Below are 68,928 nucleotides of genomic sequence, written 5' to 3'. Positions count from 1 at the left end.
TACCCCGGGTGCATTCTTATTATGACCAATACTGTTTGACTAACACACCCCTGTAGCTGTAAAACACATAGATCCTGAGTTTGAGAGAGAGAGAGAGAGAGAGAGAGAGAGAGAGAGAGAGAGAGAGAGAGAGAGAGAGAGAGAGAGAGAGAGAGAAAGAGAGAGAGAAAGAGAGAGAGAAAGAGAGAGAGAGAGAGCATGCACACATACACATACACACACACACAGACAAGTAGTGACCATTGCCGATCTGTTCAGTGAGCAGACTGAGTCGGCCCAGCTCTGAGTCATCCAGCTAGCAGGCCTGGCGTGTGAACATGTACATGTAAGAGGCGCCGCGGCTGCGTCCCGTGTTGTTAGCGCGGGCGACGAGCGCTTGTGTCACTGTTTACCCACGAGTCATGCTGAACCTTGTGAACCGAGACGAGAATCCACACTCTGCCTGCCAGGGCACATCCAGCCTGGGAGGTCAAACTCGCTCCCACGCTCCCTGCCTACAGCCGCCATGAGAGCTTGGGTGCCCTGGAGAAGGCAGGCAAGAGGCATGCAGAAAAACATCCACATATCTACCGCGTGATGATTTAGCTCTTGGTAAAATACACTTGAAACACACTTGTTGACTCGAGTCAGCAATCCAGAACACCGGTGTAAAATCCCCCCATCAAGAAGGACTTTGACAATAGACTGAAAGGTTACTTGACCTCCATTTCACAAAGAAAAAGTGGAAAACTCTTGTTGCTAATCCGCGAGATGTTAAATGACTGCTGTGTTGCTGGAATGGACGCGTTCAACCAGATAAAAACAATGATGTGGTGCAGTATGACTCATGCTATTTCTGTCAAGGAAGGAGCTTCATCAGAGAGGGGTACGGTAACAGGAAACACAGTCATTTAGAAGGAAGCAGAAACAATACTAGATTATCCTATGTTACTGGGATTGTAGATTTGGATCTACTTAGCGTCTATTCAAGAGCCCATCCGTCCTCCATCCTGCCTGCCAGCCAGTCGCCAGGACGATTGCCAGCTGGGGGGGGGGGGGGGGAAGGGGGGTCGGGGGGGGCTCATCAGCTTCTCTGGCACATCCTCTGATCATTGTCGTTTTGACATCAGGCAGCTGCGTCGATTCCCGGGGATAATTGACCATGTGTGTGTGTGCGCTCATGTTGTGTTGCGTGATCACAGATCTCATTTCGCAGGCGCACGTTGAATGTCGGACGCTGGGGATTCTAGTTGAGTCCCGGTAGGACGTGCCCGCAGGCACACACACCCATGCATGTCTTGACCGTACATACAGTACACAAACATACACACAGAAACATAATACACACACACACACAGCAAGTCTTCCCCAGCCAGACTCTTCAGCCCCTGCTGTGCAATCCCTCCACTGAAATGTCGATCTCATGCATCACAATAAGGACAAACATTATGCAATCCAGGATATGTCACGAATTGTCTCCCTTGTTTTGTCTTGATTAGCTGTAAATGTGTCTTTCTGTGGAGTGACATTGCCCTAAATGAAATTGGATAGGGACACCTCTTCCAGGACAGATGAGGACATTATGCGTTATGATAATGGTCTTTTTCCTATCATCAGCAACATTTTAAATGAGGGAGGGAAGAGATGGAAATGGTCACTCAACAAAATCCGATCAGGCAGGCAAATGATTTATTTATATACAACTGTAACAGCTCCGATTGCCCACATGTGTGAACGTGTGAGTCAAAGTGTTTTTGTTAAGTGTATGTGCTCCCCCCCCCCACACACACACATACTAAGACCCACATACCACCTACAGTTAAGATGAGAGTGAGGCGCCCTCACCCTCTGCTGCCCCACCCCACCTCGGCTCTCCTTCCCCCTGGTCCCGGGAGGGCTGTTCTGGCCTTATCAGGATGGAGGATGGATGGAGGCTTCTGATTGGTTAGGAGAAGTTGGTGTGCACACTCACAGACACGCACGGTATCACAGGAAGACATTCTCACAGACATCCACAGATGGGAACGTAAGCACACACACGCAGTCAGACAGGCATGCACATTTACACACACATACATGTGTGTGCCACACACACAGACACATACTCACATACAGTACACGCACACACATTTCTTCCCGGTCCAATGAACTGTTATTGGATCACATCCCAACTGTGTCATCAGCAATACTCAGACATTCATCTGCAGAGGAAATGTAATTTTCACGTGTTAATAGGAGCTTCATAATCACTTACCTGTCTGCAACACACACACACGTACACACATACAGCACAGACACACACTGTGCACACACTCACAATCTCTCAAACACACACACTGGGCACACTTTATCTCAGACACACAATCACACCTACACCGATAGCTGATGAACAAGACACTTTTTGACCTTGGTTAAAGCAAAGCTGCTGACAGAGTGAAAATGTGCTTCCTCTTGTGATTCAAAGAGAGAGGGGGAGCAGGAGGAGGAGCAAGAGAGCGGGAGGGAGAGGGAGAGCGGGAAGGAGAGAGGGAGAGCGGGAGGGAGAGAGGGAGAGCGGGAGGGAGAGAGGGAGGGAGAGTTGGGAGATTGGTAAACAAATACGGAGGCAGCGAGAGCGAGGGAGAGCAAGTGAGAGAGGAGAGCGGGGAAAGAGAAAGAGTGAGAGCGAGAGAAGTAACAGGGGCGCAGGAGAGAGACGGAGCACGAGAGGGTAACAGTGAGAGCGGAAGGGACAGAGGGAGAGAGAACAAGAGAGAGGGGGAGCGAGAGAGATAGAGGGACATGGGGAGATGGAAAAGGAGGTGAGAGAGACAGAAGAAGGGCACAAAGGAGAAGATGCAAAAGAGAGAGAGAAAGCAAACAAACTGCAAGAGGCAGGACAAGGCGACAGGAAAAACACAGAAAGGCAAGAAGTAAAAGACCACGAGAGAGGGAGAGAGAGAGAGAGAGAGAGACAGAGAGACAGAGAGAGAGAGAGAGAGAGAGAGAGAGAGAGAGAGAGAGAGAGAGAGAGAGACAGAGAGACAGAGAGAGAGAGAGAGAGAGACAGAGAGACAGAGAGACAGAGAGAGAGACAGAGAGAGAGAGAGAGAGAGACAGAGAGAGACAGAGAGAGAGAGAGACAGAGAGACAGAGAGAGAGAGAAAGAGAGAGAGAGAGAGAGAGACAGACAGACAGACAGAGAGACAGAGAGAGAGAGAGAGACAGAGAGACAGAGAGAGAGAGAGAGAGAGAGAGAGAGACAGAGAGAGACAGAGAGAGAAAGTAGAAGGGGTGGAAGAGAACGAGGGGAGTGTGAACACAGGGGCGGGGCAGCCTCAACACTGCCATCGATTGGAGCCAAACGTCTGTCAGTACAAACCAATCACCACAGTGGTGGGCTGCCACAGGAATCAATGTCCCACTCTCTGTTGTCAATGCCCACAGTCAGTTGCTTCACTACACACGCAGGAATGGGCTCATCATAAATCTGTAAGCTCAACACATGCAAACACACACACACACACGCACAGACAGACAGCAGCCACGCATACAAAAGGAAAGCCAGTGGTGGCTGTCATCTGTAACCAAAGCTACGGTAGTCGTGTCTAAGTGGTTGCGTATGAATTATTGAGAGAGGGTTAGTTGTGGTTAAAGGGAAAGCAGGGGTAACATGATCACACTAGGCTTGCTCTGGTTGTGGGCACAGTGTGGCTGAGGGGAGGAACGGAAGAAAAAAAAACGTGGAGACATGAGGGCTTCACTCCAGTTCTTCCAGGCGGCATGGGGCATCGGGTTCAGGGCACTGTACCCAACGCAACACCTGCAATGGGGTACTTCACGAGCGACCAGCAGCCGGGCACAGCGCTGTGTGACGAGCCTGTAGCAGATCCAGAAAGCCCAGCGCTGTACAGATTGATATCTGGCTCTACGGGAAGGGCACCGTGGTCCCGCATGGTGGTGGAAAGAGCTGACGGAAGACTGTACTCCCGTGATGCACACACACACACACACGCGGTGTGTGACATGCAAGGTGATCCCTGCAGACTAGCTGCCAGTGTGTCCCTGAGTTGAGCGGGGAAAGCGTCCTCCCAGGAGATTCGCTGCAGGTCTCCGGGAAACTGACAAGAAGCAGGAACGATGAGGTGGTGGCGTGTGTGCGTGTGCGTGTGTGTGGCGAGGGGGGTGGGGGGGGTGTGTGTGGGGGGGGGGGGGTGGGCGACTGTTTTGATCCTTATCAGGGACATCCTTGCTGACTGAGCTGGGATCAGACCTCCTGTGTGAGTACCAGACACCCGACCCCCCTGGCTCTGGGTGTCACACTGGAGTTCTGCTGCTCCCCTGGGGGTTGACAGTGGGGAATGGGATCTAATGTCAATGCAGCCAGTGGCAGGACATGGCAGAGGGCTCCCTGACCTGCCTGGCAGCCTGGCAGGTCACCTTCACACCAAGTAGAGGCTCTGTTGGGAATCACACAAACGGTACATGACAACTCATTGGTTTTGAGATGTCGGATTGTTGTTCCACGTTATGAGGCTCTTTCAATATGGAGGTTTTTTTTTTCCCTTGACGGTGGTATTTCCTTTGAGGAAATTGTATGAATTCAAACCTTTGATTAGATCCTTTGAGAGGCCCACCATGTGTACGCTAAATATGCCAACAGCCTTCCCAAGATGCCTCTTCAAGGGCCCCAAGCAGGCACTGGTGTGGTTACCATGGCTCTTCTGGACTTGTCTTGGACACGCTGAGGAGAGTTTTCGTCTTGGCACAGAGCCAAGACGTCTCTGTTCTCTGAGAAATCACTTTTCCCGCAGAAAGGGATTTGAGAGGTGCATTTGTTCTTCTATCTCCCATGGTATATTGTGCTGTATTGCATTGTGTTCCTTGACAAGATGTCACACACATACACATATTTTGGAGTGAACGGTCTTTCTTCATTGCTATGTTGAGGGATTAAAGTGCCTTTAGTTTAGCAGAAAGAGGGCTGTACACAAAAAAACACAATAGGGTTTATCTTTTGTGCCAGTTGTACGGTTGAGACAAAATGACTTCCAATGCTTAATGTATTGAATGTGAGAGAAGGAGAGTGGGAAAAGAAAGAGACATGACAGAGCTGTTTAGATTGAGAGAGACATTTTAATTGTATTGCCTTCACCTTTACCAATTCATTTAATTACATTTTCCTCTGTTCTATTCAAACTCCATGTAATTAATATTTGAAAGTACAATGTATATGTATGTATACAGGAATTTGTGTATATACAGTGTGTAAATATCTATGGAAATGTAACTTTTTTATAGATATTATGTCGAATGAGAATTGGACTATGTTGTGTCTGTGTAGCTGAAAGGAAAACATACTCCATCGTTAGATTTGATGTTTCTCTCTGTGGGTAAACACAGCCATGCAGGATCAACAGACCTCAGGATGACAGACAGACAGACACAACCAGACAGCCAGCAAGCCAACTAGGTAGACAAACAGATACAACCAACCACATAGGATATATTTGTGAAAGAAAGCAGGTTTACCCATAGTGAAAGACGAAGTCAAAACACACAATGCTAATCTTGTTGGCAGTTGTGACCATCTCTCGAATCTGCTTTATAAATACCTCTAGAGGCAAACTTACTAATATAGTTTTACTGTAATACACACAACGGAATACCAGTGCCCTTACAGCTGATTGAACGCTCACTCTGCCTGACAGCTGTGGATATAGGCCTGTCACACATACTGACAGATGTAAATATTATTTTTACACATACTGTATGTCTGTTATTACTGAATGCATGTGTGCGTGTGGCGTGAAGGGATGTGATTAAGCGTGTGCTGGTGAAGCGTTGTGGACGCCAGTGGGCTGACCCTGACAGGAAGCACACATTCAGAGTCTTAGCTCAGACAAGCTGTCTGATGGGACACCTCCTCTACATCTTCTCATGAATTTATAAATCAGGGGAAACAGAACACTTGGAATGAACCCCTTGAAATGACAAACTGCTACAGGCAGATGTTAAGAGTGCATGTGTGTGTCTTTACTTGAGCTAAAATTGAGACAGAATGTGATGGAGAGAGAGAGATGGCAGAAATAGAATAAGATAAAGGGCGAGGGTATTAAATCAATATCTAATTTCAGACTCAAAAATACAAGCAGTGCAGGTCCCGAAGAGTGCATTGGTTGGTTCCACTTGATTAATACAATGTGATTGCGTGACTTAGTTAGATTTTCTGGTTCGAAAAAAATACCAATGTTGATTTGCTTTATTGTGCTGCTTCTCTCATCAAGCTGTGTTTGGTCTCACAGTTGTAGGTTAATTTGCCCACTCACACGACATAATCAGAGCCAATCAGCAGGCTACATTCAAATCACACTTCCTGTCGTGAAGTACCTAATAAAAATCATACCAAAACCATCCATTCTCAATGTGAAATGTGCCATCAATAACCAGGAGGATATCAGTCTATACAGTTAAGGAACACTGCTCAACTCTACCGCATATTAACAACACTGATACTGTTCTGGATCAACTTCCAGCATGCATCTAGAATGTGTTGACACATCTTAACCATGTCCTATGTTTTGCTAAATATATTAACAGTAAAGTACATATATGTCGCTCAGTAAAACAGGTCAGCTGGGTTAAATTGAGTTCAGCAAACTGTGAAATCACTATCCTCCTGTTAGTCAATCAGGCAAAACACGTGTCGAAAAGGGAGAGAGCATTTCCGGTGTTGAAGCATCTATGTATGCTTCACATGTCAGCAGAGAAGCCAGACGGCTGAGCTATAGGGCTGTAGCAGTACCTGGGCTATTCACACACACACACATACACACACTTACACACACTTACACACACACACACACACACACACACACAGTACCACAGTAGTATTCTGCCCTCTGCTGATGGAACTCATGCATGCATGCCATGCATGTTCTATAGGAGCGGCACACAGACTGACTGCAGGCTAGATAGCAGGCTAATGCTACTGGGTTGATGCAGTAAAATGTTCAGATGAAACAGATCGCACAAACAAAATCGGTGGTCCGAATCAAGTGCCCCCATTGCCTCATTTGTGTTTTCTGAGGCGTAGAGGATTTCTGAATGGATCTGTCCGCAGTAACACAGTACAGTATATGTTGCAAATGTCACCCTGACAGAAAGCTTAAGTGCTACATGCAATGTGCAACCCTATAGCTGAGAAGTAGGGGATGGTTAGGAATATTCTAGAATGCAGTACATTTAGGTGTGAAGAAATGCTTTTCCTTGTGCTGCCTCTCCCTTGACCTATGAGTAAACAGCATTTATGGTTGATAGCATTTCGCCCTTTGTATTCTGTGGCATCAAATTATAGGTTGAAATACATCTCACTCAGGGGTTGTGCGTCTGTGGTGCCAGCCATCTCAGACATGGTCTTTGATTATGGCAACTATTCCATGGAACTGAAACACAGAGGCATACTCACCAGTGAGGAGCATTTTTCTAATGATTGGTGAGATATTCTAGAGCTTTGAACACCGTCATCCCTTGCGCAGACAACATCCAGGGTGATGAGGATCTTCTTCATCATCCTCCTCCTTCTGTTCCCGGGAGTGTCATTAAGGAGTGACAATGCGGTGATGGTTTGGACTCACAGGGCTTCAACCCCACCTTTGGTCAAATAGGCCAGCAGGTGTCTGGGATAGAGACCAGCTCAATCACCATGCATTCTCAAACAGCTAGGCGTGTGATGGATGAGACTGTTTACCAACCGAGCAGAGTTCCTGAGAGAGAGATAAGATAGGGAGAGAGAGAGAGAGAGAGAGAGAGAGAGAGAGAGAGAGAGACAGAGAGAGAGAGAGAGAGAGAGAGAGAGAGAGAGAGAGAAGAGAGGGGGAGATAGAAAAACATATTTTTACTTTATTTCAAGGAAATTTAAACATTGTTTTTTAATATAAAGTTAGCACTAATTCTTGGCCAGTGCAAAGGCCTTACCTGCCAGCATTCAGTTATTTCTTTCTGTCTCTGTCTCTTCCTCACACACAGAACCACTCACACATTTTCACTTTCGTCTTTTCAACAGAACAACAACAACTCTTAAAGCTCCTTTTGTGTTCTCACATGCTCCAGCTTTCTCAACGCCTAACCTCTCCCCCCCCTCCACACCTACTCGCCACCCTTCATTCCTCTCACCCTCTCCCATTAGAACCCCCCCACATCCCATCCTCCCGCTTGTGTCCTCCCTCCCCCCATCCCTTCCCCCTCCATCCCTCCCTCCTAGGAGCCCTTTCCCTAGCCGGTTGTCTGGTTAGCCTTGTCACCTGTCCTCACACCTCTTTCAGTCTCAGAGGGTGGAAGAGCTAAAAGGTCACAAAGACACACACGCACACTCCTGCACTAATAGGATCCATGAGGACTCTGGGCCTTGACACTCATTCTTTGAATGAATTGGTCTACGTTGTGATATTCAATCTAAACTGCTGTCCAGATTGATACAGGTAAGACTGTGGTGCCTGGTAAACAACAGCTATTGCTAAATCAGACATTGGAGGCAGGTAAACTGAAAATAACAGTGAAGAACCAAATGAACTAAAGGACCAAAGCCACAGAGTAGAGTATGACATCTTGACATTATCATGCTATAGTGCACATGCATGGGCATTAGAATGGCTGCAAGGTCAAATTATTCCATTTGAGCACTTTAAGGAACAGGGGAGGTCAAATGAAAGATTAAAGAAAGAACAAAGTAAATAAACGGAGCAGGAGCGTGTGTGTGCGTGCGTGCAAGTGTGTGTATGTGTGTATGTGTGTGTCTTTATGTCCTCTTTATAAATCTGGTGGTTGGAACGAGGGGAAACTGTTAGAAACTAGGCTGCAGTCAGCCATTTAGGGTCCTGTGGGATTTGAACATAGATATCAAGCGGAAAGAGCACCTCTTTTTAACACGCCATTATTCCCCTAATGAAGACAAAGGCCAGTTAAAACGCAGGCAGTAATGAGGGGTAAGACTTGATGTACAGAGACGGCGTAATGGTCAGTGGATGTAATTGTCATATAGTATATGAAAATGAAACCCTTCTTAATGACTGACAGTTCATCTAATGACAAAGGTGGAGGTTTCAATGTGCTATTCATTATGTATGCTCTATGCAGAGCTAATGAAATCCTCTGTATATCTGTGACATTCTGTACGTAGAATATTGTATGTGCGATGTGAAGGTAGGACGAATGGAATCAAATGGAATAAAACAGAATGGATCATGATCAAAAAGAAAATGGGTTTTATTTGCCTTGACAAATAAATGACGACATGGGATTTAAACTGGTTGTCTATCTGAGTGTATGCAATGTATGTTCCCTCCAAACAAACACCTAAAACTCTGCTCGGTTAAGGTAAACCAGCTGAAGGAAATTACATTGAAGGACAAGGAAGCCAAACTTTGAACGGTGTGCAGTCCATATGACTAACAGGCAGAGTGGGAACCTGTGGTAGCTTACCCTCTTGGTTGGGGTAGTCCATTATTGTGTCTGTTCAACTCTGTTCATCAAGGCAGAGAAAAGTTCCCAGCAAGCTCAGTCATGATGTTTCACAGTGTGAACCATCCATGAAGATAAATGGAATTATGAACTCCGCAGAAAGAGCTCCTTTTTCCATGGAGAGATTGGGGTTCCTCGCATAGGATTTGCAGGTCTCTGTGGTTATAGGGTAGGATTAAGATTATGTCCCAGACCACAGGCAGCTGCGTGTGAAGGTTTTGTGCAGGTGAGCGTAACCCTGGTACAGCCTTGATACATGATGCCTCAGTAATGGTCTGGATAAGTTAATTCTGCATTCTTTAGTGGGAGAAGGAACATCTTTTATTTAACAAAGGGTGACGTCTCTGCGCACTGTAACTAAATATTTTTCCTTCTTACACAACACTTGCCTGATTCCCTCATCAAAAGATAGTCAGGCCTGTTGTTGTTGGCAGGGTACAGAGTATTATGTATTGGCTACAGTAAATCATACTGTTAGCCTTCAGGCTGACAGAGGAAGCCAGGTTAGCAACACAATCTGCAGCCTGGAAACTGCGCTTCCAAGTCTTCAAGCGTAAAAACGTGATATCATGTACAGCCTATTTTATTTGATACTATTGGGTACATTGAATGTCTGGAGAAAGAACAGAGGAAAGCAGAGTGAGTGGGAAAACAGCTCTTTAATCTCGGGTTAGCCTGTGTGCTGCAACAGCCGGCTGCTCATGTGTGATCTGATACGATAGCTAAACTGCTAAAGTCGTTCCACTGCCCCGCCTTTTCCCCCGCTGGCACATCTTTGTAGTGAGGTAACGTACGAATCTTTTATCAAAGTGATAAGTCTCTCTGTGGCCCCACCAACCAACCCCACCATACCCCACTTCCATGCTGATATTCTCTCTTTAACCCTGTCCAACATCTGACATAAGCTGGTTCATCACCGGAGACGGGAGGAGGAGACCGAGGGATCAACTAAACGTGCTTAACTGGGTAATTGCATCCCACACACACGGATAGATCCTAACTCAAATGTGCATGCGCACACAAATACACAAACACACTCAAAAACACACACATGCATAAAATGATCACAAGACAAAGTGCCAGAAATGTGTGAATGGGCCCATTCTCAATGATGCAATATTTGGATTTATATGAAAGAGGCAGAATTCCATCTCCCCTGGCTCTTCCTGTAAACACCTCCAAAAAGAAAAGAGGATTTCTTTTGTCTATCTTTATTTTATTATCTCTTTTCTCTGTGCCACTTTAGATTTAGGTCCTCCTCTAAATTCCGGGGATTTTGGCCCTTAGACAAGAGAATGTGTCAAACTGGTCTCAGCCTTGCAAATGGAATACTGTGAAGGACAAACGAGGAGAGAGGAGAGCAACGGTAGAAAGGACAGGGTAGAGAAAGAAGAAGAAAAGTCCTAGTGGAAGGGTAGCTGTGGAAGAAGGGGCGGAACATCCATCTCTTAGTCTAGTGGTGTTTGAGGGGAGATGTAGAGGGGAATGAGGGCAGAAGTCATTTGTAAGTTCTATAAATATGCCCACATTAACAGTGAAGGAGTGTCAACGTGTTACTCATCTGTCGAACACTCTCTCTCTCCATCTCTTTTTCTCTCCTTATCACTCTTACAATGTCTTTCTCTTGCTTTCTTTTTCTCCCTTTCTCTCTCTTTCTCACTCTCTCTCTCAAATGGAGCACACACATGTAATTAGGCCACTCCATCATGTAATCCACCAGTGAGTCACTGAACGGGCCACAGGAAGGGATGTGAGAGGGGCGGGGGTGATAATGGCAACAGAAAGAGTAGAGGAAAGGCTCTTGACAAACAGACCCATGCTGGTAATGTACACTGTGTTGATGGCTATCTACAACCCCGTGCAAGCTATGTATGCTGCACTGTAAATGGTGCTCAACCCTTTCTGGAAACATGTCTAGCTCAGAGGTAGAGCATTTTACAGCAACTCAAGAGGTTGCACGTTTGAATCACCTCCTGTATGCAACTTGGGATAGAAATGTGTGCCAAATGAATACATTATGTTATTTTGTTTTTTAAAGAGATATGTTTTCAGTTGCTTTCAGATTAGATTGAGCTCAGATCTAACTTTACAAAAAGCTCTGCCCGTCGCTAATTTGGCGTTTCCCAAGTTTGGCAGTAGCCAAAGTTAAATACACTGGCTTGGTTGGTCTTTGTAAGTCTAATTATAGTGTACAGCTACATCAGACTACGTCACATAGAGTCAAAGCTGAGGGACGCCCCTTGGTCATCACGCTCATCACAATGCCCTGAGCGAAATCCAGCTGAACTCTGCTGTTTGCTGTAGTTCTAGCTTATACAGTAGGTTCCTATGGATTCACCATTTGGAGGCATTTAAGCAGATTTAACTACACCTCTGGTCTACCCGAAGACTCTGAGCCTTGGCGTTGCCTGCAGGGAGATAACAGTCAGACTGTGTTAGAGAAGAAACGTTTTACATAACATGACAACACAAGTGAATTTCATTTTCTGTTGAGTTAGCCCTGGTGGCTACGCTACAGGCTAAAGACCCGCGTTCTGTTCCCCTTCAACAGTGCTGAGAGTACAGTCTAGAGTTTGACCACACTCAGTGAGAGCAAAGTGAAGATGTTGGAGGCTCTGCTAAAGTGGATTGAGAGTACACAACAGCAAAAAAAACTAAGAGGAGATTGGTCAGTAGTTCTTTAGCCTGTATCTAAGGATATAATATATCGCTTGTTGCACCAAATAATTGTCTTTGTATTGTTAGGGACCCATGCCCATTATGGAGGTCATTTACTGTCAGTCCCTACACCAAAGGATTCAAGCGAAGACTTACGTAAGACATACTCAAATTGAGTCAGTGATACTTTTTCTATTAGTCGGTCTAAATTGCAATTATTTAGGGTGGTGGACACATTGGCCTTTGAACTTTTTACCTTTTGGCTTGCTTCAGGGAACTTTTTTGTTGCCAGGCAACAAAAGCTATTTTGACATTCTAGAATAAATAATTGGAGCCTTCTCACTTTCTTCTAAAGTCTAAATACACACATTTCTGATTGTCGAGTCCTGCCCTGAAATAAGGTTTAGATGTGGTCAAAAGGAAGGTGCTACTGTGATCCATCACCTTTAATTGGCCAACCGCTCACAATGGGGATTGACTACGAAAATAATGCATTGAATAACCTCCCGATAGGCTGGAACAATGTCTGTGAAGAATAGAAAGGCAGGCTTTCTCAATGACCTCACTTCCAGTGTGAACCTTGACTGAACTGACCTAAGCTACAGTAGCTTCTCTGTTGGTGCCTTTGAATACAGAATTTACAGACACTCCAACACACAGTGACTGGAACCCTGTCCTAGATCAGCTCATTACTGGAGTGGCACTTGTGTGTCAGGCACGGTATGTGTGTGTGTGTTAGTCTCTGGTTCCTTCAAAACGCAACCATTTGTCTATTTACTAAAGCCTTCTGCTATCTTCTGATCATTCAGCCATGCTAAACCAAATCTCCCCAGTGACATGTTTGATGGCTGAGGCTATTCTCCTTCTCTCTTGCTCTATTTCTCTATTTCTCTCTTTCTCTCTCCCTCTTTCTCTCTCGCTCTCTCCCTCTTTCTCTCTCGCTCTCTCCCTCTTTCTCTCTCTCTCTCTCTCTCTCTCTCTCTCTCTCTCTCTCTCTCTCTCTCTCTCTCTCTCTCTCTCTCTCTCTCTCTCTCTCTCTCTCTCTCTCTCTCTCTCTCTCTCTCTCTCTCTCTCTCTCTCTCTCTCTCTCTCTCTCCCCTCACTCACTCTCTCTTTCTGTCTGACAGCTTGTTGGCCGCCTAGATGAATGAATTAATTCTATAGGAGTGGTGAATTGCTGCCAGAATCAAAAGCATGGGTGTTTATCTAGATTAGCTATAGACTGTACATGTGCTACCAGAAGAGACGTGTATGGTCTTTGCGCATTTTCTTTCTCACTCCTACAAAACTATTAAAAAAATGATTGATAGTGATTAATGCTGGAATGCAAGCATTATTTAAAATGGCAATTACAATGTGCCTCTAACTGGATAAATGGTCTCTGTATGCTTTTATAAAGTATTGATTGGTTTTATTGTTATCCAACATCCAGTTACTTTACAGTGTAAAATAATCCCAGTTAACAAAATGTGTGTGTGTGTGTGTGGATTGGGGGGAGGACAGATAACAGATAAATGTAAACATTGTCTTTATGGACTCCATACCTGTGCCAAAAGATCACATCAATAATGACTCTACATTCACTCTCTCTCTCCCTAAATCCATCCAACTAATTGTGAACTGTGTTAAACCAAGCCATTTTTATCTCATTTTGAATTATTAACCTGTTTGCATTATTCAGTAGCTGTAATAAGTCCTAGATGCATGCTAGTGAATTATGTAGTACCGATAATTTAAAAGCACATTTTCTGTGCAATGCTACTGACGCTGTCTGCATGCCCATCTGTCTGTCTGGCCGCCTGTCTGTCTACCAGCCTGTCTGTCTGTCTGTCTGTCTGTCTGTCTGTCTGTCTGTCTGTCTGTCTGTCTGTCTGCCTGTCTACCAGCCTGTCTACCAGCCTGTCTGCCAGCCTGTCTGCCTGTCTGCCTGTCTGTCTGCCTGTCTGCCTACCAGCCTGTCTGCCTGCCAGCCTGCCTGCCTGTCTGTCTACCAGCCTGTCTGCCTGCCTGCCTGCCTGCCTGCCTGCCTGCCTGCCTGCCTGCCTGCCTGCATGCCTGCCTGCCTGTCTGCCTGCTTGTCTGCCTGTCAGCTGGTAGTTAATTTTACTCTCTGTCTACCCCTTCCCATCTCTAATCTCATCCTGGTTTAACAATTACATCTACAACATCTACTATCAGACCAAGAAAACAATCTTGCAATGCATTGTCATTATTTGATAAATGAAATTGTAGGCTCTTAACCATCAGCACTGAGAAACTATTAACAGTAATAAACTCCCTGCCCTCCCCAGGACAAAAATAGATTGAATAATTAATGGAACGTTGGCAAAAATAACCAGAAAAGCTTTTTGTTACTGTGTGTTTGTGTTTGTGTGTGGAACCTGCTCTTCAGAACGTATTCTCAGTGTTATGGTGGTTGACGGCTTGGGAGGAGACAGGGCTCAGCTTCTGTTTGGAGACCACAGCCGTTTGGCTCACCAGCAACATCAGATATCCTGTTGTAGTCAGTATCTCGAGGCCTGCTCTGTTTTGTGGGATATAACAAAAAAGTGAAGTTGGTTAGCTTTACACCAGAGAGTGTCCAATTCGACAAAGATTTACAAAGTTGTAGACGTCTTAGATAATGTGGAACTAACACAAACACACAAACAAGACTGGGTGCGCTCTCACACGCACACCCAAACCGCAATGTGTCACAAATGTACAAATGTTTGTAATGGGCTATGTATGTCTATGTCAGCGAAAGGATCTTTCTGTACCTTTTCTTCATCTTTCATTCTAACCATCTTCTGGTTTCTCCAACTTAAGATCACCTCTGCACCTGCTCCATTCATCTTCAGTTGGGCAGCTCTCTTCATTGATCCATGTGGCAAACAAACTTATTACACACACACACACACAAATACATTGACATTTATGCGATTTCCAAGAGAGAGCTTTACAAAAGAGCATAGGTCACTGATCATAACAACGAGGTAGTCCCAAACATTGCAAGCAGCCAAAACATGAAGCATACATTGTGATTGCAGTTATACAAGTTACACATATTCCTCTATTTGGGTTACTGTCCTTCTTGATCCACCTGTGTGACTATGATCCCCCAGTCACCTTGTCTGCCTGCTTCAACAGTAAACAACACTCCTCCTGTTATCCCCTCCTTCGACGCCTCTCCTTCCCCCTACCTCCCACCTTCCTGTCCACTCTTTTGTATCCTGCATTCATTTCAAATCCTTTCAGGCCATTTTAGCGTCTATTTTTTTTCTCATTTCCTCTCCATCTCCCTCGATCATGCCTCAAACAAAAAACAAACCCCCTCCCCCCCCCCGTAAATGTGTGTTACTTTTTTCCCTCTTATTTTCCTCTCTATCTCTCTGTCTTTCTCTCTCTATCTTACCCTCTCTTTGCCGTTCTCCCCTTCTCCTTCTCCCTCCCTTTCTTTCTGTAGAATTACATTTACGTAACAGATGTGAAGAGGATGTCAGTCCTTCATGTTTCCCAGCCCATCTCTCCTGGATGCCAGGATTCTTATGTTTCCCACAGATTTTAAAAGTCACACTGCTCACTACTTACCTCTTGAATTGAATGGACTTTTCATTTGAACAGTCTTCCTTGGGGTAGCTTTATAACTCTGTTCACTCTCATTAACCCCAGCTGTCTCCTTGAACATGAACCAGTTGTTGCATGTTGAGCTCCCTATCAAACTCTCGCCACAGTGCTCTGCGGAATATCTATTTTATTGGGAATGCCTAAAACTCGTCCGTGCAATTTATACTACATAATTTTTTACAAATAATATTTCATCTGACACAGACTTGTTTGAATTATTTATTGGCCACATGCGATGCTCCAAAACCTTGTGTTTAATTATAAGGCTATTGCTGTAAGGGTATGTGTTGTACTGTGGTGATTATGCTCAAGCATTGTTGACATTGTCACTTCACAAAGGAGTGCTTTACATCAGGTGAACCACACCACATTTTCATCAAACAACAGAAAGAAGGAGTATCTCATCAGCATCAACTATGTGTACAAATGGTTTCGATTTACCACAGAAAATAATCACAGAAAATGGCAAGCTTTGTGTATGGCCCCTTTCTGATAGAGCATGGTTCAGCTATGCTATAGCAGCAGCTAGCCATTGCGTAAAAGATAGAAACCAGGCAAATGTTCTCTTTGTTTGCAAGTGGAGATCAAGCAAGTTCATGCTCCATTCTCACAAAATATAAAAACACACACAACTGATAGAAGTCCCAATAAGTCAATATAGTCTAACTGTGGAACTCTGATAACCCTAGAAATTCCTCCAAAATGAAAATGTCTGCTCTGGTTTATGATCCTGTGCCACACTCCATCTCCTTTTCCAAGGATGTCCTTTAGGCCTGTCAGCAACTGACAATTTATTGTAATGAAAACTGCATTTCCTGGTGGGCTGTTTCATCTTTTGTGATCAGAGTATGATGCAGTCTATAAAACCCTGTTTAAAAAGAGAAATGTTATTTTGAGAGTGGTAATATTACTGTATGAGATCTAACTCATCATGATGGAATATTTAAGTATTTAACCATAGATAACCCATGTGGAATGGAATGTGGTAAAAAAAAAGAAAAAATCCCAAATCATCAGTTATTTTATTTGTGATTCTCAGTGTGTGTTTTTTTCTCCACCTACTGTACTTGAATCTCAATCTCCGTGCCAGTAAAAGAGACACTGGACTGGGTTTTGAGGCAGGAGCTAGCAGGTGCCAACAGGGACATATTGATCCCTGTCAGGCCAGTCGAGTCCACAGAGAAATAAATCAGTCCTGTCCAGGTGGCTTTGGAGATTACAGGCTGACATCAATCAGTCAACAAGCCATGAGGATTTCTGTAGTCCACACTGGAATGAGAGACGAGAACATGCATGCGTGGGTGCATGGCTTCCTGTTAGAAACTGTGGGGTCTCTGTATTTCTCTACGTTACACAAGAGTCCAGTTAGCCTCATATTTATCCCCACACTCAAAACACAGCTCGATATTCATGCCTCTTTTGTCAAACATTTGATTGCACCCATCTTTTGAATCACAGAAAAGCCATACAATGGCACCAAATTACACTCAATAACAGGAAGTGAGACACATGCTGTGAATATGGTCCCCGCTCCATCACACAAAAAGGCCAGCGTCTGTGATGGTGGGTGACTGCCACTCACACACCCCACAAAACATCAGCAACTCAAGCCCCAGCCGATGGACATTAAGGAGCTGATTGGGAACATAGCACAGTAAGCACACAAAAATTGGCGCTGGTTATGGCCATCAGTCACATGGAGAGAGGAAACGACTGGGGAGACTTGTGAAAACACAACAGCTGTGGATTTGGAAAGATCCTTTAGGATTGAAGAATGTATGGGCTTATGCAATATCTCGACCGTTGTGTGCAGTACACGACTCCCGTGCCACCCACAAGTCCATGTGAGTGCTACTTCCAAGGCTCTCTGGACTGACTTCAGTCAACCATAAGCAGCTCACATTTACAGCTAGTTACAGCAGCCAAGCTACCTATGAGACTAATAATTATGCATGAAGGCCTAAGAGAGCAATTTGCAATCAAGGTCCCAGGGAGACGGAAGAGGAGATAGCAGTTGCTGATCCTTCTGCGTTTTACTTGAAAACCTCTTTCCTGTGGCCCTGTGATTCCATTATTTCCCTTCCTGCAGATCTTACAAATAACACTGAAAAGAAAAGAGAAAAATGAAAATTCAAACTCTCTGGTTTTTTGTTTTGCTGACTGTCGAAACGTTCCAGAAGCTTCTTAATTTGCTTCCTGTCATATTCCCTGACAGCTCGAGGATGTCAGTTGGAAAAATTGACCCTCAGACTGTTGATGCAATAAAGCTTATCCTGTTCAATAGCACGTTATCTGGCTAGTGGTGTATTGTGTTCTGCATCCCCATCTCTTTGCCTCATTTCCTGGGTTTTCCTTCTGGAAAGTGATCTACAGCCAATGCCCGCTGCCTCTTCTCCTCTTTTTCTTTTTTTTTTAGTTACAGAGGCAGATAGCCAAGTCATAATATTTTATAAAGGGTATCACACATGAAGTGTGTGACTGTCGCTGAAGCATAGTTCGGTGTCATTTTGTCTACACTGCAATTGTTCAGCTTCAGCCCCAAGCCTACTGCAGATGTGGAGGTCACATTGAGAAGAAACCGTTTGTAAGCAGTGTTGCCAGAAAAAAACTCTGAAAAAACTGGCTGTCTGAAATGTAATAATAATTACTATAATTTTTTTTTGTTTTTATACAATTAATTGTGTTAAAAATTGTCTCACAATATTCGATTACATCTGTAGGCTATGAATCATGGCAAAACTGAAAATGTTTTTTGAAGTAGAGTATTTACAAAATACTAAATCAGTTTCCTAGCATGACGTTAACCCATAGCGTTAACCAGATAACATTAGGTACACACTCCCCGTTTTCTAACCTCCTTCTCAGTTAAATTTTGATCAGGCAACACGGGGACCTCTTGTTGTGCTGTGCAGGACCTCGCAGACATAATCCAAGATGGCGTCTTCCTTAAGGGTGTGCAGTGCCCTCCGAGTAACGTTGGAAGGTGAATATATCTTCCTATGACATGCTTTCACATTGTATTTATATTTACAGTAATATATGTGAATATCTTAATAATTTGTGGTCAATCTTTAATCGACATTGCTGCATTCCTCGTTGCTAAAGCTAGCAAGTGATCTTTCCCAACTCAATATTGTAAGCCGAGGAATGCCACCTGGGCGGAGTTCTCACGTTGTAGCATGGGATTCCAATTTCCAAGGCTACACCGAGATCCAAAACGAGTTTTGCCTATACCGGGTTGTCGTTTCTAAATCCTCAGTATAGCTATCATAAGGTGCTAAATCAATTGAGCAACATTAGATATTTTAGACCCATGTATTTGATCACTGATTTATGTGCCCGCCGAACCATGTAATTCTAGTCAACATTTAGATTTTTTGAAGGATTACGGCGACCACCTAGTGACAGCAGTTCACCTTTCCACTGACGCATGAGTGGCATGTGGGGCATAACATACATGTATTTTCAATTTGTGTTTTGTATTTCAGGCATTGCACCACTCAGGGCAACATTTGGCCCTCTCCATCTCACCCACCTGGCAAGACGGTCTGCCTCCGTACGGTCCCCTTTCCCCACCTACCCCTCAGCCTGGCAGCAGACTAGACATGGCAGCTTCTTCAACAAGCGTGAGTCCCATTAGTAGCTGAAGAAGAGCTGTGGCAGACTGTGGCTAGAGCATGTCTAACAACTAGTCCATATACCTATCATTTTCATTTGAGGATAATATAAAAGTTAATATTCAGTTGTGTGTGTGTGTGTGTGTGCTTAAGCTTATACTTTTGTCTCTCCTTAGTCAGTGACCTGCAGTGCCAGTAACAGTTAAGACAACTGGTTTTAGGGGTTGGGGATAGGGTGGTATGCACGTACCCAAGCTTAGCCTATTTCCCTCATAGAGAGTCATTTGTTCAGGGAGCATATCTTGGCAGAGATATCATTGTAATAAAGATACTTCTTGAGCATTTAAGTAGTGTTCATTTGGAAAATGATGTGACTTATTCACAGTATGTGAATCTGTCAAACAGAGCAATTTCACCGACAGCTGGTTATTTGACAGGACTCTTTCTCAATCTCTCTATCATTCTCTCTCACTTACTTTCTTTATATTTTCTTCATTTCACTGATGTCTGCCTCCTTCTCCCATCACCTGTGGCTCTTTTGGAGATAATTACCAGATCTATCAACATATAAGTCTGCATAGAAGATCCACCACACACACACACAGTTTCTTCTTGTTTATAACTTTATTCTCATCATAATTCTATCCTATGTCTCTGTCTTAACTCAAGAAGTCTCGTATTTAATTACCTGCTTGTTTACTTTTCATCTGAGTTAGATGGCGTTCCTCTCTGAAAGGAGTGAGTCATGGTTGATCTGGGTCTGTCAGAGTGGCTGACGGCTAGCATGTTTAAGTCTTTCGTTACTTTTGGGACGAACACCTTTATTGTATTCAAGGCAGCATTACGTCCACAAGCTAGGAAGACTTTTCATAGAAAATGTCTCATTTAGTCCTGGACACAGTCCAGTTCAAATAGCCATGGCTGGTATATTCATACATGGATATGTGTATGACGACCATCTGCCTAGATTTGAGTCTCTCACTCTCGGAACAGTGAGTTAATAGTCCCAGTCCTGTGCGGGTCTTATAACTGTGTTTGCATCCTGCCGTCTCAAGAGCTAGCGGAGACCACAAACAAAGCCTCGTTAGAGACTCAAGCACACTCATTAGCTGGCTTAACGCCTGCGTTAATTAACTCACAATCAAACCTCCGCACGGCGCTCCACATCTCCAGATGCTTGAGACGCAGCTGAAAATCACCGAAAAACAGAGGAGGAAAGAGCCAGGGGAGTGTTGAAGGTGAACGTTTGGCTGTCGTCTGCATAGACCGTCCTGTAGCCGCACGGTTCAGTGGGTCTGAATTGGTTATGGTGCAGTTCTGCAGATTGTGACGAAGCAAGGGGCCTATCAGGTGTAGCTACTGCAGGTCGATCCACACGGTGCCACAGGGAGATTAGTTGGGGAAGTGCTGTAGCGTTACTGGTAGATGCAGTTGTCTGCAGACTAGTAAATTGCGGGTTCAAATCCACCCCGTATGTCATCCTCTTGGATGAAAAGCGCCTGCCAAATAAATGGTTTACTCTGCTTTTTAGGTTTTACACAATAGCAGAAGGCAGAGCTGAGCCATAATTCGGCAGCATATTTTTGCTTGCAGATGGGTTCTCAGATAAATCAATCCCATCCCCAGAGGGTTTAAGCAGGAGCAGGTGGAGGATCCACTGGCACATTTAGAACTGGAGGTACTGCAGCAACTCTGTTCCTGTACTTCACACTTGTCAGGATCCTTCTAGGGGAAACAGGTTTTGAGTTCTCATTGGTCCTTTCCAAAGAGGACGAAGAGGCCCACGAAGCGACAGCCCATGTCTGTGGGCTCCTCTCACGCCGTCGCACGCGCTCTTTCATCTTCCCCGCTAACACCGCGCGTCTCTGTGCTCCGGCCCTGCAGTGACCGCAGACGAGCTGTGGTGCGGCGTGTCGGCGGAGACGGGGACCGGGGCCAGGAAGGGCCGGGGGAAGAGGACCAAGCGCAAGATGAAGAAGGACCTGAACAGAGGGCAGCAGATCGGTGAAGGTACGTACGCAGCCGCACTCTCCCTGACCTCCAGTCAGGTCGATTGTTGATATCCCATATCCTGCTGAGGTTCGGGACAGAAGGAGGGCATTCATATTTATGCATATCTCTTTACCTTAATGTCAACCGGGCAAGAAAGCTGACATCCGGATTAGTTAGTGTCATCTATCTGGTGGGACATTCTCAGAGTTGAGGAGTTGAGACTAATGAGATTTAGACGGACAGCGAGCGGGTCTGTGCAGACAATTAATCTGTTACCATTAGTGTTTTATTAATTGCATTCATTTGTTACAAGAAGAATCCCTCTTCATTCTCATGTCTACCACATCTGCTCAATTTAAAGAGTGGATATTAAATCCCTGTCGTTCTCTGCATAGACTGGCGAGCGGCAGGCAATCTTTCTGTCCCCTTCTTTCATTTTCTGTCTTGAGTTTTCTCTCAGAGTTTTCTTTCTCTTTTGAATCGGCTTGTCCTTTAAAAAAATCCATCCGATCCAAGTTGGACCCATAACTTGATTGTCCATTTTGTAAACTCCCCACTTTGAAATATGGATTTAAAAAAGGGAGAAGTTCTCAATCGATTCCCTTTGTGTATCCAGCTTGACCCGCGTTTTCCCCCAATCGTCCCAAATCAACTTCCCCTACTTTCCCGCCCTTCTCTCTCCCTCCATTCCCACACCATCCCTCCTAACCTCCACCCCTCTCCCAGGCCGCGGGGGGTTCCTGTGGCCCGGTCTGAACGCTCCTGTGCTGCGGGCCGGGGAGGTGCAGACCATGTCCCGGCGCGGGGAGGCGGAGCAGGTGGAGCTGCAGGCGGAGCTGCTCCGCCAGCGGGAGGACTGGGACCGGCGGAGGAAGATGAGGGTGAAGAGGGAGAGGGGCTGGACCGGACACTCCTGGGGAGGCATCAGCCTGGGGGCCCCAGACCCGGGGCCCAATGGAGGTGAGGGCTTCAGAGTGGGGGGCCTGGGATTGGGCCTGTGTCGTAAAGTGTTTTTTTTTTGGCACATGGAGGTATTATCTTTCTCAAGAATGGCACCTTGAAGCATGATATGCTTCACCTCCTCACCCACACTATTACCCATCATGTCTGTATCACATGTGGGTGCCCTGAGCTCTGCTTAGCCACTCTGATGTTTGTCACAGTCAGAAAGTCAGTGATCACTTTAAGCATAAGTCACGCTTCCAGTATCTGTTAAACGCCACTGCTATGGGAAAAAAACAGTGCCTTTTGACTATACCATGACAATATAGCCTTTCAATGTATGTGTGTTTATCCAGTACAGTGTGTGTGTGTGTACAGTAGAGTACAGTATGTGTGTGTGTCCAGTACAGTATGTGTGTGACTGTGAGGGAGCTACAGAGCGTGACAGCTGGAAGAAGGGAAAGCCACTACAGCTTAGCTGCTGTGACAGACCTGACTGATGGGTCTCCCTCGGCAGACTACCCCCTCCAAACACACACACACTCACGTGCGCGCGCACACACACACACACACACACACCTGTCTAGAACTATCCATCAGCCTTGGGCTTCAATCATGTCAGCTCATTATTACACACCTTCTGGCACTTAGATGATAGGTGTGATTTTAATTAAATGATTTAAATATTATGTATTTTATTTTTATATCATTTCTTTTTTTTTAACCCAAGTTTGTATTCCAAGGGAAAAGTAATATAGACAGTAAGCCTCTCCCTACCCTTCTCCTAGTCTGTTTTTCCCTCCTCCTCCCTCCTCCTCCCCCTCCCTCCCTTCCTTCCTCCTTTTCTTTCATCATCTCCAGTCAGCTCTCCCCAGCCTCTGACCCCCCCCCCCCCTCCTCTCTTTCACTTTCACTCCAGCCTCCTCACCTCACAACTCATGTCTTCCTTTTAGCCTTCCTCACAGGCTGGTTACTCACCCCGGGAGACACACCTAGTGTCTAGCCCTCCCCTCGTCGCGTAATATCATTACTGGGGAGCAGCCTAAACCATCCAGACCACTTTTACATAGAGCAGCCTGGCCAGTTCAGTAACAGTAAAGTGACGTGACCAGTGTCCCTCTCCCTCCATTTCTTCCTTCCCTTTCTCTGTCTCTGTTTCTCTCAGCTCTATTACTTTCTCTCTGATTCTCTCATTTCTGAAATTGGAACACAATCAAACAGGGATTGTCCACCTGCCCCCTCCTGCCCTGGTGTTCCCTGCACAGTGGAACCCCACAGAAAGAGCAATCTCACTTTAATTCCACTCCTGCCCGCTCCACAAAGGCCACAATTGATTTGGTTATCTTATCTATATTTATTTTGGCGATGATGGGAAATGTGTGCCCAGCGACGGCCAGGGTTATTGCCTGTCCTGCTGGTAAGGGAGTTAGGTTGTTGGCTCAGGTTAGTCCAGTGGTCTCCAACCCTGCTCCTGGAGATCCACCCTGTGGGCTTTCACTCCAGAACGAATCTAGCACACCTGATTCTAATCATTAGCTGGTTGACATGTTGAATCAGGTTAGTTACAGCTGGGATTGGCGCAAAATCCGACTGGAAGGTAGCGCTCCAGCTCCAGAAGCAGGGTTGGAGAACCCAGGGATCGTCCATCTGGACAACAAATCTGGGTACCATGACGACAGATGGGTGTGTCGCCATGGACACCTCAGAGCTGCTGCTGTTTGACTTCTGACCCTTACCACTGTTCCTGTTATCTCTCCACGAAGCACACACACACACCTGTTTAAGGTTTGAAGTCTAGACTAAATCCTTTTGTGAGTGAACAAATACCTGGAGCTTGTCTAAGTTTAAGGTTATCGTCATAGACTAGGAAACTGGACCCCCTGCATTCACAATACCCAATATCAAGAGAATTTTTGTATTTATTTTTCTCCATTTCCCTGTTTTCCCTCTCCCATCCCTCCTCTTCATCACCGCTTTTATTTATCCGGCTGAAAGCCAGTTGCTAATTCTCCCTGATTCGCTCAGGGAGCTTCTTCTGCAGTTCCTATTCCCAGCGTAATTACATGTTTAATCCAAGACCAGTTTGTCTGAATTGATCTGATAAACCCTGACGGTCACAAACGCAGCCACCATGAATAAGAAGCAGGATGTTAAGAACTAACAAGGTTGAACTTCTCTGGCTGGGTTTCAACAAGGTCCCATCTCTGCGGTAGCTCTCCTCGTTAAACCAAATCTCTTGTTTTCCTTTCTCTACAGAGACGTACGAAGACTTTGACTCCCGTGTGATTGAGGTGAGTCCTGTTAAACTGCTACATGGACCGGAGCCAGGTCTAACTAAAGCCACTCAAGGAATATATACACGCACTCAGACTGGGTCTACACAGTGTAGGGGGGAGAAGACTTCTTTTCTAATTTTCTTGGTTTGCTGTGACTGGGTGGTTACACTTCCATGGCTTGGACGATGGGTTAGGGACAATAGAGTGACTCCTAGAGGCTGTCAGGCTGAGCTCTCCAGGCAGGGCTAGGGAGCCAGCCGGTTGGGAGAGCAGGGCAGGGATGCCTCGGTGCTGGTGTGTGGAGTCTTTGAAGCCTGTCATCTCTGATGGTGGATGTTTCCGGAGGGAGGGAGGGAGGCGTCTGATCTTCTCTGGCTGCCTGTGAGGGAGGCGCTGCATGTCCCTCGCCGCTCCCCATAGCTCCTCTGCGGCAGGAAGAGGAAGAGCAGCTTGTCGTTGTCACAGGCCTGGGGGTCCTTTGGGTCCCGGGGGTTGGTACTGTACACCAACCAATAGGATCAAAGAGCTTGAACCTGTATTGAACTCTCCGAGGGACTGGGACAAGAGACTGGGTGATGCTGGAGCATATCACATGATACATATGATACACATGCATATCACACACACACACATGTGAGGATTGGAGGAGTTTTAATGAGCTGGCCTACCCAAGGGCAAGGTTGAGCCATGATTACAGTATTGTTTCCTAAGATCCAATCCAGTCTCACATCACCAGTCGCAGGGGGCATGAGTTTAGGGCAAGTCATGTGATTGGCTCTATGACTCACACTTGATGTCACTGTTGTGGGTAGTTTTGACGTTGTGTTCTATTTCTGGAAGTTATAATATTTCCTGTTGGGGTAAAGAGGCAGGGGCCAGTCTAAAGTGGATATGGATATGATGTGGAAGTGTTTGGGAGGGGGGGGGGGGGTGCAGGGGATGTGAGGGAAGGGCTGTTATCAGAGCTCACCTGCTCTGAGAGGAAATTGAAATGAAGGCAGTCTATTGTGATGGAGAGATACTGAAGCTAGGCTGAACCCACAGGAAAGTTCCCTTCATCATCCTTAATAGGAGAGGGACACTGTGGCGGAAGGGACGGAGAGATGGACGTCGGGGGGGGGGGGGGGGTCAGATCAGTCTTTGTTACGATGTCTGTCTCTTTTTAAGCTGATTGAGTTAGGAGTGGGGTGAGGGCAGTGTGTAAGTGACAGGGATCCATCCATACAGCTTATCTACTGGGATGAGATGCAGACACACAGTCACAGACACTCTGGGCTCTAAAGCCTGAAATGAACACCATCTGTACCTGCAGGAACGGATCTCTTATCTGCGACACACACACACACACACATTATCATGCCCGGTGTCTCTTTCCCTTACACAAACACATAAACACTTTTTTATTTTAATTTTTCACCTGGCTCTGGTGCATGATGAAACTGAACCGTTCTAGATAAACGCTCGGACTCGAAACCATTGGAATCAGTGTAGTGTGTGTGTGTGTGTGTGTGTTTGGGGGGAGGGGGTGTGTTATGAACTCTGATGTCAGATGTTCACGTCTAAAAGATGGGTCGTCGTTAAATGTTGTGGTTTGTTTTTTAGCATGTATTCCTATTTATGAATTCTCCTGTCCAGTCTGCCATAAGGGATTGTCAGGGCGTAGAAATGTGTGTGTGCGCGTGTGTGTGTGTCTATTGGCCCACCTGTGGTCCATAGTGATGCAGCCCAGAGGTGATACGGTCCACAGCACTCAGCTAATTAGATACGTCATGTGTGTCACATCAACAACCCTCCCTTCTCTTTCCCAAACCTTAATGATGCAGGGCCACACTCTCTTGGGTCCCCCGGAAACTGATGGATGAGTTTATGAGTTCCATCCCCCCTATAAATTTGGTTTAATGAAATGAAAAGCTTCCAGTAAAGGGGCTTTTCTCCCAAGGACAGAATGCTATTAGAGAGGCTGTTTCCTGTGCTGGGACGCGAGCCGAGGACACGGAGAGAGGGGAGAGCCATGAATGGTGTCTTGGCCATTGGCCAAATACACAAAACCGGACTCTCTTTTTGTCTGGTGGTTATTTCATTAAAGAAGATGGGTAGAACTCGTTGAAGTTTTTGCTCTGTCTTGCAAAGTGAACAACCTTGAAAGGACACCCATCCAACTTTGTGCTGTAGGAGAATGAAACTTTCCACTTTCTTAACAACACGACTGTGTCTGTGTGTTAGTGGTCTTATTAGAATCTCCCAGGTCCAGCCTCACGCCCAATCTTCAACCCCAGCTCAAGCCTCAGTCCCCAACACCAGCCTCAACCTAAACCCTCAACACCAGCCACCAGCCCGGCCTCTCTGCGTGCTGGTGATGAGGCTCAACACCAGCCACCAGCCCCGGCCTCTCTGCGTGCTGGTGATGAGGCTCAACACCAGCCACCAGCCCAGCCTCTCTGGGTGCTGGTTATGAGGCTCAACACCAGCCACCAGCCTGGCCTCTCTGCGTGCTGTGCTGGTGATGAGGCTCAACACCAGCCACCAGCCCGGCCTCTCTGCGTGCTGTGCTGGTGATGAGCCTCAACACCAGCCACCAGCCCCGGCCTCTCTGCGTGCTGTGCTGGTGATGAGCCTCAACACCAGCCACCAGCCCGGCCTCTCTGCGTGCTGGTGATGAGGCTCAACACCAGCCACCAGCCCGGCCTCTCTGCGTGCTGGTGATGAGCCTCGACACCAGCCACCAGCCCCGGCCTCTCTGCGTGCTGGTGATGAGCCTCAACACCAGCCACCAGCCCGGCCTCTCTGCGTGCTGGTGATGAGCCTCGACACCAGCCAGGCCGTGTTCTCAGCCTGCCATCACAGCAGCAGTAAACTCATATTTGATGACTTCATGCATGTTTGATTAACCATCGCAATTATGTTTTCCGCTTTGCGGTCTTAATGCGTCTGGCCTGTTTAAACTGAATGCGTGGTGAAGGGATTTTCCGGGATGGCTGCTAACTCCATTTAAATCAATAGCGGTCGTACAGCAGAAGCCATGTTGGATCCTGATTGTTGAATGGAGGAAAAATAAGGGATTTCATATAGTCATCTGGTGAGGGTGTGCAAGAAGGAATAGGGTAACAGAAGACAGAGAGAGACTTGGCAGATAGCTGCGAATGGCAACATGGATATAATGGCCAAGTGGTTTAACGATATGGCATGCCAGGTCTCCCAGATCGTCTCTCTGTCTCTCTCTCTGTCTCTCTCTCTCCCCCACCACATCTCCTGGCCCCTCTTCTCATCCTGCCTCTCTGGCTCTCGATTCTTCCTTGTCTCTGTGAATTGATATTGGAGTTGGACTACATTTCCATAGTCAAATAACTATTCGCAATGGTCTCTTGCTCTCTCTCTGTTTCATAATATTTCAGGGAGTCATTTTCAGCAGTCTTCAAGTGAATTGAATTTCAATAGTGTCTCCTTGAGCCTCCTTTTCCACCTCTGGAGCTGATGCCACACACTCCAGTACTCATTCTGCCATGGGATCACATGGCTGGTTGCGTTTGAGCCGAGCAGGGGTTGTTCCTGTGTGTGCAGGAGGTGACCCCCTGGAGGGGGCATCCCCATGCAGAGGGGGTGTGCCCCCCCACACACACACACACACATACACACACGTATTATCCTCCTCCACATCCTTTTCTATACATATGTGAGGTTGTCTCTTGCTGTGGTCAAGAGGTAATGCAGCGGGTCTCTGACAATACACATATGGATAGGAGAATGTGCACTTTAACCTTTGGAAAGAGCAACATGCAGAAAATAGTATAAACGATGAGTGATGACCGAACCACCTGTGTGTTGTTCTTCCTGTGCCGTGTGTGTGTGTGTGTGTGTTTTTTTTTATGTGTGTGTGGAGGGTAGGGTAGGGTAGGGTAGGGTAGGGTAGGGGTGGTAGCTGGTGGTGATAATGAGGATCCTCTGCTGTGCCAATCAGTCTGAACAGATGGCCCTGTGTGTTACTGTTACTGCACCAGACTGCGGGTGGGTGTCTGCCCGCTCTCCTTCTCTCTCTCGTCCTCTTCTCCCTCCCTTCCCTGTTTCTCCCTCCTCTCTCGCTCCCTCCTCTCTTTTTGCTTTCTCTCATTGCTGCTCTCCTCTCTGGGTCTGCTGCATCCATCATCCCAGCTCTTCTTCAGCTCTTCCCCAGCCTTCGATCTGGTCTCACTGTTTCATCTCCTCTGTTGAAGACTTCTGTCCTGCTTTAATGCTCCGTGCCCTCCTCTCCATCTCCCTCTGAAGTGTGACTACAGATGGATTGTGTGTGTGTGTGTGTGTGTGCTTGTGTGTGCGTGTGTGTGCTTGTGTACACGTGCATGACGGGGTCCTGAACGGTCATGAGTTCTGCCTTTGCTTCTAGCCTAATACTGTTGGCCCTGCAGCCTATATATTTGAAACCCCTTACTGTAGTGTGTGTGTGTGTGTGTGTGTGTGTGTGTGTGTGTGTGTGTGTGTGTGTGTGTGTGTGTGTGTGTGTGTGTGTGTGTGTGTGTGTGTGTGTGTGTGTGTGTGTGTGTGTGTGTGTGTGTGTGTGTGTGTGTGTGTGTGTGTGTGTGTGTGTGTGTGTGTGTGTGTGTGTGTGTGTGTGTGTTATGTAACTCCTGAGCTTAGGGCAGTGCCTTCCCTTTGAAGTTCTCTCAGCTGCAAATCCCTCTCGAGTTTTAACTTTATCAATTACAAGTAATAAGCACACACACACATACACACTGTACTCGGACACAAGAGGGTAGTCCAGGTCATCATCTGCTGCCCATCAGAGATGAGAAGTGAGGGTTGGTGAGGGCTGGCAGGATCACTGTGTGGGCTGTGTCAGCTGCTGTGCTGTGTGGACCTGTGTGCTCCTAGACCCAGTCAGATGCTGTGCTGTGTGGACCTGTGTGCTCCTAGACCCAGTCAGCTGCTGTGCTGTGTGGGGCTGTGTGCTCCTAGACCCAGTCAGATGCTGTGCTGTGTGGACCTGTGTGCTCCTAGTCCCAGTCAGCTGCTGTGCTGTGTGGACCTGTGTGCTCCTAGACCCAGTCAGATGCTGTGCTGTGTGGACCTGTGTGCTCCTAGTCCCAGTCAGCTGCTGTGCTGTGTGGGGCTGTGTGCTCCTAGACCCAGTCAGATGCTGTGCTGTGTGGACCTGTGTGCTCCTAGTCCCAGTCAGCTGCTGTGCTGTGTGGGGCTGTGTGCTCCTAGTCCCAGTCGTCTTGGAGATGAGGACGGCCTGTGACGGGACAGTTCAGACCTGGGAGCTGATCGTGATGATGACCACATCCGTGATGATGATGATGATGCAGATCTCACAGGGCTGCCCCCCCTCCTCCTCCTCGCCCCTCCCTCTGGCTCGTCTTCCTCTTCTACAGGCTGGGCCGCCAGGCTGAGACACAGTGTGTCATGGTCTGAGTTGGAGTGCACTGTGTGTGTGTGTGTGTGTGTGTGTGTCCATGAGCAAGCATGCATGTGTTTGTGTGGTCCGGTCCATGTGTGTGCACGTTAGTGAGTTTCTGCGTGTGTCGTCCGCCAGCGGTGAATATAGCAGTTCCTTCTTCGATGTTTTATGACTACGCCTAGCCCCCCCCCCCCCCCCCCCCCTCTTCTCCTCATGGAACTTTGCTGTGCTCACAGTGCCCCCTGCTGTCACCAGGGGGTACTGCAGCTTATAAATCTGGAGAGGGAGGAGAGCAAGTCGACAGGAAAGGGCAGCGTTCTCTTGGATCCGATCGATGGGAACCTCTTAAATCTGGGGAGCACGTCTCAGTGGGAGATGGGATGTATCCCTGAGGGCCTGCGCTTCCACACACACATACACACACTTTGGCATCCGTGCATATGCGCACACTCACATACCGAACACACCGACACATGCACTCGCTGCCCTTAATGTCTGAAGGAATTTTTTCCTCAGTCTGTGCCAGGCCAGAAAGCGAGCGTGGTCGTGACGTCTGTTTGGGAGAAAGATCAAAGTGTGTTCAAAGGTCCACATCATCTTAGCTGAGTGGGGTTGAGAGGAGATGGGAGGGACACACCTGGAAACAGCCATCATTTCAATACGCTTGTTTTTTTCTTTTCATTTTTCATTTAGTTTAGAAGGTCATGAAGTTGAGGAAAGTAGGGAGGAGAGCGTGTGGAAGGAACCCTCACAGTGTTTGTCTTGTGGTTGACAGATGAAGACGGTGTTCAACATGACCGCCAAGGAGGGCAGGAAGAGATCCATCAGCTGCCTGGTCGCCGTGGGCAACGGCAGCGGGGCCGCCGGCTTCGCGTTGGGCAAAGCTGCGGACCGTAACACGGCGCTCAGGAAGGTAGGCCTGGAAATACCCTGTAGAGAACCGCACACACACACACACACACACACACACCCTTCCCGTCTTGACACCTCTCCTCTCCGCTGTAGGCCAAGAACAGGGCTGTCCACTACCTGTACTACATAGAGCTGTACAACAACCACACCAGTAAGTCACCAAACCGCGTCTGTGATCAGGAACGTTGAGCGTTGATTCTCCATCTTCTGGAAAGGGTTCCAGTGTAGAGTTGTAGGTGCCTGCCTTCAAATCACTGATCTCACTGATGTCACTGATCTCAGCATCGCTGCTCTCTGGGAAGATGGCTGTGTTTTCTCTTGCTGAGACTTTGTCACGGCGTGAGTCATCTCACACACACACACAGTACACGCTGATGCGCACACACACACACAGTCAGACTTTCACACACATGTGCATAAACACACACGTACAAGAGACCTCCTGCAGCTACTCCAAATGTTCTGTTTCTGCGGGTGTGTGTGTTTGTGTGAACGTGTGTGTGTGTGTGCACGCTAGTGCGCGTGCGCACGCTTACTGTGTGTCACACAGTGACACTTTCTGTATGTCTGTGGGACACTTCATCCTTCTGGTACATTCACTCACAGTTGCACAGGAAGCCGTCCTCAGATGGCAGGAAGTGACCCGCGAGGCAGTGAGTCACCAGGGGAGACACTGTCTCCCGCTCCTGTTGGCTGACAGTGTAGTTAGCGGTGGGGTTAACCTCTGTCCCTCTCTGTGTTCAACAGTTTATCATGACATTAATTCCACTTGCAAGAGGACCACCCTTCGCATGAAGAAGCAGAATAAAGGTGTGTGTTATTTTGTGTGTGTGCGCGCGTGTGCGCGTGTGTGTGCTTATGTTTTCCTACCAATTGTATTCCCCTTCAGAGGAATAAGATGCTGATGAGAGCTGAACTCACGCACAGATCTGCCCTGAAACCAGAACCACAACTATGCTGATATCATAGACCCCCTCCCCAACCCCCCCCCCCCACACACACACACACACACACACAGCGTGAACCCTTCCATGCACACCCCGGGAGATCCTCACTCGCTCGCTGACATATCGGGGCCACGCCCTGAGCCACTGTGAGAGGGCTGAGGGGGGCTGTCATGTTAGGAGCTCTGAAAGCCCTCAGCTTTCCTGCAGCTGTCTGACTGCTATCCTCTCCACAACCACCCGAACACATCAGATTTGAACTGAAGACAAAAAAGTTTGATGGAGAAACTTAGCAAACACTATTACGTGATTGTGAATTATTGTAACTTATGTTTTGCATTTCGATTGTATTCATTTAGCAGATGCTTTCATGGAAAGCAACGTACAAATTGTGTATGTAGAAAGCACAGGAGAAGATCAAGAATCAGAGGTGCCTAGTTCTAACAGGATTTCTGTAGAGGTTGAACAGTGTATTTACAAGGCACTGTGCAAAGTATGTTCATTTCAGCTACCAGGCACAGTGAACAATAATAATACTTGAGCTACAGAGAAACAATAACATCTGAACTGCAATAGAACAGAGTGGGAAATGCAACATCCTTTTTGGAGCAACATCAAACAATTTCATGGGTGAAATCTCTTGTCAGAAAGGACAAATTTGCAGGGATCACAAGTATGTGTGTGTGTAGAAGGAAGGTCTCACTCTCATCTCCGTGCTGCAGGTTATGGGCTGCATTGTCACCGTGCAGTCATCACCATGTGCAAGCTGATTGGAATAAAGGACATGTATGCCAAGGTGGAGGGCTCGGTCAACCTGCTCAACATCACCAGAGCACTCTTCACTGGACTGGCCAGTCAGGTCAGAGAGTAAAGCCACACACTTTTTCTCATTTCCATAACTTCCTCTAACTCAAGCCGGTATGAACTGTCCAGACTGAAGACCAACCCTCCTGTTGTCCTGTTCCTTCTCTCCTTCAGGAGACCCACCAGTCTCTGGCAGAGAAGAAGGAGCTCCACGTCGTGGAGTTCACGGCCGAGCGTGGCCCCTTGCCCGTCGTCGTGGCAACGCCCAGAAGCGGCCCGCGCCAGGAGCCGGAGCGCGAGGACGAGATCCCCGACACGCGCCTCAACTGGGAGGACGTCCGCGCCGCGCAGGGACTGAAGAAGTCCTTCTGGTCCGGCGTCAAGAGAACCATCTGGTGACACCGCCGTTACGTCAGCGTCGCCAACCGCACCATCGATGCTAAAGCGCTGGCCTGCTGGACTGGCCCAGTCCACTGCACCGAAGAGGGATGGAGGGAGGGAGGGAGGGAGGGAGGGAGGGGCGCTGGGCAGGGTTATTGGAGGGGTGGGTCTGATGCTTGTTGAGTTGCCATGTGGTGGCACACGTCCCAGGTGTAATAATTCCAAATGCTTCATCCTGGTTAGACCGAAGCTCCGCTGAGGTCATCAGAGACTGCTCCAGATGGTCATGACATTATCAATCCTGGACATGTATGTGGAGTCATAGACTTAGAGAGCATCTCACTCAACTGATATATTTCCTTTCCTTTTTCAGACTTCAAAAGATTCATATTATTTTGGGTGTTGGAGTTTGAACTGTCAAATAGAAATACGTACCACTGAAATCCTCTGTGTTGTTTTTCTTGAAAGTGTTGGCGGTAGAGATTCACAGTTCAAACCATCCTTTTGAGATTGTCATAAACTATCAACTTGCACAGGAAGTGATGGATGCGCTTCCTGTTTATCCCCTTTGCATCTGTCAGCCACTGTCACTTTCTCAGCAGGGGTTCAGTCTTCAGACGTACTGAGGAAACCCACCCACACGCCGCTCTGCTATCACAGAGAACGCAACCACTCGCCACGCACAGTTGGAGACTAATTCTCAGGACCGAATAGCTTCAAAATATTCTATTCATTTTTTTTCCCCCCAGACTGTAACACTTAGTAAACAGATGGCTTTAAGAGTTTGCATCTCGCCAGTGACGATCCCAGTTTGATCAGACCTGTGAGAGTGTGTTCCTTGACTCTCCCTTAACACCCTATTGTTGTTGATTGTCTCTTTATTAACCCCTGTGGTCTCCTCTCTGCCTGCTAAATGTCAGCTGTCCCAGCAGGTCTGTCTCTCTCTCTCTGTATTTATATTTATGTTTGTGTTCATATGCATGTGTGTGGACGTGCTGCTGTGGTCTTCACCCCAGTTTGTCTCAGGCCCCATGGGAGACGGTAGATGAAGATAGTCCTCAGGAAGAAGCAGGTTGGTGTGCTGGTCTCCAGGCTGGTCTGCAGGCTGGTCTGCAGGCTGGTCTGCAGGCTGGTCTGCAGGCCGCTCTCCAGGCCTGTCTCCAGGCCACTCTCCAGGCCACTCTCCAGGCCTGTCTCCAGGCTGTGTGGTGCTCTGGGGCCGCCTGTCACACCAGCAGGAGGGGCTCATCATGGAGACCCATTAGCTGGCCATCTGAAGTGGAAGGTTAGATGGATGGAAGTTATGTGGTGTAGTGCTACACCTTATGGCCAGATGGTGGTGCTATTAATATATTTACATGAGATGTCTAGAGACTGATGTTTACATGTATCTCAAAACTATTCACTTTTTGTTTATATAATTTGGTATCTTGAAAAATATATGGCATATATGTTATACATTTGATATATCTATAAGAAATACAAGTAGATGTTCAAAATCTGACGAGTGTCTGATAAGTGTCAGATGTTTGCTACCCACCCTGGGATGCCCAACCCTGTTACTGTAATCTTTCAATCCAACCTAAATCCAATAATCAGCTTTATGTAAGCAAGCCCAGCGAAACATGGGCTCCTGACAAACTGCCTACAAGACCTCCCTCAGGACAGTGGACAGTGTCAACACAGGGATGTGTTTAAAATACACCTTCTGTGTCCAAGGAGATCTGCCATCTTAACCGTCTGACGTGTCTCTTGTCTGTAGGTAAATGAACCCTGTAGGCTCTCTCTCTCTCTGTAGATACCAGTCTTCTTGTCATCGTCTTCCCTTGTCTCCCTTTGTTTGTTTTTGGTACTTCTCCGTGTCCCTACCTTTCTTTTGTGTCGTTTTTTCCTCTTCTCAGCTATACATTCTTATCTCACACAAGTTAAAGAGATAAGAGCTACAGGTATTGGGGTGTGGTCTTTTTTCCTCTGACAGGAAAGGTCATTGGTTTGTTTTGAGTCCTGGATCTCACATAGACAGACACAAGTTGAAAATGAATAGTTTGAAAGGCTAAACATCTACTATGGGTCTACTGAAAGTGTCATTTTAAAGGGATTACTCAACACAGTCACCATTTCTTGAGTAATTAAAGAAATACAAACCTCAATATACTTCTTAGCTGCCAAGTCTTAGTTTTATCAGTGAAAATGGTTTAATGGTTAATATTGAAGAAAATCCCATAGAGAATATGGCATGTTGATTTGCGTTGTTGATTTTATTACAATTTCAAAAGAAAAGTATTTCTATAAAAATCTACCGTGGAGACAACCTCAGACCTAACAAAATATAACTCACCTATCTGGTGGATATCAAAAGTAATTAGCAATAGTTTTGTACGGTATAAAACATTTTTACTGAGAAGGTAGAGATCATATAAAATACTTGGGAGTGTCAGGGACGTTTAACAGTGTGTCAACAACAATCTGGTGCAGATTTCCCCATAAAAAAATATAATATAAGTGAGAAGCGATTTGATTAGATTATATATCAGTGAAAATGAAAAAAAAAAACTTTCTTTCTCAACCCTTTGCAAGGTTTCCAGTTGTTGGTTTACAATCTACGGAGAGTGACAGGTCTGATAACGTCTCTCTTTCACAGAGACTTTCTCTCTCACACACACACAGACAACACCCACAGTCCGATCCATGACCTTTAAAACGACTTCCATCGAATGGATGACAAAATGAAATGGATGAAGTAAAAAAGCGTGGCCAGGAACGAAAACACCTGAAAGAAAAAGCAGGAAGAAACTTCAACGGAATGCAAATAGTCAAACGTGCTACTCATACAGAATGCACAGACAATCCCAGCTGTTGATACTAGTACTGACTGACTGTTTTTTTGTGTTGAGGCCTCACCACAGCAGCAATGTCAATCTGGTAGTGCTTGAAGACACCTTCAGTCTTTAGTCTGATCGTGAGCTCGGCCAGAATCACAGACGCACTGAGGTAGAAGAAGGCCGCCAGACCGTGGTAAGCAAAGTCCTGGATGGAACAATACGAAACAAACACACCTGGGTCAAGCATGTTCTCACGTGGAATATCTGAGGTCTGCTTGATTTATTCTAGTCTTGTAAACACCAACATACTTACCGCTGCGGCCCACCCTCCACTGTTCTTGTGGCCCCCAGCTGCGAAGATGACGAGCCAGAGGAAGGTCATGACAAAACAGAAGACCGACACAAACATCACCCAGCCTTGGGGGTTATTTGGGTTCACATGTGTAGATGCCACCAGGATCCACACCAGACCCCCAAAGATCTGTGACAATACAAATAGAGAAATGGGAGCACAGTAATTACAGGTATCCATCCATTGCCAACATACACATGCAGGTACTGCCCAATCAAACAAAATCAGACACTCAATACACCCACACAACTTGAGCCTAATAATATTCAACTTGCCATGATACTATGAACCCCGACCAATGGGATCTGACCCCCCCTACTCCCCCCCCCCTCTCTTCTTCTCCCTGCTCTGGTCCTCTCTGTCCCCTCCAGGGGCGTTTCTACACGGGGGCCTACAGGGGCCAGTACCCCTGTAAAAAAAATCCCTTTTTTTTGTTGTTTTTTTAACTTCTTTTTTTTTACACGTTTTTCTTCTTCTAGTAGTCATCATGAACCGAGGAAGGGACATTGCAGCCTTTTTAATTAAAAAAAGTTAGAGAGAAACATATCAAGGTATTGAGAGAGCTGAGGAGCTGGAAGAGGGAGAGCCAGAGCCGTTTGTATGATTTTCATGTAAAGTAAAATTAAAGTATTTAATGTTTAAATATAATTTGCTTCCGTTTTTAATGTGCCCCTCTGATTAAACACTGGCCCCCCCAGTAAAATGAGTCTAGGACCGCCACAGGTCCCCTCCCCCACTGCAGGTGTTCATTGTGCTCTAACATTTACATTACATTTACATTTATTCATTTAGCAGACGCTTTTATCCAAAGCAACTTCCAAGAGAGACATTTAACCAATTTAATCTAACCCATTTTCTCAGTATACGTTTCTTATTTCTACTCTAGAAAGCACTGAATCTATTACTTTGGCAGAATGTTTTCAAGCTCGAATCATCTGAGTGTAGGAATAAAATGTAACACAATGTTTTAGTAAAGTTAGTATTTCAACTCAAGTTTGTTTTCCTCATCCCAGGCTATTACCTGTACACACTCCCCAACATAAGTCATGGTTTCAAAACCAGCATCTTCTTACAAAAGTACAATAATAATAAGTACAAAAATAAAACTGATGAAGTGGCCTACGTAAACCATAACGAATAAAATATTATAATGTGTTAATTAGAATTATTATAATTTACTTGAATCAGCCCCTCATAAATAAGCCTACATGCAATTTAGGATTTTTACTCTTGTGTTTGAAAAACGAATTTCACTTATGAAATTGTATCATTAATACTTGATGACTTTAAATGACAAACAAAAATAAACGTGTTTTTTTTACCAGTTCCGGTAGATAGAAGATATCCGGCGCCGTTATGCATATACCCAAACCACTGGGCAGACTACCCATTATCTGGGCAGTGGTGGCTGCCATCGTTGTGCTTTCCGTTAGCGAGCTTCACTCCAGACTCTGCCAACTAACGGAGCAACAGGTTGGTAACTTCCCATTCAAGAAATGCTAAACTAGACGAACCTGCTTGGCAATGGCTCATTGCCTCCACCTGGACACACCCTTCAGAGACTGTGACCGTTTCATCCGCAGAAAGAGGACAACTGGTGCGAAAAGCAGGTGGGAGTGGTCGTGGTTCATGAGGGTCAATAAACAATGTAATTTGGTCGAGTTTTGTGCGGGTTGTTGAAATTGTTTATCTTCATGGGCTCTCCACTTTAAGTACCATCCCAAATACCATGTACAATTCTGCATTCCCAATGTTTCAAGAAAACGATTTTAAATGGTTAAATTGTGTAACCAGACTTCTCTCCGTTCATGCAGGCAGTTAGGCAGGTATCTTAAAGAAATGGATGATTAATCTTTTAAAAAGCTTCAGACTCTCTCTTTCTCTCTTTTTTTCTCTATCTCTCTCATTCAGGTATATGCAACATGCAAATATATGGGATTGTATAAAATATATTTATTTCCAGTTACATGCCATCGTTCAAATGAGCTTGTGTCGAAAATAAAATTCAAATGTACAATAGATTACAATCTTAAAAACATACAGTGAGTTTTTAAACGTTATACAGTCAGTCATACTGACATATTTTATTGAAATTCTAAAATAAAAGGAGTTGGTGGTAATTCATATAATGTAACAAGAGTAGGGTGGTCTCTCAGGTTTGTTTACATTGGCGTGGCACAGTGTAAATGTCTCAGGTAAATGTGTCTCGTATCTGATCTAAGATCAGGCACTTGTAATAACGGACTGTTTTGTGAATGCTGCTGGTCTTCAGCAAGACTTCCATCTGATGGCAGAGAAGATGGTATGGAGGAAGTAGCATAGAGTTGCCAGATAAGACATCACCTGTCATTCAAACAAAAATGAAGTTAGCAAATCGGAAATCCGCTTAAATTGACTGAAGTTAAAATGTTGATTCATACTTTTAGTAAGTCAGGGTCTGCATTAGATTATTTGGGTTAAGGTCATGTATTTGTGCATGTGAATTATAACATGAATTGTTTATAACATGGGCTGTTTCACTGCCCATGGTTGCAAATACCTGTAGTTTTAGGATTTAAATATACTTTATGAATTTAAGGGAGAGGAGATGTAGAAAGGAAACCTACCACACAAGCAATTAATAACTTGAAATTCTGGGTGCCACTCAATCCTTGCAGCATGATGACTAAATAAGCCAGGACTACTGAGGAGCTGAGGTAGAGGAGTGACGCCAGGAAATGGTATGCTACATCCTGAAGTGGGATACAGACAGCAGGAAACACACTTAGAATGTTAGAGGGTAGCACATTGGGTGGGTTTTATATTTCCAACGTTGCAAGCAGAGCAAAAACCTCTGTCACTTAAATCAATAGGAAAGATGCAGTGTCTAGTACAGTACTACTGTAGGTTTCCATGGGTGGGGCCCCTTGGCTGATTCTACCATCCTTTCTTACAGTATATGTGTACAACAGCTATATTTTCAACAAAATACTGTATACCGATGTGGTCATAATGAGCATAATTCCTCTCTTTTGTGAAATGTTTTTCTTTTTCTCTCTCTGTCTTTCCTTTTCTTTCTCTGTCTCTTTTTTGTTTTCTTTCTGTGTGACTCTTGGCAGTGAAGGTGACGTCCGTTACCAGAGTTGGCCAGTTGCTGCGCTGGTTGCACCCACAGACGAAGATAAGCAGCCAGATTGTGGTCATGACGAAGCAGAACAGAGACACGAACATCACGTAGCCTGTAGGGTTTCCCATAATTGTTGTGGAGGCCAACAGGCACCACACGAGACCCCCAAACACCTGTCCAACACGCAAACAAAACACATGATCAATATGTACGGCCCACACACACACATACTGAACACAAGTCAGTTCAATACAGCTCGCACAATTTTTCTTTCGTTCTGTGTCTCCTCCTTCCGCAAACACAACCATTTAAAAAAAACAGCTTCCCTTCACACATAGTTGTTGTTTGTGCTGATTCAAAATATAGCTCTGGAAAAAAATTGAGACCGCTACACCTTTTTCTTTCATTATAATTTTTTTGATAATGACAATTTTGAATGAGGAACAGAATGGTAAAATTTGCAGTGGTCTCTTAAATTGTACTTTTCTGTTCCTCACTCAAAATTGTCCTTCTCAACTTATGAAAGAACAAGGTGCAGAGGTCTAAATTTGACAACATTACATTAAGAAATCAATACCATCTCTGAGCCATAACCATATCTGAAATGATACATTTTCCATCCCAAGTATACTGTATATTCCCTGGGATGAAACTGGACGCTAGCCCATAATAACCCAGAGCAGAGGGTGATTCGGTCGTTACTTACAAACTCAGGAATGAAGAAGATGTCCGGTATGGTGGTGAAGACATTACCACCACTGGGTAATGAATGGCTGGATGAGGCCATAATCTTAGTGAATGTGTGCCTGTCTACCTAACACAACCTCCTCTCTACAATGAAACACATTACATGAGAAAATACTCTTTATAAAGCTACCCATTCCTGGACCCACCCTGTCACCTTGTCAATAACTCACCTTGCTTGTTTTGACATGCCTCTAAAATGCCAGTTGATCAGGTCCTGGGTGTGTGTGCGTTAGTGAGGGGATAGGCCCTTTGTTCATGAGATGAGAATAAGTGTATGGTTTGTTTTCTGCTAGTGCTTAGAGTAACAGACTTTTTTGTTGTCATTTTTCATAGCAAGGAAAAGGTGGTGTTGGTTTTTCTTTAGTTGAAGGTAAATTGTTTTAGATGTTTCCCTCATCCAGCTCACCTGATTCAAAGGAATGGTCTTTATAGCAACCCATTTTATTGACTCAGGTGTGTTGGAGCAGGGAAACATCTTTTGAGATGGTGCTGCTGTTTGTCCCGTCAAACCATTCAAACAGGTTGACAGCAGGTGTTGTTCGTGTTTTTCACCGCTCCTTCCTGTTAAAAGACAGACAGTCCCTCTGTCCAATCAGGAGGGTCCGTCCCCTGCCAGATAGGCCCGACCTTTTCCGTCAGAATTTAATGTCGTTGTGTTTTTTGATTTTGCGTATTGTTTTCCAATTTGGCGTTGTGTTTTTGTGCTTTTGATTTGCCGTTGTGTTTTTCTATTTGCCGTTGTAATTTGCACTTCAGGGCCACCGTAGAAAGTGTATGGAGAGGGAGACATGCAGTCCCAGGCCCCAGGCCGGATTTGAATCCACACCGCTTTGGCAAGCATATGTGGTACAGGAGGAACAGATGTGACAGGTGGGAGGGGGGATAAACCAGGGAGCCATCTGGTTCACCTGGTTCTGTCACGTGACCACCTTCATTTAAATTTAAATCAACCAAAGAGGGCACTCCCACTGCAAAGGAACAAAAAGACAGAATAGGGCGTGTCCAACAAAATAAGTGACACACTAAACACTTGGAGGTGGATTCACATATAAAAAGGCACACAACGGCAAACCGCAAGCCCTGAACTGCTGTCCTATAGTATTAGGCTGGGGAACAGCAAATGTTTTAAATAGTTGCTTTTGTAAAAAATCTATGGTGGGGAAAAACAGTGGCTACTAATGATCCCTGTACATCTGTGCTGAGATCAGACTGCAGACAGGAACCATGTATTTCTAGCACAGGACACCGCTTCACATTAATCACCGCTAGCAAAAAAACAAAAAAGACTAACTATGCCATGCCATCTACCTGTATTTAATTACAGAACCAGGTGAACCAGATGGCTCCCTGGTTTATCCCCCTCCCACCTGTCACACAGAGACGGTGTGAAAAGGTAGAAGACGGTGGAAAGAAACACAATCTGTATGAGCCAGGACGAGGGACAGCAGATTGATCTGAAGAACATGCATACAGGTCTGAAAAACCTTGCGGTGCCTTTCCAGTTGTTCTAGTAACAGCAGGTAGTGGTTCAAGCCAATGCCCTGAAAGTCAAAGCTACATGTGTGTTGTTGCCCTTGGCTGTGAGCTATGTCATATGACTGACAGTCAGGCTATTCATCCATCTGATGCAGTTCCTCTTATTCATGTAAATGTCAAAGGGAACTCATGGTGACGTAGAACATTCCGGAATGGTAAAAACAGTGTTTATATTCTGGAGAGTAAACAGTTATATTTGCTGCACTTTTCTTCCTGCTTAGATTTGTGCTCATTTTCTTTGTCTCTTACATTCTCTTTTTCTAACACAGCATTACTTCAAATAACATCTAGATGTCCATTTAACAATTGCACTCCAACCTCCATTGACAATAGTATGACCATTATTTTACCGGTATGGTAAAACAATTTGGAAGCCACAGAAATGTTTACTCAGTCACTCCTGTGTGGGGAACCCAGAGAGTAGAAGCCCTGTCTGGCATCAGTGGGTTTGACCCCTGACCCAGGCTCACTAAGCCCTTTGTTCAATTGTGATGATAAGGTTTGTTCAGGCTAATTTCAGGTTCACAGAGCATGTTCAAAGATCTTATTCCACAATAGGTGCAATGGCTAACCCAGTAATGACCAGGGGCGAGGGAGGGAGAGAGGAAGAGGAGGAGAGGCAGCTCACAGACTAATTCCGAATTCAAAGCCTTTTTTTATATATATATGGCCAGCATCTTTCTAAGATAGGTCAGGGATAATGTAGCAATCACTCCTCATTGACTTAAACACATACAGTGTGTTTGATTAGTGAAATATACATTTGCTGATACGCCTTTGGTCTCCTTCTCATCGTCCTCCGCTGACTACTATTACTACTACTCCTGCTACTACTAGTTTGATAGATTTGATAGATATTTGGTACAGTGTCACACACTTTAAGGCATACAATACACTGAAAACGAAGTATATTGCACTGATTGCAAATACCATTACTTTATCCGACACCGCAGCTCAGGTAGAGATGGGTGTAAAATAGAAAACAAGCTTTACAGAGTTACACAATGTTTATTCAGAGTTTCACTGTTTATAGTTAGTCATTTTGGCTGTAGTCTTAGACTGAATAGATTGAGCAATTCAGGTGGCACATTTTTGGTGTTAAACAGATGCCATAGGTTGTACAGAACTGCCGTACAGTTCAGCAGTCGTGTTATGGTGACTGTGGTGTGTAAACAGCCAGGTAACCACAGGAGAAGGTCATGTTGTGTTGCAACACAGAGTTGGCAAACTTTTGGTGGGCCAAGGCTGACCCAGCTAACCACAGCTGAGACTGGTGGCTCTGGTGGACCCACAGATCTGGTTATACAGGATATTCAACCGTGAACAGGGAAATGGAGATTGAGAATTCTTTTTTAAGTTGTTAATTGCCAAGTGATTAGATCCTGTAAGGTGAGAGATTGATGAGAAAATATGACCAAGTATGAGAATATGACCAGAGTTTGTGAATATAACAAATCCGATGGGTCATTTGTCATGGGTGATCACAAACCACCTGTAGGTGTAACCACCTACAGTTTAACATGGCTAAAACAGGATGAGTAATATCACACCAAGCACTCATTACTCTACCTTAATCAAGAGCATTAAAGTGCCTGACAGACAACATACAGGAAAAAAGACACCAGCAAAACAAGATACTAGAAGTGGTTGTGTTCTTGCTCTGGCTGTGAACACAGACCTGGATCAAAACACCCTCTGTCCCCCCTCCCCCCCCTTCTGCCCCCCCCCCCCCCTTCTGCCCCCCTCCCCCAGGCACTGTTCTGCACAGGGTTCTCCACTTACTGGATCACTATTCAGGGTGCTGAAAAGTGACCTGTTGGAAGATCCCACCCATCAGTTTTTTGGGTCCGGTCTTTGACACAAGGCTCTGCTTAGAGAATGGTTGGGAACTGGGTGATCCTTCTCAGATCTCTGCACCTACATTCACTGCTAAGAAGTCAACATGAAACTTCACTCTATGGCTATCACAGCAAGGAATCTCTATAGAAAAAAATCTACAACACTGAATTAGAGTGTAGTTGTAGACAGGAGTCCACCAGACATATTTATTCATGTAGACCTGAGGGTCAAAGTCTTTACAGACGATTGTCCTATGTCTCTGTTTTAGCTGAAGGTCATGAGTCTCAGATCGTCTGGTGATTCAAACCAGCATTGTGTCTTTGTTCCACAGTATCTATGAAAATAAATATGTGACGAGTGTGTAAACATTCCTGTTAAACATTTCAGTGACAAACAGTGATAGGCTTCAGTGTTGATCGTGTGATATGAAGATAACTGGTCAAAGAGCCCCTGTTGGACCAGACTCCATCTCTTGAGGTGAACTTGAATCATTACAGCTGGAAATGCCTCCAATCACATTTCCTTGAGGCATTGAAAACTCCTTGTAAGTTACTCCAGCCATAGTATTGTGTAGTACAGTATTATAGTACATATACCCCCTGCGATGGGAGAATCCTTCAAGCATGTTGGGGGTTGTCAATGTCCTCCCCCTTACAGACAAAAAAGGATCAAATGACTGTGGTTGTCCCCATGGAAACACAGGAATGTGGCGGAACAGGACGGTAAATGATGTGTCTGTGTGCGTTAGGACTGTGAATAGCGTATCCTCTGCGTCCCATTAATAAGAAAGACACTGTAGCCGTGTTTTGGCATTTCCAGGTTAGGAATCTATCTGGATGTTTTGCCATCTGAGATTAGGGTTGGGGTGATATCAGGTTGGAGATGAAATGATAGGTGGTACACCTAGTTGTTTGTAAATCTCAGTGACGATCGCACACCTCATGAAGTGAACAAATACTCAGAAATGCCACTCCTGCCTCCAGAAAGAAGGACCAGCCTTCTTTCTTCTCCTGTTCTGAACCTTTTATACCCATCTAAGTATAGCTGTCAAACCAGCCTAGTAATCATTAACCCTTGCACTGCCTCGCTACCCAGTGAACCCGATCCAACACAAAGATCGAAAAGCACTCTGTGGCTTTTTTTTGTTCTTGTTGAACTTTTGGGAGGAGATACTGAACTCATAAGTGCAGCAAAACATTGGCCTACACATACATGAAATGCAGAAGTACCTTCAACTTCACACAGTGAAATTAACATGTAAAATGTTGCCAAACCCCATGACAGGGTTATGGAAAGTTTTCTTTAATGGTGCAATCATTGGTTACGTTTTAAAGGCAGGGCTCTGATGCTGATGTTTTTATCCAGGAATGTTTTCTCCCGCGCACACACACACACACACACACACACACACGCCCAGCCCTCAAAGTGTTTTGCTATGGCTATGACAAAAGTTCAGTCCTTTCACATCTGCTGAACAAGGTCCCAAGAGAGCATTTCCTAATCACGACTATTTTGACGCCTACATGAAGTGTATATCGTAATTTTCAGACTATAAGGCACACCGTTATATAAGTCGCAGGGTAGAAAAACGCGTCAAAAGGCGCGTCATATAGCCCAAAAATTACGGTTGATTCTTTTCTCTGAGCGTATGTATGAAAAAAAAGACAGATATCGATCAACCGATTATTTAATATGGTGCTTTTTTTGCGAAAAGGGTAAAAAATTAAGCAGTGAAAGACAATCTACAATAAATATTTGTACGGGGTATAATCATGGCGCTAGCGGGCCATATGTAAGAGGTCGTAGCTCAGCTCAGCAATGTCGAAGGGCTGGGGACCTGAGAGGCCTTTGGAGGGGGACTGGTTGGATCCTTGGTGGAGATGCAGGCAGGCGTAGATGACGCGCGCCCGCTGGTCCTCCACCTGGTGGTCACCCCAGTGAGGGTCAGGCAGTCCAGCTGAGTAGAGGAGATGGTGCACCGTGTCCATGTACACCTTCACAAACGTCCTCTTCAACTTCTGCAGGTCTCTCTGGAACACACACACAAATGCAACCTTAAGTATATTACTAGCCTTACAATATGCTCAAGCACAAAGCATATTTGAATGCAGAGTTGAATCCGGGGTTCATTTCATAGAATGCTGTCACCTTGTCGGCTCTGGTCATGTCACGCTCAGCGTCCAGCCACGAGGTCTAGACATACAAACACAAGATGGTGAGCTGTCAGGAGGGGAACACTAACAACATACTGACAATACATTTTAAATGATCCATGCAAGACAAACGATCAGTTATAATGACGGGTCCAGTTTGATTCCTAAGAGCTGCAGGTATTTGTCTGAACTCAGAGCAAACACGGTGAAGGAAGTATCACAGTTTGGCCTGGAATCATGAGCTTGTTGTTTTTTCTTAAGACGTGTGTCGACATCGCAGGAACAGACTCACCCTGAGTGCATCCAGCAGGTCGGGCTGGTCGACGACCTCAGAGAAGGAAGCCAGCAGCGGACTGCAGATCACATCTGCGGTTGCGTGTGGGACAGAGAGAGACAATGAGAACTGCACACAATTAACATTCCTTCCATCAAACACGCCTTCGCAGCCTAACTTTCTAAGAAACACAAAAGAATCTGGAACACACACCAGGAATGACAATACCCGGGGTGTGAGTGTGTGTGTGTGTGTGTGTGTGTAATACCTGCGTTCTGCATACTAGCCCGGTCCATCAACAGAGTTTCAGCTAGCAGTTGTCTGTGCAGGGCCAGCAGGTGTACCCCGCTCAGACACCCCACCAGGGTGTCAGGAAGAACACTGACAGAGACCGCAGACACACAGGGGTCAGTCCTACTGCTGGTACTAGACCACCACAACAACAACATCACACACACACTGACCTCAGTTGGGCCCTGGTGCGACCCTTTGGCGACTTTAATTTGACAGTGAGTTTGGGATGTTTCCTAGCCTGCAGCATCTGCTGGAGTAGACTTCCCCTGGCTGGAGGAGGTGGGGAGATCAGAGGGTTAGAATTCAACATCCTGACCAGATGGTTTATCCAGAAGAGGTGGTTCATAATAACAACATATTCATTTAGGAGACGCTTCTATCCAAGGCAACATGCAGTGGGTGGGTGGGTGTTGAACTTGCATCCTCGTAAAAAGCAGTCAAGTGGTCTAACCACTGGGCTAAACCCAACTTGGTTAAGAACCTGGCAAAGAGGGTGTGAAGGGCTGCGTGTCGTTTACCTTCCAGTGCTACAGATGGATCCACTGCTACATCCCTCTCATAAGGGGTCCCTCCGTTTACTGTCAGCTCATAGGTCCTGCACACACACACACACACACACAGAGAAACACACACCCAGAAACACATACAGGGCCCTGGGTCAGTGGTGCACCTAGGGGTGGAGGAGGGAAACAGGGGTAGGGGCCTACAGGTGGATCCCTCATGGGGGGTGTATTACCTGGGGGGAATAAGGGCTCCGTTGGCATCAAACAGCTTTAAGAAGGCCCAGCCACAGCTCAGGTTTCCTCTCTCCCCTGTAGACTAGACAGACAACCACCAGGAATCCCCCAGGTCAAACATGCTGTCGCTGAGACGATGCTGCACTGTCATTTATATGGCTTTGGGGAAGAAAACGAGTCTGCTAAATCATGAAACGTTAATACTGCAGGTAGACAGCTTAGCCCCTCATAACTGCTGGGGTTGCTCACGTTGCGTATGAAGGTGACCCCCAGCTCAAACAGGATGCCCAGCTCAGCAGAGTCAGAGTTGCAGCGCAGGAAACATTCCCCATCCAGGAGGCTGGCCAGAGGCCCTGTCATCTTGCAGAGCAAACAGGAGATGACTGACCTACTTCCGCGGAAGACATCCCCATGTCTATAAGCATGGAAGTATTTGTAGGTGTATAAGTATTTGTAGGTGCATACCAATATGAGTGTATATAGAAGTATACACAGTAGGGTGGAGAGGTGTATACATGCAAGTGTGTGTGTGTGTGTGTGTGTGTGAGACAGTCTGAGTGTTTGAGTTTGGTGCTACCTTTGGGGAGAAGGTCCAGGTCTTGGGGTGTTTGGAGTTGTACGTTGCCCTGACAGTGTGGATGTTACTCAGCACCTGCCGGAGGGACGGACACACACACACACACACAGAGGTCAGCCTGAGGAGGGGACAACAGAGCCAGCTATACACACACACACAGTTACACTCCTCTCTTGAGCCAGACACACCAACACACAGACAGCAGGCTGGCTAGCCTCTCGACTATAAGCTCAGGGTTCCAGACATTCTTCCAAGGTCCTTTGACCCGGGCGTGGTCCTGACCTGGACTCCACTGAAGACGCAGAAGCGTACATGGCGACTCAAGACGTTAACGCCGACCCCTGGGGTTGGGATCATCTTGCAGCTCCACAAGGTCACGCTCACGGATGCCCTCACCTCCCTGGCACGCACCTACGGTATCGCAAAGTCAAGTACAATTAAATATCATGTCATTATAAAGCTGGATATTATATGCATAACTTATTTAACGTGTCAAACCCATCTCTCATAGCTGACCTTTCCTGTGTCCGGATCCAGGAAGAGGTCTTTAAAAGACAGTTTGGATTGGCTGAGCTCAGGTTGGATGTAGTGGCCTGCTCTGTATGCAATACCTGTGTGAAATAAAGAGCAGACACAAATGCCAGATGTAGCCTTATTACAATTCAATTGCACAATATCAGTTCCATGGAAGACACTGATGAAGAACATGGAATAAAATATTTTAGCTTTGTAGTCTCCCTTTTGATGTAAAATGAGCGTACAGTAAGTGTGTGTGTGTGTGTGTGTGTGTCTGTAGGTAGCTTCATAACTGGATGTGGCTATTTGGTGAAGAGGGACGCAATGATCTGCACCGTGACACAAGCTTCCCCCGTCAGCAACATCCACTCACTTTCATCTAGTAGTTTAGAGAGAGTGGATGGTCGGAACCCTGCAGGGATAGCCCCCATGGCTGACAGCACATCAGTAGTGTCCATCTGTGGATCACACAGCCACACAGTTAGAACAGATGGGCTTTTAAAATAGACAACTATCAACTGACAGTTCACAGGGAGTTCCGCTATGGGAGGGTAGAGTATTTACCTGAGTGATGGCCTTTCTCACTGTGGTCCAGTTAGATTGGGGATCACTGCTGTTGGACAAGAAAGTATTAGTGACAGTGGCAGAAATATTCAACAATATCTAACCATGTGTTTCTTGGTTTAGAAAGACCAAAACCGTTTGACAAGCTGATTTCACTAGAAGTAAAAAGTACAGTGAAGGAACAATAGCTTTGTGAACACTGACCCCTAGGGGTCAAAAAGGAGACCACACCTCAGATTTCCTTTGGCTTCACTAAGCTCTTCATCCTCTGAGTCCTCTTCGTCATCCTCATCATCCACATCAGAGTACTTCTGCAAAGTTATATGTGTTTGTTATAAAAGAAAACTAAAAGTCATAAATCATGCATTGGTTGGGATGGTTCTTACCTTTGCACTTTTTATAATTCTGTACTGTACCTGTAAGTAGGTCTTGGGAACCAGTCCTTGTTTGGACTGGGAGTTTTGAGCTAACCACCATCCATTCTCATTCTTCTTTAGGACCTTTAGGATTTCTCCCTCCTGAATCCACAGAACGCAAACCTTTTAGAGCTGGTTTCTCAGACACAGATCAATACGTTTACACTGCAAAGGAAATATTGTCCAGAAAAAAAGGCCTGACACTACTGCGTGAAATACATTTTCTTTGATCAAGAAGCTCACTGTAATGGTAAGGTCTCCTTCCTGCTGCCCCTTCAAAGCACTAATGGAGATGTAGGTATCACCTCCTGGCTCTGGAATGTCTTCCTCAGACTCATCATCATCCTCCTCCTCATCATCATCTTCCTCACTCTCCTCCTCTTCCTCGCTATCGTCATCATCGGCTTTGGAAGGACCAGCCACACTGGAGGCCAAATGTTTACACGTGAGATACAAAAGTGAAAAAACTACAATGGAACACAAGTTTGAGTTGGTAATGCTTCTCCGGCAACCGTAGACACAAGGAGACAAGAACTTGGGGTCAAACCTCTCAGTATCCCTATAAATCATACAGAAAAACCTTAAACTTGTTGTTCTCTGGCAGTCTCATGCATCAAAACTTTAACAAGCCACTTAAACAAGGCCAAGGACTGTCACTGACTTTTAATCACAAGCTGCACAATGACACCCTGCACATTGCAATTTGTACTATTGTATCGTTCTCTTGCACTATCTGTTTTTTTAGGTTAAATTGTAAATTATGACTACTTATATTTTATATTATTCCCCTTAGTATTAGCTAGACCCCCCTTAGTATTAGCTAGACTTTGCTCCTTTTGTATAGTTAGTCCACATATTTAAGTTTCAGTATTCCTATATGTTTAATGTATGCACCTCCCTGCCAAAGTAAATTCCTTGTTTGTGCAAACATTCATGGCGAATAAAATCCCTTCTGATTCGGATTCTGAAAATACTTGTGAGGCCTGAACCCATCCTCTGTTGGAAACCTCTGCCTCTCACCTTGCTTGTAGGCCTAGTCTCAGAGCTGGAGAGACTTCCAGGGATAGGGCCTTCAGCTGCTCCGCTAAGCCCAGCATACGCCTCTCCTCCTCCTGTTTCCTCTGGTCATAGTTCCCGACCGGAGCTGGCTCATCAGCCTGGAAAGAGGAGGGCAGACACCAGATGCATAAACGCAAAGAATGCAAGAGCCAACACATGACAGAAAACGCATATGGTTTTAAATATGCCAACTGCAAATAGTTTGTGGGAGAGAAGCTTCACTGAATAATCAAAGAGATCCCAAGGTTGTGTAACACTCACTTTAGTTAACTTATTTAGTGTCTTCATTGTCTCCTCCAAGGTACTTTGTAACTGTTTGCACCTGCATGGTGTGGTATATTAGTTTGAGTTAAACAGTTCCGTACAATTACCATGCATTGATGAGTGGATACGTATTACTTTGTTGCGGTAGAAGACATTTGGGTTGAGTTAGTAGGTAGTAGGTACCTCTGAGATGCCTGCGTACTCTCTTGTCCATTCCCCTGCCGCACATCCTTCACCAGACTGTCAACCTTGAGAACAGCAAAAAAGAAGCCACCTTGACTTGACACGGCAAAATCATGGAAACGTCATGAACAGGGCAATCTACTTGAAACTCAATCTTACGTGACTTACAAAGCCTCATCAAACTAGCGGGTGGCTTCAATAGTCGCTTCATGAACATGTGGTTGTTTTTTTTTAACTGAGATTCTTCATGGCATATCGTAGGCCTAGTACTACTTAAACGAAGGTTTACACAATCATAAGCAAGCATGCTGGCTAGTCAATATCAAAAGCTGAACCATCTCATCTTCCTAATAAGCTAGCTCTACAGTAGTACAGTACTGTAGTGCTAGCCTATTAAGCGAACATACATTAACTAACGCTACAGTAACCACTTGACACACAGCAATTTTTATATATTAGCCTAGTTAGCTAGCTACAAACCTGTCTTTTGATTTCGTCCGCCTCTCTTTGCACAGTTTGCAAAGGTCCTTTTCTTTTTGCAGCCATTTCTGCTGGCTATTTATTTTGTAGCTAGCAAGAGCTAGCTTGCTGAACCAACTTAATTCAGTCCACTATGGAAACTGACGCCTTTCTGGTCGCTAAGCACCCCTTCCTCCATTTTTCAGAATAAAGGATTTCTTTAGTGCACAGAAAATACACAAGTCTCAATTTATTTTTTTACGTACCAATAACAGAGGCTTTTCAACAAAACAACATAAAAAAACAACAATTAAACATTAGACTAAAGAAGTGAGGTCTAAACATTCTTCATACTCGTAATGTAATATTAACTCAAATCTAAAACCATCCACAGTCATTGGTCAAAAGGCTATTTGAATAGAATTCATTCATGTTCTTTGAGTCCCTGAAGTTATTTTTGTACACTTCATAGTTCAGTAAGTCTCCTTTTTGAAATATACACAGTTAATGTAATCTAGACTCTAATTTCACAAAACTTAATTATCTAATTCCAGTACATGTAGGCCTACTTGGTAAAAAAAAGTTATCTGTAAAAATCTTGTTACTGAAAACTTTGGTGGTAAATTAAACGTCTGAATGTAGCTAGCTGCAAGTATCTTTCCTTACAGGTGTTGTAACTAAATACAATGCTGGTGTTCGAGATTGGTCCCCCCCCCCCCCCCTCCCACCCAACTTTTATATTGAAAAATAAAAAATAAACAGTTGTCTTGAATTATAATGAATACATTTTTCAGATGTTGACTTTGTTAAAACCAACTAAAACTTAATACTGTTGGTACTTTTGCACTTTGGTATTTTACATTCATTTAAAATATATTTAAATGATATTTTTCCCCCCCCAAAAAAATTCTACATTCTCAAGGAAATACAGCCAATGGCAACTTTGGGTCATCACATTTGACTTTGTATAGCTCCATTTGGCTGTTCTTCAAGTAAGCAAACTGGGAGTCTACATCACTAGTGGAGTAGGACTGGGTCTTCCAGCATCGACGAATCAGCATAACGGTTCCAAGGATAAGAGGACTCGACATGAGAGAGAAACCACTCAGGAAGAACGCTGCAGTGTAGTCTCCTGTTGTATCAACCAGCCAGCCTGGGATGAAGACAAGAGAGGAGTGGTGGGGGTGAAGCAGTGAGGATGTCTAGTTGTGTCACATCAACAACCGACAGCTAAACACACTTTGGTGTCTTAATTACGTGTTACTAAACTCACTATGCTGAAAAGAAGAAGAGTATGAAGCAAAGGTGTTATAAAGAACATGATGAACATAATGACAAACAGATCACATGATAGACCAAAGCCCAACACTCACCTCCTATTGGTGGGCTAATCAAGTAGGGGATGGCATGGAGGAAATAGACCACTCCCAGGGCAGAGGTTAGGTAGGTTGACCCTACCACGTCAGAGGTTACCACGGGGATGAGGGCCACGTAAGCCCCATCAAAGTAACCATAGAGCATAGAGAAAGGCACTAAGAGGGCGAAGGAATGAAGCAGAGGTAGGAAGAGACAGCACAGGCCCTCCATACCCACCGCCACCATGTAACTCACTGTACGGTACTTCTTCAAACACCTTCACAAGAGGAAGGAAGAAGGTGATTAGAAAATGGGAAGAGATTCATCAAAGGTAAATGATAGAAACAGTTACTTAAACATGTCAAGCGTTTGTAGGTTTCCTGTCCACAAAAGATTTACTTCCTGTCTGTGAGCCAGCCGAACGTGATGTTTCCCACGATGCCAACGATCCCCAAAATAGACATGAGGAATGCGGCTTGCTGGTGGTCAACACCAACACTAATGGCATAGGGCACAAGGTAAACGAAAGGAACACTGCACCCATATGCCAGGAATAGGAAGGATACAGAGAGAAGCAGGAAGTCAGAAATCAACAGGAAGCCAAACTCCTCCATGGACTTTATACAGAGGCAGTCTCCTATGCTTGGCCCGACAAGCAGCCTAGGTGGGTTTACTAGCTTAGCATCCACAAGCTTCATGTCTGTTTGCAGTTTGGTGTCCACAAGAATAGTCCAATCCAGTAGTTGGACGTCTGCCAGCATGGCATCTGTTAGCTTGGTGTCCATGACCAAGCTCTCTACTAATTTCATGTCCTCCAATTTTCCATTGACTTTATTAGAGTCAGTCAGCTTGATCTCTGCTAGTATTTTCTCAGTAATCGAACTGCTCACAACCAAGTCCTCCACAAGCTTCACATCTGCCAACCTAGCCTCTGCTAGTTTGGGGTTGGCTAGCAACGTCTCAGTTAGCTTCATCTGAACCAGTTTACCGTTTTCAAGCATCGTGTCTCTATTACAATGTTTTGCATGCCCAGCTATTTTCCTCTCAGCTAGCTGTTCCTCAGGCAGCTTGCTGTCCACCACTGGTGTCACTTTGTACCCATTCTCTAGTTCTCTAGGCTGTTGTGTTCTCCAGACCCCTGCTGAAGGCTCCAGGGGCCTCATCAGCGCCCCACAAACACACAGGTTGGAGACAAACCCCCCCAGGATGAGCAGAGCACCTCTCCATGAGTAGTACTCAATTAGCAGCTGGACAGCGGGTGCCAGGATAAAGGTACCAATGCCGCTTCCTGACATGGCTATGCCGTAGGCAAGGGCCTTCCTCTCATTGAAGTATGAGCCTACCATGGCCACCGCTGGAGTGTAGCTGAGGGCAAACCCCAGACCTGGGAGAGACGGAGAGCAAAAGACAAAAAGATAAAAAAAGACAAACAATTATGCAAGATGTCAGATGGCTAAGCAGTTAGAGAATTAAGCTACTAATCAGAAGATTGCCAGTTCGATTCCCGGCTGTGACAAATGACGTTGTGTCCTTGGGCAAGGCACTTGCCTCTGGGGAATGTGACTGTACTTACTGTAAGTTGCTCTGGATAAGAGCATCTGCTAAATGACTAAATGTAAAGATGTAAACCAGCAAACTACTCAGTTGTACTCAATTTAAGTACTACTCTTATGTAAGGGTGAAGGCCCTTCAGAATGAATGTTAGATTATCTGCTGATTGCCTGTGTTAGGGGTAAGGGTCTTCAAGTGAGAACTCCCAGGGTGAGGTAGCAGTGACCTGCTTGAGGCCTGTTCTAAAAGGCTTACCTGTGAGGACCCAGGGTGAGGTAGGGGTGACCTGCTTGAGGCCTGTTCTAAAAGGCTTACCTGTGAGGACTCCCAGGGTGAGGTAGAGGTACTCCAGGCTATTGGCAAAAGAGCTAAGGATCAGGCCAGCTGAGGAGAGCAGGCCCCCTAGGACCACAGTCACTCTGCAGGACAGACGGTTCCCAATGAAGCTACCCAGTGGTGCTGCACACACATAAACGCGCACACATACATCCACATTTATTTAACCAACTAGTGGCAGCTTATTACAGGACATAGAGTTCAGACACCTGTCACCTGAAGTTACATGTATCTTATCAATCACATCTTGTGTTGAGTTTTGTTTTTGGGTTCTGTACTAACTCTCAAGTGCTAATATGCAATCGACAGAGTTGCACAATCGTTGTTACTGAACATGCACTTTCATCTAACAAATATACATCAGTTGAACCAATATCTTGTTTTTGTGATAAGGGGGGTCAAAGGTCAGACTCAATGAAGCTGCAGCTGTTGAGCCATCTGTTTACATTTCTATAATTTTTTTCTAGACTTGATGAGAACTTTGTTGGTGTATTCAAATTCAAACTTTAGTATAGGATATCAAAACTGTCTAAATTACTATTCACTTTTCTTGTTTTGAGGGGCATGTGAAGCATGCTTACCACAGAGCATGGTAGTGCAGTCCACCAGAGAGTGGGTCCAGGCTGTGCCAGAGTAATCCTTCCCAAAGTGAAGCTGGAACTCTACAAAGAAGATGGACACACATCTACACACAGAGGGAGGACAAAGGAGACCAGTTTTAGACTAAACAGCCCCTCTCTAGCCTTGCTTGGTTTACTACACTGTACAAATAATCTGAGACATAAATATGAGTTGAAGACTGTATTCGGTATACCGGACGAGCTGTTTGGACAGTAGGGACTCTTTATTGGCTAGTCAGTAACATCAGTACCAGAGAAAGAGAAATCTTGGACTCTGTAGTCCAGCTCGGCTGTTCCCAATAACCTGAACTGGCACAATGACTCATGCTGGCCAAGCGTCTAGCCATTACATAACTGAAGGCTTTCATAGGGTTCCATTTAACACCATGACGGCTTATGGCGTGTGACCAAAGCCCAAGTGGAGAGAGGAATTTTAATACTCAGTGTTTAGCAATATAATACAGAGAGGAAAAGTAAAATGCTGAGTTTGGGAAAAATCTTCCCAACCTACCCAGAGAACACTGAGTGAAGCCAGGCCCGGATGGATGGAATCCTACTGCTCTAGTTTTGTTAAGTTTATACCATACTTGACAGCGCTGTGCTACTGAAGACAATGAGGAAATTAATGTGTTCATTTGGTTTGGATGGTTTTGCTTTGCTTGGGTGAACAGTGAACTGGAGCATCTTGGTGCCTCATGCACTAGCCAGTATCATATTTTGTTTTATATGAAACTATATGTAACACCCTCATGAAATAGGCATGGCAAGTGGTATTTAAAAGATGAAAAACAAAATAGGCGACATAACTTGTTTAACTGTGGTGTGTCTGGATGGTTGACTTAATCCTCAAGCATGCCTTGGTAACCTGAGCTGACCAAATGTACACAATCTCATCCAGTCACTCATCCCCTTCCTGTTAAGGCCTTGTCCAGTTCACAAAAACACATTGAATCACTTCTATAGATGGAACATTGTGGAACTGCATTCACACACACACACCACTCCCACAGGCACACTACTCCCACACACTCACCTAGTGACAGCACGGGTGCAGATGGTGGTGAGGAAGCAACCAGCTACAATCATCCACCCCCAACCCCCATCAGGAGGAGTCGCCTCAGCCACCTCGCTAGCTATCTTACCCCGCTGCTGCATCTGTATTTTCCCCCCTGTGCCCGCCATGCCCCCTCTGTCGGCACTGCTTCTGCAACACCTGCCCTCTGCCGACGTCTCCTCACAGGAAGTTCTGAATGCACGGTTGCTCTGCAACAAGCCAGGGTTTCTCTCTTTCTATTTCTCTTCCTGGTCCTTCCTCTCTGTCCCCCCACCTTCTCTGGCACAGCAGGTAGGGGAAGCTGCTCACTACGTGACACTGTAAATACAAAAACAGATCACAGAGTCACTGAATGATCATACATGTTGTTGATGTCAATGTCTCCATCAATTCTGTTTCCTGCTTCTGCTTGTAGGGGCCAGTGGAGGGGAGACAGTGTTACATTAGTATTACCAAATAACACATTTTTGCTACTGTGTGGTCTGCCCACTGGCGTAAAGCAACTTACGGTAGGCACACATCAATTGAAACAGCGTATGGAAGAAATAGGTAAATAACTCAACACATCTACAGTATAACTTCTCTGGATAGAACTTAATCAGCATCTCTGTTTGTCAAAAGGAACAATGACTTGCGGGTGCTTGGTCAAAACAAAAGGCTGACCCATCAGGCCATCTGAGATGATAGCTTTGGGAAGAAAAGGCTACTTGTTGTGGCAGAACCTTGCAGTGACACACAACGTGCAACGCCAAACAAAGCCTAGATTCTCCAGTCAAAGAGCTCTCTTCCAGATCACTAGGGAACAGCCAATCATCTGCTAAGACTCGTTCAACCTTGTAGTTGAAAAACTCCCTGTTGTTTACTAAGTCACGTTTCCCCTTTCCGAAATAGCATGTATGCAAAGATGGTAAAAAAAAAAACAGCATCAACATGCTGAATAGAAATCTCCAATCCCTCTCCCCAGCCACGCAAGATTGTATGTGCACTTCAAACCAGCGTTTTAGTTCTGTTCTTAAAAGCATATTCAATGTTGTCAGGGACAAGTTGCTTTTTCCAAAGATAAGAAACATCAATGATTCAAACAGCTTCAATATCCACAGCATCAAATCCTAAATCTCAACATGGAGGCTACAGTAAAGCAGCCCTTATGAATGTGGATATTGCGGTAATGTGCGTGTATGTGGACGTTCTATTCTCTATAATTAACTGTCAATAAGTAGTTCGTTTAGCGTACGTTTTCCGTTGTAAAATAATCAAAAACCCTGACGAAAAAAGAAAAATAGAAAAGAAAATAACAAAGAAGTCTAATACTCTACCAACTTCAAGCTATGCTCAAAGACCGCATCTTTAAAGTTGTGATTATTCTTTTAATTCTAGGCCTACATGCAGCACCACTGGACCAAATTGAGCCTTTATCCATATCCCCTCAACCAGTCGAATCACGTTAATGTCCGAAAACATCAACCAAGAATAATACCGAAACGACGCCAAAAAGTTCACAAAAGTATACAAATAAATTTTAACATTAGTTTATTGATTTCTATACTTACTTTATTCCTATCGGGTAGCGGTATTCTGGACGCATTTTTCAGGATGCCAAATGTTCAAAAAATAAAAACACGATCAACCGATGTGTTGGATTCAGTTGAAGGTTTTTAACTTTGTATACACAGCATGCGCTCATTCCGAGCGCTCAGGCCCGAGGGGAACGGGAGAACTGGGAGTGGGGGGAATTGGAAACCCCTCTTCACTTGCAGAAAACGCATAATCTAAACAATGTACGGCCCGCCCCCTTCGTGCTCTCACTGTGCAAATGAATGGTAATTTGGGCTACTAAGTGTCAACATTTTCCAATGTATAATAAACCGCCAATGACCTGTGTACCTGACAGAGATTATCTCTCCCTCCCACAACTCTTCTAACCAATAGAAAGCGACGCTGTCAAAAACATTGTGTCCCCTGATAAGTAAAAAAAAAAACAGGAGTAGCAAAACACTCTTGTAGATTTGTTTATTCCCTTTGTACAGTTGTATTTGTTTAAAAAAAAAAAAAAAAAACGAAATCTCTTCACATAAGCACATTGCACTCAGCAGCAGCAAATTATCCTTTACTCTGTTTCATTTTCTTTTCAAGACAAATTTAACAGCAATAATACCCCACCAATAGCAGGTCTGACAGATTTTTTACAGATTGCTGGTGAATATAATATTTACAGCTTTCTACAATCACATTAACTGTTATACAGACCTGACCTTGTCCATCTGCTAAATATAACAACCCAGTTAGTAATGTTCACTCAAAAAAGCAGCTGGAAACATAATTATATCTTAAAAACAGGATTCTTAAGAGACAAACCTGTTTGCATAATGCTGCACATTTAAAAATGTAACCCAGCAATGCTTGCTTGTTATTGGTTATTGTGCACAGTTTTGCTCTTAACATGGAAATCAATAGAGAAGCTACTGTGTAACTAGTTTTCATCCATGTCATCCAGGCCCTGTCTGATCAGGAATACTGTTTAATGTTGAGGGTGGGAGGGATCCTTTTACTTCTTCACTCTAAATCTATGGTCTTTAGAATTGGACTAGACACATGTTAATTTGATGAATACATTTTGTACACTCAGAATAAGGCCTCAGCCGTCAACAAGGATTAGAGCTTTTAGATTTCATGCACCAACATTAATACTAGATTTAAAAAGGTGGTCTTCTGGAGTGTCAAATAGGCGTATGTATGTATGTATGTATGTATGTATGTATGTATGTATGTATGTATGTATGTATGTATGTATGTATGTATGTATGTGGTCTGGAAAGGAGAGAAAGCTTGAAATATGTTACCTACATACACTGGGCTACATACTATAAACTGGGACCATACTATCCAACCACATCCAGCACAGGGACACCACAATCTGTCATCTTAAAGAGCCCTGAGATGGCCTCATTGGTTACAATAATTCAGTTAATACACTTTAGACTGAAACAAGTAGTCTTCACTTTAAAAACAAAAAATCTAATCTCCAGTCATCTGCTGTAGGGGGTCAAACATAAATCATGTGTCATTCCCTTCCTCAGACAGAAAGGTTAGACCAGTTAACTGGAGTTAGGAGCAGCAGAGAGATCCAGCTATTCCGATTTATAAGTGCATATGGGGACTGGGGACAAGATACACTAACATTATTAGCTATCACAGAAAACTGAAAGCTTAACCTAAATAACAAAAAAATAAAATAAAAACATTTAACCTCCCATTTCAGAATAAGGATTTGTCCCCCAGCATTAAACATGGCTACAGGTATATACTTCCTGCAAGCAGAGTTCACAAAAAAGAGTACCAGAGAAGAATTCTCAATCAACTATTCCTTATGATCGAAGTGGGCAGAAACATAGAAAAGCATGTGGAAAAACAGGAAAGCAACAAAACATAAATGCTCAATGAGTTAAAAAACAATAACCCACAACAACAAAACATAGGAAAGTGTAGGGCACTGACATGTAGAGTAACACAAAGGCAACCAATCAGGGTTGAGATGAATGTAGGGTGGCACAGAGTAGCCAATAGTGGCAAAGTGGCACCTGACTGCGTGAGGTCACTGAGACCAATAAGAAGAGAAGGAAGGCAGAAGAGATGAAGTCAGAACACACAGACATATAAATCACAAGGATCAGAACCTTCTGGAACAGCCTAACACAGGGTTGACATTCTGATGACATTCTGTTTCAGAGGGGGTTGCCAAAATGCAACATTAGATCACACAGAAATCACAAATCATTCTGTGCTGTACTGGTGGTTGCATCATTGTACATGCATTAAATGAACACTTGGCTGGTCAGTTGTAATTGGCATTCCTGTTACCTATAGTAATAGGTAATGAATGCACACTTGGTATAGTGTTAAAGTCTTTCAAGCACATTCATTTAAAATAACTTGATATCAATGAAAGTGATGATTTCCAATATCAATCTGGAAGACAACAGATCTACAGTAAAAGTCCCGCTACAATTCCAAAGGGAGAAAGACTGCAGGCAGAACGTTAAAATCATACACCAAAATGTTTCCAGTCATGTCAGCATTTTATCTATCTTATTAGAGCATGATGATGAAATTCACATTGTTTTGAATGGTTTCACATCTGAACATACCCCCTGGGTTGTTTGGGCAGGGCAGGGGGTCTGGACAAGACATAGTGGGAAGGGCACGCTCTCTTAGAGACAGAGAAGGCAGATGGGTAAGGTAGGCGCTCAGAGTTAAGAGTTCAGCTTCGTGGCGGTGCAGTGCCTTGGAAAACACCAGTGTACCCAGCCCCCACCACACCCTGAAAGTCTCAAGTACCAATGGCGATGGCAGGAACACCTGTAAAAAGGGAACAGCTGCATCCTGTCAACGAGTGAGAGGTCCTGCTGATACGAGACTAGCCTCATCAACCCAGCCTGTTGGTCTCTGCATTTGATGCGACTGAAGCAAACCCCTAACTTTTACCCATCAAGAGTGTGTTGTTCAAGGGTAGAGGATGAAATGCGAAGGCCATGTTTTGTAGGGAGATTCAGAGGGAGATGAAGAAACAGCAGGAGGAGAATGAATACTTTTCCATTTTTCTAACTAGACTGGAAAGAAAGACTGATAGAAACCTAACCAGTTTTGGCTTCAGTGCACTATAAAGTATCGCTAGACTTCTTACAGTAGCCATTTACGCAGAGTACCAAATATTTTAACATGCACATCTCTATAACATGTCCCTGGACACATAAACCAACCAGGGATTATACAACACCTTTAAATTAGTCACAATAATAAAATATCTCTATTTTTAGGGATTTAGGGAGATGGTTATTTACAAGTTGTTAAATTATTAAATGGCTTTTTCCAGTATCCGTTTTCTTTTTCGTTTCCTGTTGCGGTCTTAGAAAGAACCTTCCAGCAGCACGGTGTGTGGATGATGTTGATGACATCTTCCACCTCAGGACTCCTCTGATGTTTTTAGCAGCTCCATCAATGCCCCAACTGCCCCAAAGTACCCCTGCAGAGAAACACAGAAATGTGAAGATGAAGGCTACATCTCATGCATACATCTTAAGTCAATATGCCATAACTTCATTTCAACAGTTCCCATTCCCCACTGAAAGAACACAGCCATGTTTACAGAGCCGCGTGGGTTCTCAATCCGGCTTGCAACCAGAACGCAGCGCAGCAGCGCTTAGACCCGAGGGGGGTTCTTGTACCTCATGTTCAAGGAACAGGGCCTTGAGCTGTCCCTTTGACCAGAAGTCCATGGCGTACGCTAGAAGCTTGGTAGACACCGTGTTGATCCGTAGGAAGTTTCCCACGAAAACTACCCGTTCAATTTTCTACAAGTAAAAAGGGTTGCAACAGTAAGTGATCACATACCAAAACTCACCAGGGTCTGCGCTGCTATTTTATAAATATGGAAAAAATACATAAGAAATATGGTATTTAAGTCAATGTAGCTATTTGAGTCAATGTACGGGACACAAAAGACAGGAATTCCTTTAGTAACAGAGAATAGAAAAACTTTTGAAGACAAAGAGCAGCCCAACAGCAATCAGTGCAACAGAATTAAATTAAAGTCTGAGGAAACTGAGAAAGACCATTTGGACTGTTTATCAAATTCAGACAGGGGCCTGTTTTTCAAAGAACAAGGTAGATTTCATAGCATCTCGATTGAACCATATAAATATCCTAGGTGATTTGTGTTAGCCTGGGGACCAGACGAATCTGAGAGCTCATGTTTATTTGCTCTGGCAGATTGGTCTGCCACCTTCCCATTCAAACAGATTACATTTCCCAAATGACAGGCCCATCACAACCGTTTATCTAATAAGGCGGAGGTTTGATCCAATGACTGTACAAAGGAGTGCAGTTGAAGCATTCAAACCAATATGACGTTTCTTTGCTCTATTTGGTTGTATCTATCCAATTCTGTTCAATTGCGTCCAGAGGCATTTCAGTCTGCACCAATTGATAACGCCACTTGGAAATTGAAAATAAAACAGAAAGGTTCCAGACTAATACACATTTTGCTCATTCAGGCGATGCCCGACAACAGTTGTTTTATTCCAGGTGAGTTGTGCTTGTGTAACGGAGTCCTGTCCAGAAGGTGGTGATGTTGCTCTGTACTCTTTGATAGCCCTGTACAATGCTGCTTGATCACCATGCTACAAGGCAACAATGTAAAGAAGCTGAAAGCCCACAGAGAAACTCCACGCCTCTCTGCACAACCTGTCGAACCTGAAAGGTGCCCCGCCCACACGTTGCAACACACGTTGCAGCACAGTACATCATGTTTCTTTTTTCCTTTCCTCCCACAGCCTGAAACTCAAACACTACCAGTACTGTCACTGCTAACTGGCTTACTCAGCTGGGTTGCGTTAGGAAAGGATGGGGGGGGGGGTGTTAATGGTTGTTTACCTCGTTCACAGCACACATGCGCGCAATGGAGCCAATGTTGTTGGTGATGGAGACCAACATGGCTCTGGCCAGGTCCTCCTTACTGATGCTGTCCCTCTTATCCTTACACATCATCTGTCCAAAGCTGGGGGTCGGCATGAAAACAGACGTCATGCATGTCAGCAAACATGGTGTTGAAAAAGTGTAGGAGTATACGTGTGTGTGTTTGTGTGTGTGTTTGTGTGTGTGTTTGTGTGTGCGTGCGTGGAGCTGACCTGGAGGCGACTGCCGAGCCCTGCAGACCAAAGCGTTCATAGTCTCCTCCGTAGATGTCCTTCACCAGCTTGTCAACATTGGTAGAGTCCCCTTTACTGGCCATCTCCAATGCCTCCTCAAACGTCTCACAGCCAGTCAGCAAGCAGCACAGGCCCAGGAACGTACCACCTCCCAAACTAGTGGGGGGAAGGGGGGTGGGAGGAAGGTCAGTGACATACAGGTCCACTTCACGGTCAGCGTGAGGTCACTATGACTGTCAGTATAAGGCCACTATTAGTTAAACTCAATAAAAGAAAAAGTAAAAGATAAAAAATAAAAACTTTAAATAAAATAAGATTAAGACATGGTCAAGACCAGTTCGAATTAGACAAGAAGTTGTGTTTTCCTCTTCAGAGTTACAAGGTAACCCCAAAGCTGAGCCTGGAATTCTGTGAACCCCAACAAATACTCTGCCAGCCACCATCGTGTTTTCTATTCTGAGGAGCTCAAGGTTGAACCCTGCATATTTATAGCGTCTCCCATGTGCTGCCCTCCTCACCCACTGAAGGGACAAGAAGAACATGTGGTAACATTCTGTATGTCACTGACACAGAACTCAGCCAGTCCTCCCAGTGACTGTCCATTCACCTCAAATCCACAGAGATGTGTCATCATTCAGATATGATGCAAGGCTGGGTGACTGGAGGTCGTCACTGGCTGGCTTGGTTATCTGTGTTATGGTAAGTAATAACAAACTGTTTCCTTATAAGACTTTGGAGGAACATGATCATCTCCAGTACAGGAACTACTGGACAGCCCTTCCGACAGGACAGTTTGTTAAGCTGCACATACATAGCACACTGTTTGTAGGAAGGGTGGAGATTCATCGTGAGTTACTAACTGGAATACGTGGTTATACTGTATACCTGGGTGCTCATCCTAACTTCCCACCCCCTGCTGTACCTGGTGCCGGTGACCCGTTTGTACTGGTCCTGGGAGTGGACGGCCAGGATGCTGACCCCGGAGCCGATGTTGACCAGCAACATGGGGAAGGGGTCTTCCAAGCTGCAGGGGCGCTTCACGCAGCTCTGCGTGTCCGACGGGTTCTCAAAGAAGTAGCACTCGGGGTGGCCGTTGAAGCCCACCTGGTCCACAAAGAGCAAGCCGTGGATCAGACAGTCCAGCTCATCCAGTTTCAGCAGCTCCAGGTCAGCCATCTGGAAGAAACAGGGAAGACAGGTTCAGTCTGAAAATGATAGTAAAGAGAGAAAAACAAGGGGGCAAATAGAGGTACAGTAGCATGGGATGATAAAAAGAGTGGAGTAAGAGGGTGAGAGAGATAAAGATAGAGAGAGAGAGAGGGGTGGATAGTGAGGCGATAGTACATCAAAACACGACAACCGAGGAGTTGGTGGAATCAAATTCTTAAATCCCTCTAATCCTCTGTCTTATTGCACTTCACCCCAACACCCCCCCCACTTTTAGCAGACACCATCCCACCCAAGCAACCTATCCCCTTTCACCCCATCCCCCTCCACTCTCTTTCTCTCTCTCCCTCCATAGCCTCTTTCCTCCTCCGCACGCTCACCGCCATGAAGTCATTCTCAAACTTGTAGGCCCCTCCCCCGGTGGCGCAGAGCGTGGTGTGCAAGCTGGAGAAGTTCTTGTCGCGGCCCATCTGGATGAAGCGGTGCATGGCCTGCGTGGGGAAGCGGATGAAGTGCAGGTTCCCGGTGCGGCCGCACATGGTCAGGTTGCGGAGCTCCAGGTGCACGTCGCGCACGCCCGTCTTGCCGTAGGCCACGTTGGACAGGAGGTAGCGGCGGATGCTCTTGAGGTTCTCCACCTCCTCCTGCTCCTCCTCCGCCGTGATGTCCTTGGGCTCAAAGTAGACCAGCTTCACCAGGGTGCCCCCGATGTCCATGCCGAACCAGGGGAAGGCTGGGGACACACAAAGATCGGATTGAGATTTTACATCATATTGGGAGTTTTTAACACACACACACACACACACACACAGGCCTATGTTTTCCTTTTTAGCTGGATTTACTTGTTGGATTCTTTCTTGATGCCTCTGATCTTGAAACCGCTGATACAACAAATAGCTATATAAAAAATGGTGTGCAGTCCATGTACAGTAAGTTAACGTGTATCTGAGTCTCTGGCTGGAGAGTGCAGGGTCAAGCAGAGAAGACAAAGTAGACCTAGTTACCACTGCAGGCAATAACCACGGCAACAGTTGAGAATCATGGTTGTTATGGAAACATGCTTCTATGATTTTTTCTTATTTCCCTCCTTTGGCCCCATTAAAATACACGTCAGTCTTCTTCAGTGAGCAGACTAGACTTGCAACACAGACGAATCATGGAGATTATTTTGGAAACACAATGTGTGATGATACTGTACAGATTCTGTTTTATTGTATTTTAGTATTTTTGTCTTACATGCTTGACAAACTGGTGCAAAACAGATGGGAAGCTGCGGCTTTGATCGTATGAGTGTGGGAGCAGGCATGTTCATCTCAGTCTTGGACGAACCAAAGTGGACTTTCTTTGTTTTCCTTTGCACTGAGTCTTTGTAAAGCAATTTCCTAACAGTGCAATCAGTGGTAAGCTCTTTCATAACTGGATGCTGTGAAATGGTAGCCTTAAAACTGGCAAAGTCCACCATCTGATTATGAATTGCTGACATGGTGTTATTATTTCTCCACAGAAAGACTCTCCAAGACTTCAAACCAATACTGTATTAAAAAATATAGAATACCATCTAGGCCTACATCCCAAAATCTACAAATCAAAGTCCTAATGCTTGGTCTTTGTGAAACTGGGTTTATGTAACATTCCAAATGGGTCCAACACTTCTGTTTGACAAGGCCATTACAGACCATTTACTCAATATTTGTTTTACATTACATCTCACTTGTTGGCTGGATAAAGTGCATGGGCTGCAAAGTACACAGAGCAAACTGCTCCAGCCTACACCTAATACAACAGAACTATCTATTCCACAACACTGTTAGATCAATAGCCATCATTGCCTGCTAGGTATGAGCCCTAAAAAGCCCACGCACTAAGTAGTGACCTGCTCCTCCTACTAACCCTTTGGTAAGAATATGATCAGGGGGCAGCAACTCTGGGGAAACCAAACATTCTTTACCCACTGCACCTCAACTGAACTTTAATCTAGTGGGCTGTTACACAGTCTGTCTGTCTGTTTGTCTGTATCCATTCGATTTTTAACCAACTGGTAAATACATATAAATGTTCCAGTCAGCACCCCCAAGTAATGTCTAGGCTGACTTAGAGTCACATGTAGGTGAAAGGTCTGTGACAGCATCTGCCATGACACAATGCTACCACTGGGGGAGTGAGTTAGGTGGTCAAGGGGAATCTTCTCAGGGGGACAGATGAACCGAGAGCAGGGTCAAACAATAAGAGAGGAGACAAACAAAGGGTGGGAGCCAGAACATTTCTCAGATACTGAAGGGGAAAATCGATGTAAGAACAAGCTACCTGAAATGACACACGGTACAGCATACTCTGCAACGTATCAGACAAAACATAACACTAACAACACCAACATATCCATGACAGAATCTACTAAAAGTCTCAACAAATGGAACAAATGGTACAAAATGTTTGTCCAAGGACTAATTTCAGTGTAGAAGTTTAGTGGGGTAACGGCATGATGTTGCCATTTCCCTCTCAGCTTAATTTAAATGATTACCGACTCACCCTGCCTGGCCTTAAACCTTACTGAAACCTGGGTTAACGATTCTGTTAATAATCTGTGAACCAGGTGTGGTACTGCCAGAACCTTGACCTGACCTATAGACAGATAAACTCTGTCTTTATGACGGATACACAGAGTGGTCACTAGACAATGACCCCTGTTTTCATTACAGAATATTACCACCTGGCATGTCTGAACTCCTGAACTGCTTTTGTGCCACCATCAAATCTTACTGTCATTTGACGGACTCTGTCCATGTAACGGTATTCTTGTCTGAGATTTACTGGGGGATATTCGTATTAAATGTCTTCATCTTAGATCAATCAGAATAGTTATTGTGACTGACTGACACTATGCTCCATATTGAGCAAGGCCGCCACTGATACCACACAACAGGGATACATCTCTACCCATGACAGAAGAGTTGACCAATACTGCTCCACAGCTACACTAGGGGAGGACCAGGTCCTGGCCTCAACCTTCAATTTCATAACAGCTGTGGATATTGCTAGGTGATACCGATACCAGGTCACATGTATGAAGCAACGTTAACAGTTTATCGGTGCATTGTCTTTGTACCAAAGATAAGTGGAGATATAAAGTAGTTAAAAGATTGCAAATGGCAATGTTTGACCCTTGGCTTATATTTAACACTGTATCTTAATTTGTTTTATTCACATGGACTGCACGAACCTCTCTCCAGCTCTCCCTTTCTTCCTCACTTTCTTTAACATTACTGGAGATGGCGTTTAGGAATTCTGACTAGCAGACAATAGGATGCAGAATGTGCAGCAGAGACACTACGTATTCACTATACATCTAAAAACTCACTAAATTACAGAACACTGTGGAGACGTTTCAGGAAACATCACCCGTATGGTCATATTCTTTCCAAATGCTAACCTAAAACTCCATTTCAGTTGCATTTACCCATCTGGTTATATATTGAGTTGAAGCAGCAACACACTTACCCGGTTTCTTAATATCTTTCAGCTTCATAATAACAAGTTGCTGGTGTAAGCAAATTAATTAATATGAAATGTTTGCAGATTCTGGACAAAAACCACCCAAAGTAGATTAAACTCGGTGCTGCAATCCGCTGTTTCCACAATTGATTCTGCCAATGCGCAGGAACGTTAACGGAAGCGTTACTGATACATTCCAATCACAGCTGTCTGTTTGGATCTCAACAGCAGCATGCGAGGAGGTACAAGTACAGCAAAAAACGAAGGCGGCCTCTCAACCTTGCTGAAACGGAGAGAGACAGATTATTGGCCGAAATACGCCAAGCCCTCTATTGACCAAGAAATAACCAATCATAAGCGCGTCTGTGCAATCGCATGTTTAATGACAACAAAAGGTCCTTATCGTCGCGTGTTTCTCTTCAGTCACAACAATACCATTGCCAAAGAGCCATAAACCAAAAAGACTTTACACGAGCATACTTCTGTGTACTTAAGGTTTAGGTATAGGCTATTCAGTGTACTATGTCTTCAGAACTGTACATTCGTCAAACATATAGGCTTCATTTCGGATCGAGCAATGACTAGCTACACTGAAACACGGCCATGCATGCAAGCTTGCAGCGATTTTTTTGCAGTCGGTACGGTATGTTTAGCTCAAATAATTTGCCATTCCACAAGGCTGATCATGTCAATGTATAAACACAGAGTCACATATTACTCAGTATTAAAGCTACTCATTCATAATCCCCTACCTACTTGACACTTACGTGGTCTATTCCTCTTCAGGGACTCGACTCGACGTCGTAACCTGCATCTCTTTGCAGGGGACCCATTCAGTTGGTCATCGTCGGGATGAAGATTTTCAGAAACGATATTGCTGCTGTCACCACTACAGTTCACGCTAGAACTGTATGCATTGCAGATGCCGTTGCTAACCTGAGCATGAAGGTCCCGTTGCAGTCCATTGGTATAACAATGTCCTTTTTTGTCTATCATAGATTTGGCTTTATCCATTGTTTTTGCTAGCTAGCTGCTAATAACCATACAGCGCCGCGCTTGACGTGCAACCAAAGCGAGGCAATGAGGTCACTCGTGCGCCCAAAGAGCAACCACTACACTCAGCGAAATTAATGTTTAATTTTACTCTTTGGCTAGACTACAAGGATACCTCTTGGCAAAAACGAAATATTTTCTACAAAAGTGCTAATCAAAAGGCGAAAATGTGCTGTCCTACCAGTCAAAACACGGTTTGGTTGAGGTCACTGTCGGTCATTCTCACAGCACTAGCTACACAGCCAAAGCTTTGAAGTCAGTCAACCAGCCGGTGTGACGGCTACGTCACGGTTCCTAAACTCGTTTGCCCTTTTCTAGATTTCCATGGGCAGCCTATGACACAGAGACAAACAATTATGGATGCCAAATTTGCCAATGCAGTCTCCTTAAAATATGTTATCTGCTTTATTCATCCGTTACGCCAATGAAAATATCTTATGCTGTTGTATTTAGCCAGGCTTGTGGGAAATGTCAATGTCGATATGAGAGTTAAGGAATCGCACACTCATATAGCCTACTTTGGTTTCTTATTTAAAAATGAATGGTACTATTTATGTAAGTATAGACTAATATGGGTACAGTTAACATAATTTAACACAATAACAAATATATATATATCAATAATTGCAGACTTATGACCCGGGAGGCGGAGGCAGAGGGGGGGGGGGGGAGGCATACAGGAGAAAGTCTTCCACTTCT

The 68,928-nt window shown here is 45.0% G+C and overlaps 6 protein-coding genes and 1 long non-coding RNA gene across 11 annotated transcripts; 2 read left to right on the top strand and 5 right to left on the bottom strand.

Moving 5' to 3' along the window:
- Nucleotides 1–18,612: 18,612 nt before the first annotated feature.
- mrps5 (mitochondrial ribosomal protein S5) lies at nucleotides 18,613–33,113 on the top strand. The gene is made up of 10 exons (XM_084667209.1): nucleotides 18,613–18,724; nucleotides 19,230–19,367; nucleotides 21,243–21,368; nucleotides 22,077–22,310; nucleotides 24,549–24,583; nucleotides 30,736–30,873; nucleotides 30,966–31,023; nucleotides 31,620–31,682; nucleotides 32,539–32,675; nucleotides 32,795–33,113. The coding sequence occupies exons 1-10, from the start codon at nucleotides 18,676–18,678 to the stop codon at nucleotides 33,017–33,019; spliced, it is 1,203 nt and encodes a 400-aa protein (XP_084523335.1). The 5' UTR covers nucleotides 18,613–18,675; the 3' UTR covers nucleotides 33,020–33,113.
- A 2,128-nt stretch (nucleotides 33,114–35,241) lies between these two features.
- On the bottom strand, nucleotides 35,242–37,624 carry LOC146268501 (myelin and lymphocyte protein-like). Its single transcript, XM_084667059.1, has 4 exons — nucleotides 37,498–37,624; nucleotides 36,137–36,304; nucleotides 35,903–36,028; nucleotides 35,242–35,771 (listed from the first exon to the last, which is right to left on the bottom strand). Exons 1-4 carry the CDS (start codon nucleotides 37,588–37,590, stop codon nucleotides 35,697–35,699), a joined length of 462 nt encoding a protein of 153 aa, XP_084523185.1. The 5' UTR covers nucleotides 37,591–37,624; the 3' UTR covers nucleotides 35,242–35,696.
- A 32-nt stretch (nucleotides 37,625–37,656) lies between these two features.
- Nucleotides 37,657–39,555, top strand: LOC146268500 (uncharacterized). The gene is made up of 3 exons (XR_014724656.1): nucleotides 37,657–37,785; nucleotides 38,833–38,895; nucleotides 39,274–39,555. It is a non-coding gene; the product is annotated as an uncharacterized LOC146268500 (long non-coding RNA).
- On the bottom strand, nucleotides 38,107–40,123 carry LOC146268499 (myelin and lymphocyte protein-like). The gene is made up of 4 exons (XM_084667060.1): nucleotides 39,988–40,123; nucleotides 39,293–39,454; nucleotides 38,782–38,907; nucleotides 38,107–38,518 (listed from the first exon to the last, which is right to left on the bottom strand). Exons 1-4 carry the CDS (start codon nucleotides 40,066–40,068, stop codon nucleotides 38,444–38,446), a joined length of 444 nt encoding a protein of 147 aa, XP_084523186.1. The 5' UTR covers nucleotides 40,069–40,123; the 3' UTR covers nucleotides 38,107–38,443.
- A 4,951-nt stretch (nucleotides 40,124–45,074) lies between these two features.
- nphp1 (nephronophthisis 1) lies at nucleotides 45,075–51,090 on the bottom strand. Of its 3 annotated transcripts, none has more exons than XM_084710192.1 (20): nucleotides 50,921–51,090; nucleotides 50,441–50,505; nucleotides 50,255–50,315; nucleotides 49,955–50,091; nucleotides 49,154–49,358; nucleotides 48,935–49,036; nucleotides 48,750–48,829; nucleotides 48,519–48,567; nucleotides 48,328–48,412; nucleotides 47,955–48,049; nucleotides 47,721–47,849; nucleotides 47,439–47,513; nucleotides 47,111–47,221; nucleotides 46,861–46,943; nucleotides 46,643–46,719; nucleotides 46,295–46,394; nucleotides 46,099–46,211; nucleotides 45,849–45,922; nucleotides 45,552–45,596; nucleotides 45,075–45,433 (listed from the first exon to the last, which is right to left on the bottom strand). In XM_084710192.1, exons 1-20 carry the CDS (start codon nucleotides 50,984–50,986, stop codon nucleotides 45,182–45,184), a joined length of 2,004 nt encoding a protein of 667 aa, XP_084566318.1. In that variant the 5' UTR covers nucleotides 50,987–51,090; the 3' UTR covers nucleotides 45,075–45,181. The 3 variants fall into 3 exon arrangements, with proteins under 3 accessions (XP_084566318.1, XP_084566319.1, XP_084566320.1); XM_084710193.1 differs by having other exon boundaries at nucleotides 48,519–48,564; XM_084710194.1 differs by having other exon boundaries at nucleotides 49,178–49,358; nucleotides 50,921–51,086.
- A 543-nt stretch (nucleotides 51,091–51,633) lies between these two features.
- slc16a12a (solute carrier family 16 member 12a) lies at nucleotides 51,634–57,658 on the bottom strand. Its single transcript, XM_084710190.1, has 7 exons — nucleotides 57,367–57,658; nucleotides 55,796–56,134; nucleotides 54,724–54,827; nucleotides 54,122–54,265; nucleotides 52,655–53,639; nucleotides 52,273–52,532; nucleotides 51,634–52,052 (listed from the first exon to the last, which is right to left on the bottom strand). The coding sequence occupies exons 2-7, from the start codon at nucleotides 55,942–55,944 to the stop codon at nucleotides 51,817–51,819; spliced, it is 1,878 nt and encodes a 625-aa protein (XP_084566316.1). The 5' UTR covers nucleotides 55,945–56,134; nucleotides 57,367–57,658; the 3' UTR covers nucleotides 51,634–51,816.
- A 151-nt stretch (nucleotides 57,659–57,809) lies between these two features.
- pank1a (pantothenate kinase 1a) lies at nucleotides 57,810–68,532 on the bottom strand. 3 transcript variants are annotated; one of them, XM_084710301.1, is made up of 7 exons: nucleotides 67,944–68,532; nucleotides 64,068–64,420; nucleotides 63,443–63,696; nucleotides 62,500–62,676; nucleotides 62,246–62,369; nucleotides 61,039–61,164; nucleotides 57,810–60,836 (listed from the first exon to the last, which is right to left on the bottom strand). In XM_084710301.1, the coding sequence occupies exons 1-7, from the start codon at nucleotides 68,188–68,190 to the stop codon at nucleotides 60,777–60,779; spliced, it is 1,341 nt and encodes a 446-aa protein (XP_084566427.1). In that variant the 5' UTR covers nucleotides 68,191–68,532; the 3' UTR covers nucleotides 57,810–60,776. The 3 variants fall into 3 exon arrangements, with proteins under 3 accessions (XP_084566427.1, XP_084566429.1, XP_084566430.1); XM_084710303.1 differs by lacking the exon at nucleotides 67,944–68,532 and adding an exon at nucleotides 67,183–67,405; XM_084710304.1 differs by lacking the exon at nucleotides 67,944–68,532 and adding an exon at nucleotides 64,530–64,667.
- Between the last annotated feature and the right edge of the window lie 396 nt (nucleotides 68,533–68,928).

This window comes from Hypomesus nipponensis, chromosome 11 (assembly GCF_054491055.1).
Source record: "Hypomesus nipponensis isolate SF chromosome 11, ASM5449105v1, whole genome shotgun sequence".
NCBI classification, from domain to species: Eukaryota; Metazoa; Chordata; class Actinopteri; order Osmeriformes; family Osmeridae; genus Hypomesus; species Hypomesus nipponensis.
Note: the sequence above shows the minus strand (reverse complement) of the source record. Positions and strands in the feature narration are given on the sequence as shown.

Coding starts and splice junctions, on each gene's coding strand:
- mrps5 (XM_084667209.1), top strand. CDS start 18,676: ATGGCGTCTTCCTTAAGGGTGTGCAGTGCCCTCCGAGTAACGTTGGAA. Junction 31,024..31,619: donor GCTGTACAACAACCACACCA/GTAAGTCACCAA, acceptor TGTGTTCAACAG/TTTATCATGACATTAATTCC. Junction 32,676..32,794: donor TCACTGGACTGGCCAGTCAG/GTCAGAGAGTAA, acceptor TCTCTCCTTCAG/GAGACCCACCAGTCTCTGGC.
- LOC146268501 (XM_084667059.1), bottom strand. CDS start 37,590: ATGGCAGCCACCACTGCCCAGATAATGGGTAGTCTGCCCAGTGGTTTG. Junction 36,305..37,497: donor TCTTCTATCTACCGGAACTG/GTAAAAAAAACA, acceptor GTATTGTCACAG/ATCTTTGGGGGTCTGGTGTG. Junction 35,772..35,902: donor AGATTGACATTGCTGCTGTG/GTGAGGCCTCAA, acceptor TTTTTCTTTCAG/GTGTTTTCGTTCCTGGCCAC.
- LOC146268499 (XM_084667060.1), bottom strand. CDS start 40,068: ATGGCCTCATCCAGCCATTCATTACCCAGTGGTGGTAATGTCTTCACC. Junction 38,908..39,292: donor GCAGCAACTGGCCAACTCTG/GTAACGGACGTC, acceptor ATCCCACTTCAG/GATGTAGCATACCATTTCCT. Junction 38,519..38,781: donor AGTTATTAATTGCTTGTGTG/GTAGGTTTCCTT, acceptor TTTGAATGACAG/GTGATGTCTTATCTGGCAAC.
- nphp1 (XM_084710192.1), bottom strand. CDS start 50,986: ATGGCTGCAAAAAGAAAAGGACCTTTGCAAACTGTGCAAAGAGAGGCG. Junction 47,514..47,720: donor GCGTCTTCAGTGGAGTCCAG/GTCAGGACCACG, acceptor TCCCTCCGGCAG/GTGCTGAGTAACATCCACAC. Junction 46,720..46,860: donor GGAGCCCTTATTCCCCCCAG/GTAATACACCCC, acceptor GTGTGTGTGCAG/GACCTATGAGCTGACAGTAA.
- slc16a12a (XM_084710190.1), bottom strand. CDS start 55,944: ATGGCGGGCACAGGGGGGAAAATACAGATGCAGCAGCGGGGTAAGATA. Junction 54,828..55,795: donor TGCACCCGTGCTGTCACTAG/GTGAGTGTGTGG, acceptor CTCTGTGTGTAG/ATGTGTGTCCATCTTCTTTG. Junction 52,533..52,654: donor GGCTGGCTCACAGACAGGAA/GTAAATCTTTTG, acceptor CCTCTTGTGAAG/GTGTTTGAAGAAGTACCGTA.
- pank1a (XM_084710301.1), bottom strand. CDS start 68,190: ATGGATAAAGCCAAATCTATGATAGACAAAAAAGGACATTGTTATACC. Junction 62,677..63,442: donor AAACGGGTCACCGGCACCAG/GTACAGCAGGGG, acceptor TCCCCCCACTAG/TTTGGGAGGTGGTACGTTCC. Junction 61,165..62,245: donor GCATGTGTGCTGTGAACGAG/GTAAACAACCAT, acceptor TTTTACTTGTAG/AAAATTGAACGGGTAGTTTT.